The sequence below is a fragment of the Pseudophryne corroboree genome, chromosome 10, assembly GCF_028390025.1.
Source record: "Pseudophryne corroboree isolate aPseCor3 chromosome 10, aPseCor3.hap2, whole genome shotgun sequence".
Classification (NCBI taxonomy): domain Eukaryota; kingdom Metazoa; phylum Chordata; class Amphibia; order Anura; family Myobatrachidae; genus Pseudophryne; species Pseudophryne corroboree.
In genome coordinates this window covers 72,978,055-73,050,143 of record NC_086453.1, presented here as the reverse complement: position 1 = coordinate 73,050,143, position 72,089 = coordinate 72,978,055, and the positions used below count along the sequence as shown (strand labels likewise).

The 72,089-nt window shown below is 44.1% G+C and overlaps 1 protein-coding gene across 3 annotated transcripts; it reads left to right on the top strand.

Annotated features, from left to right (window-relative positions):
- Positions 1-27,259: 27,259 nt before the first annotated feature.
- Positions 27,260-58,205, top strand: LOC134966041 (interferon-inducible GTPase 5-like). Of its 3 annotated transcripts, XM_063942503.1 has the most exons (4): positions 27,260-27,442; positions 36,480-36,526; positions 54,714-54,802; positions 55,954-58,205. In XM_063942503.1, exon 4 carries the CDS (start codon positions 55,967-55,969, stop codon positions 57,200-57,202), a length of 1,236 nt encoding a protein of 411 aa, XP_063798573.1. In that variant the 5' UTR covers positions 27,260-27,442; positions 36,480-36,526; positions 54,714-54,802; positions 55,954-55,966; the 3' UTR covers positions 57,203-58,205. The 3 variants fall into 3 exon arrangements, with proteins under 3 accessions (XP_063798573.1, XP_063798572.1, XP_063798574.1); XM_063942502.1 differs by lacking the exon at positions 36,480-36,526; XM_063942504.1 differs by lacking the exons at positions 36,480-36,526; positions 54,714-54,802.
- The last annotated feature ends 13,884 nt before the right edge of the window (positions 58,206-72,089 follow it).

Genomic DNA, 72,089 nt, shown 5'->3' with positions numbered 1-72,089 from the left:
GAATGCCTCAATTTGTCCAGGTACCGCTCTGAGACAGGTAAGAATGACCAAAAGGCCAAGGCAGCTCCACAATCAGTGGCTACCACCAGCAGCAGAGCAGCGGTCAGAAGACAAGTGGGTCATAGTTACCATAGAGGTCCTCCATGCACCCGTATATATATATTTATATGCACTATTTTAGATGCACTGAAGATCGGCTCTTCTTTCTCCACTCTTTAGAAGATTTGATATGTTTGACGCAATGCGCCTGACTGCACGCAGATCATGCTCGGCTGCAATTACTCACAGATTCTTAAATGTGAAAATACGCAAATGCCAGTATAAGCATTCCCATTGTGTGCAAGGGACTGAGCAATCCCTGTGACTCCCACTTTTAGTATCTGATCATTGATGCAACATCGGACCAACATCGACTCCTCGAGTTGCCTGGCACAGGGTATCTATTATAAGAGTAGGCAGATCATCCGCATGCCGCCCGCTTCCTAGTGAAGTGGATATTTGGGGAAATTTGAATCTGTGTGGAGGAGGAGAGACTAAATTATGTGAACCGTTACATTTTAGCTCCACGAATTATGGTATTTTGCCATGTCTGGGGCTGTGCCTAATGCCCTGGAGAGCACCCAAATCTGTCAGCTGGATCTCCTCACCAGGCTTCTCTTGAAGAGGGGATGAACAAAGTTGGCAAGCATGCTACGCTTACTGACTGGCCAGACATCACAGCTAGGTGGGCATATGTTGTCATGTCAGTGTTGGTGGTCCCTGCAGCCAGTGCCAGATTAAGGTCCACATGAGCCTGGAGCTGAAATTTATGAAGGACCTATTGTGTGCCTAGGCAGGAGGTGTGACGTGGTGTAACTAGCAATGAGGGGGTGTGACCAGTGTGGTGTAGGTGTGGTCTAAATATGGGGTGTGGCCGGTGCCATAAGTATGGCTGTTTATATCCATGGAAGTCATAGCTAGTGAGTATCTTCAACCACTTAATAATTAACTATAACAAGAAAAAGTTTGTGACCAACATATAATGCAGTGACCACCATATGATACAGGAAGCATCGCAGCGACCGCCATCTAATACAGAAAGCTGTATCAACATGCAAAGAAGATGGAAAGGGGAGCAATGATGGGGCAATACAGAGCAGATGTGGAATGATTAGAAAAGATGGGGGCAATACAGACAGGGAACTGAGGGCTCCTGGGGCACACAAACTGACACAGACCCAGGGACGTGCGGTGAGCTAAATGGAGACACTGGTTAGCACCAGAGCCAGATATTCATGCAATATATGAGCCAAAGGGTACAACTGGGCATTATACACAGGTGCAGCTTTATAAACTCTTGGAAATTTGGTGAGATTTGATCAGAGATGTGTGGAGAAGGTGTGTGTGGGGGGGGGGGGGGGGGGGAGGCACTGCCTCATCTGCCATAGACTATTTACTCCAGAGTTTTGGCTATGAAAATGATTAGAATAATACAAAAAAAGATATTTCAAACAAATTCTTTGTATTATTCATATACTTTATACAGTCAAAACTTTGGCACAAATGTTAGTATGACAGGAAAGGCTCTGCCTCACCCCACCGCACGCCACTGAGACACTACTTACACACTTACTGACACAGACATCCCTTACACAAATACACTGATACAGACAACCCTTACTGACATGTACACACTAATATATACCAATTACTGACACAGACACACCTTACTGACAGATACCACTTACTAACACAGACACCCCTTACTGACACAAATTCCACTTACTAACCCAGACACCCCTTACTGACACAAATTCCAATTACTAACACAGACACCCCTTACTGACACAAATTCCACTTACTGACAAACATAGTGATACAGACACAAATACTGACATAAACACAGACACCTACATAACTTTTTGGTAAAGATATACTCACTGACAGACACTCTTTACTTACAAAAACACTTATTGACATGGGCACCCTTTACTGACAGATACCACTTACTGACAGTACACCCCTTATGGACACAGACTCTACTTACTGACACAAACACACTGGCACACACACTTATTGACAGATACTCCTTACTGATACAGACACACATGACAGACACCACTTACTGACACACACAACATAGATAAACTTACAGAATAACATACTGACAGATGTTACTGACACAGACAGGACTCATTGACAAACAAACACACAAAACACATAAACTTACTGCCCCCCACAGAAGATTAGCCTGAAATAAAGACAGTCTATCAGAGTTGTCATTGCAGAACTTGCAGTGGAATCTGGCTTCTCTCCTCCTCCCTTGCCCTCAACGGCAGCCTAAGTCAGTATGCACTGTATGGCGCGCAGCTGTATGAACTCCATGACATCATAGCCTAGGCAGCGCTGGACTCATCTTGTAAGTAGTGCTGGGCTCAAACGCAGCCTGGGCCAGAAATTATTTTTTAATTGGCACTGCGTACAGGTGCAGTAGTGTTGGTGGCTGGCTGCTGCCAGTCAACGGTGCCGGCGGCGGTCGCACTGCATCCCCCATGTAATGGCACCCACATTATGTTGCTCCACTTGAATGGCCTTAAGGTGACAGGCACACAGGGTGAGGTGACAGGCACATATGGGTAAGGATGCAGGCATACATAGGGGTGAGGTGGCAGGAACACACAGGGGTGAGGTGACAGGCACCCAGGGTAAGGTGGCAGGAACACAAGGGTAAGGTGGCAGGCATACACAGGGGTGAGGTGACAGGCACCCAGGGTAAGGTGGCAGGAACACAGGGGTAAGGTGGCAGGCATACACAGGGGTAAGGTGGCAGGAACACAGGGGTAAGGTGGCAGGCATACACAGGGGTGAGGTGACAGGAACACACGGGTGAGGTGACAGGCACACAGGGTAAGGTGGCAGGAACACAGGGGTAGGGTGTCAGGCATACACAGGGGTAAGGTGACAGGAACACACAGGGGTGGGGCGGCAGGAACACACAGGGGTGGGGCGGCAGGCACACATAGGCATGGGGTGGCAGGCACACACAGGGGTGGGGCGGCAGGCACACACAGGTGTGGGGTGGCAGGTACATAGTGTGAGGTGGCCGGCACACAGGGGTGAGACATCAGGCACACAGGGTGAGGTGGCAGACACACACAGGGGTGAGATGTTAGGCACACACAGGGGTGAGACATCAGGCACACAGGGGTGAGATGTCAGGCACACACACGGGTGAGACATCAGGCACACACAGGGGTGAGACGTCAGGCACACAGGGCGAGGTGGTAGGCACACACAGGGGTAAGGTGGTAGACACACAGGTGAGATGACAAGCACACACATAAGGTAAGGTTGCAGGCACACACGGGTGAGGCATCAGGCACACATAAGGTAAGGTTGCAGGCACACACGGGTGAGATGGCAGATATACACAAAAAAATAGACACCAGACTGTGTCCTAGGCGCTTATAAAATAAATAATGTATACAATACGTTCCTTTTAGAGATAGATGACCTCAGAATTGGTTCACTCCTTGAGGAAGAATCGTGATCTCATCCAGTTATATTGTATCGTGGTTAATCGTACATATGAAAATAAAAAAATAACATGCAATGTATAATATTGCTAATAGTCCAATAACAACAATAATAAGGAACAGCTGGTGTGAATGGTAATCCTAAAATGTCTTGCGTACCCCACTCACACTAAGATAGATATTGGTATGCCCATAAAGGTATCTTTTATGTAGTGGTATTAACAGCATCCAGGTAACCAGACATCAAGTAGTAATGGATCAATCATACACTGGTGTACCCAAGACTCACACGAAGGATATGGAGGGTACTCCTTAAAAGGTATCTTTAGACTTTATATTCTTCATAAAAATGAGGCGTACCCCAACTCACACTGGGACTGGAAGTTATGTTCCTATCAAGGTTTCTTTATTCCATGATGGTGCTTCCAGCAGACTCCAATGATCTGATTCGTTAGCTCATAAATATGCAGAAAAAAGGAAAACAATAGCAAACAATGTATAGTATTGTTTTAAGCAAGAAAAATGTGCACAAATTATAGGGCACTGATGTTTGGTAGGCAACTGATGTTTCGCGTACCCCACTCACATCAAAAGATAGGTGGAAATATGCCCGTAAAGGTATCTTTTATATGGAGACTCTCCCAAACCGTAAACTAAAATTTTATCCGGAATAGATTAATGTACACAAGCGTACCCGAACTCACACAGGATATATAGCAGCCGTTCCTATAGTGGTATCTTTTACACCATATTACTCAAATGTAGGCGTACCCAGACTCACGTTGAAGTGGCGTGGCTGAATCCTATCAGGGTATCTTTTCCGGACTCAAATGATTTATTCTCTCTATCCTGTCTTCCAAGATTTCACCAATCGGTGTGTGATAACGAAAGGAATCTGATAAAGTCTACTATACACTGTTGGTGATGTGTAATTTTTACCAAAAAAATTTCCAAGTGCAGACAATGGCATTCGTAAAAACAAAAAGTGATTTTAATCCATTCCAGCAAAAATGTTTATCAATAAAATTGGAAAATCTAAACAACATACAAAAAAGTAATGTCCTGTTAAAAAAGTTCAAGCGGAAAAAATTGGAATCTTGCTACTCACAGTCCAGATAGTGTCGACGCGTTTCGGTCATGAGACCTTTGTCAAGAGATATCTGGACTGTGAGGAGAGAGGCCACTGGCCTATCTGTGAGTAGCAGGAAGTGGTGCAATCAATTAGCCAACTTCCAGTTCCTTAATTTCATTAATTATGACAAAATATCCAAAATACAATGTGAATATATTGTAAGCCATGATGTATACAATATTGTTAGAGCAGCATATATATCGTTCATATATTGTATGCAGAACGTCCATTCCCGGTACATCGCGATTACCGCGCTTAGCCTTGTGGGATTCGTAGTTTTCTTGTTCAGCTATGCAATCCATATAAGGTGTTTCCGCCGGAACCGGAAGCGGAAATGACGTCTCGGACGTCCCGGTACATCGCGATTACCGCGCTTAGCCTTACATTAGTCTTAGGACATTTTGCAACATCTTTTCTTTCTATCTCTAAATAAATGTGGACTGAAATATACTCACTTTGTGCCTATACTTGTAAATAATCATTACTGTAGTATCTCAGTACATCTTTCAATTGACTCCACCACTATACGGGGCATATTCTGATGACCCTGGACTTATGTTAAGGCAGCGTTACTGATGTATCCAGAACGCAGTACGCAAGGAGATACACAGCATTTTGTATTACAAGGCACCAGTGGTATAACACATTTTTTTATGTCTCAACCACCAGTACCATTGGAGTTAATGCTCTCTATTTAAGAGCAACTCACTTGTATATTACTATCAGTTGGGAAAGAGGCCCTCATTATATTATATTTTCCACTGTATACGCGTACCAGAGGCAGTGTCCCTCTTTTTTTAACACCCCACTATTTGTGGTAACATCTAATCGTCCCACACGATATCAAATATATCTAGGACTGGCAAACATCACCCAGTCTATATCCTGAGTGGCTATTGTCTCACACATAAATAATTATACTAGTTGCAGGAGTTATTGTGGTGACCCCACTTTTTAAGAATCTGTCTCACACTTTCTTTTTTCTATTTTCACGTATGTGTTTGTATATGTCATGTTTTTAACCTCTATATTTTGCTGTATGTGTCCTACGACAAGGACCTTCTTAATATTAATAAAAGTAATAAAAGTTACGCTTTATTTTTGACAATCAACCCAATTAATTGATAAAGTGCACCCAACTCAACAACCGTCTTTCTAGTTCTCTTTATATGTTTTGATACCTTGGTTGTAATAGGGTCGCACCCCCAGAGAGGCATAAAGTCTATTTCAGACACACGTCTATTGGGGCTTTATTGATTTATTCATCAATTAAATTGTTAACATAGATCATTCAAGTGTGCAGATATACCGCTCTTTTCGTGTGGTTAATTATAGACCCAGATTGGGGGTGTAGAGGTGTGGGATGTGGTGCCCCTGGATTGGCCGAACTAGATGGCTTTAGTGTGGCATACCTTTACACTTTATTAACACTTATCACATACTAATTTCTTTAACACTATTTCTTATTTTAATTACATTGTATTTTTGTATCACTTTCTCTATAGCTTTGGCTTCGTAACACTAATCTACTAACATTATAATTTATTCACTGGTATGCTGCCCCGGGCTGTCTGACTTATATTGATTTTTTGGGTGCGACGCCCGGCACCTAGATATAGTGCTAGGGACCCCAAATATACATAGAGGCCTTGACGCGGCTTTGGGGCTTATTCATACATTTGCGCAAATATATGTAACCGAGATCTCTTAATTCTAATATTGTGTAGGATTTAAATCTGGTTACTGCTATCATTGAGGGTGCTGGGGGAAACCAAATGCCTTTTTTTTGTGTGCAGCTACTTCTCAGAGGCGTCAGGCTGCAGGCTCCTCTCATCGTGGTGTGGGCTGTTGATGCTGTCGGGCGCTGCCAAGTGTGGTCCGATCCGATTCTCTGTTGCGTTCCTGGTCGCAGAGGTGTGGAGTGGACTGGTTGGGCCTCATAGCAGCCGAACATCCTGCACCCACGGTAGCTGCAGGTGACATCATAATCAGATGCTCAGTCTGGCCCTGCCCACTACCCAGAGCCTCCAGGGTCTGGACTCCCCTCTCACCCAATGATGTGACAATGTCTATAATATTTGTCCTATTAAAAACACGTTAAAGGTTAAAGAACACAGTACGCAATTGGCGCAAAAGGTACCGCAAGGGTATGCGCAGACGCTGTGCACAGGGTGTGAACACAGGCATTGCAGATACTTACAGAATTAAACTAGAATAACTATACCTTAAAGAATGTACTTATACTGTAAACCTCTGTGTAGTGGTAGAGTGTAGATGCAACACAGTGTAACCTTATTAACTTAAAAGCTGTTTGAGCGTCACCGACGCTCTGAGAATACTTAACACTATAAGAAATACACAGATACCTGGGCTTAGGGTCTAACGCCTTATATATATATATTATGGATGGTATGCTTGCAAAAGAATAATACAATACAATTATACACTACCAATATAACATAGACTAACTAACCAGATAACTACACAGGAAATACAATACAATACAATTTACGTTTAAAGGAAAATGAGGGAGAAAGAGGAGAAGAGAGAGAGAGAGAGAGATGGCTCACAATAACAATAAGAACAATATGATTCCAGAGAAGCTTACACATGTGAGGAACAATCGCTGCGCAGTTAGTCAATGCTGAGAATCTTTGTGGAGAAAATACTTGACCTTACCCATACTGGCTGTCCCTATATACACAACCCTACAATACCGCATGGGACAGAAGCTAGACTCCATTTTGGGAAAACTCCCATGATTCCAAAGACTGCACCACATGGTTGAAAGGGGGAGGGGAAAATACCCGGCAGCAGCCATTTTAGATTTGCAGGTCCAAACACATGGCACTCTCTGCTACACCACAATCACATAGCAGAAGACACAAGACTCCATTTTATTCCAAAATGTCCAAGCCTCAAAACAATGCATATGTTCTGATTTTACAATTCCAAACCATCTAAATCACCTTTCACAATTACAATCCAACTTCCTAGAACCATCTTATTCAATTTCACATTCCAAACAACTTCAGTATCTCAATAACCAGAGCATATTCATCACAAGACCAGATCACAATGTAACCACACATATCAGCCTGCCATTGCTACCAGCACATATTCCCAGATCTATCACACAAACAAGTTACAATATCCTATTTAAACCAGCACCATTGACCTTAAAGCAATCTGTCTATATTTCCTTATCTAGCCATGTGAATTCAATACTTAGCCTTTAGTTTGGAGGTCAGTCCTGGGGATGTAGCCGCCATGCTGCTGGGTGCCAGGTAGCTGTGTGAGTAGCTACAGTATATCTGTCCTCAGAGGCCCCAAGCAAACTGAAACTGACTTCTTTTCTAGCCATGCCTGTTTTCCTAGTTCCTGGGGGAGGGGTCTCTCTTGCTTTGTATATGCTAATCAGGTTCAGCCCTGAAATCTTAGTAAAGGGTTGGCTTGATCATTCATTGTTCTAACAAAATGATCTTAGCTTTTATACATATAATCATATCTATCCGCTGCAATGTCCCACAACTTCACAACAAGCCTCAAACTAACCCACACATCAATCTGCTTGCTTCAATACCAAACATGACGGGCGCATCTGGTTCTGTTCAAATAATACACATTCATGACATCAATTCATCAGCCAATTCTAAATTTCCATGATGTCTGGTGCCTGACATTATCATAACCATGTACTGTATGAAACAAGCGCCGAATCCATCTCCGTGCCATGTCTGAGCAAATGCGTGTGTTACCATATATTGCTGTGCTCGCTGTGCATATTTGCAAGTATAGCGACTTAAATGTGTGTAGTTTGTATGTTCTCTCTATGTAATATTTTTGACTTTGACAGTCCACCCTTTGGCAGTCACCAATAACTGCCACTTCCTAAAACATTTTCAAAAAGAGAAAAATATATGTCATATGTAAATACATTTCTATGATTGGGTAAGGGAGGAGAGAAGAAGGTGGGAAAAGGTATGACCTAGTGAGATAGCAGAAGCATGTGTGTATGAATCCATGTTTGGGGGGTCATGTATCATCGTGCCGTACGTGTTTTAAATCAAGCTTCGAGGTATTGCGAAGTATACATTTGAATTCCTTCTTATCCCGTATTAAGGGTCTGTGAATGGGCTGTCAAACTTTACCAAGCTCTTTTCGGCTGTGGTTGCAACAAAATGGGGGAGCACATTTTAGTTGATGATACATGAATGGGGGAGGTATGTGGTTGCTGATATCTGTGCCTGTATTCCCTATCGACTATGTGTGTCATTACCTGAGGGTTGTAGAAATGAAGATAAAGAACACTTATGGTAAATGCAGTGGTATTCTATGTCAGGTTAATGTACATTTGTCGGTTGAAGTCTTGTTCGGTGTCTGTTGGTTGCAGTCTTCTTTGTGCTTTTGCCCATAAGGTGCGAGCCAAAAGCTTTGTCAATGTCCATAGGCTTACAAAAGTGATGGGCTAGCGTAATTTAAAAATTTCTAGGGAAACTGGGGGTCTATGGCATTGTTCATCAAAAATCTGTGTATAAGGTTGTCAAAACTTCTTCTTTAATCCATCTGTTGTCTGTATACAGGATCATCAAATTCCTCGTCCAAGTGGGTCTTTTTACCTTGGGGAAAAACGGAAAAACAGGTGAAAGAAACGGACCGTATAATCGCATTTTCATCACATCATTGTTTCTACAGTTGGGTCATAAATCAAATCTAATCTATTGGAATTACAGTTTCCTCACTCCTCAAACTCATTACCCTGGTACGACGTTTGCACTTCATTAAAGCCTGACCGCATCTAAATATCAAGCCAATTGATATGACAACACCCAAGATACATAGAAGAAACTTCCCAACATCCATTATGACTCCTTGAGCCCATTCTCCTAAACCAGAGAACCAATTTCGCGGGTTCAACCATGACACCCAACCAGTCAGCTCATTACCTACAGCAGCAAGAGTGAGATTGTGTCTCCTGCGAAATTCCCACTTCAATTGGAGAATATCGTCCATCTTTTGGTCTATGACCTAGACCGGATCCTCGGTGCTATTTGTAATATATGTGCAACACTTCACGCCGTACTGCGTTGCCAGTGTGACACAATATCCGCCTGTCACTGCTGTGAGATAATTAAGAACCATTCTATGCTGGACCAGTTCTGTTTTATAAGCTTGAAGTTCTCTTATACCTAAACGTGTCATCATACATTTCAGTGATATTATCTAACAAATTTGCAAGCGCAGATATGTATCTATAATTCATCACTCCTCGAGCGGTGCGAGTGAAATCTAGCGCAAGTAGAACCTGAATCCCAGTGGATTCATGGATCATATCAGAGGCCAAATGCTCTGTCCTTTCTGTCAGTTGCCTTTTAACTACGTGCTCGTAATGGGTGTGAGTATAAGGAGCTTGGGCACCACGGTGTATATCTTTCATTTTGGCATGTGATACAGTCATTACTTCAGGCAGTACTTTTCCAATATAACACAATCCTTCAGAGTTTGGGGCAAGCCACTTATACGCCTTCCTCCCGCATATGAAATATGCATCATCGGGGAGAACATATGGGACAGAGTATGACATAACCATATTACACATCTTCCATGTGAAATCTCCTAACCCTAATTCTCCCATCTGTTTAGTACACCTATCAGTTTGTACGATCTGTGCACTGTATCCTAGAGATACCTCTCCAACTCTCGTGATCCTATTTCCTAGGGTATACCTATATCGGAAAGATTTTTCCTTACCGGCTATGTGGCGTATAAGCTCGGTATCTGTTGGCATTCTATCTGCTCTATATGAAAAGGTCATGGTTTGGTTACTCCATGACACTTCCCAATTTCCCGGCTTTCGGGGATTGGAAATGTTAAAACATATTAGGGACTTATCCACATGATATTGGTGGAGCTTCAAACTAGGAGGGCAGGAGATATTAAACCTCCTGTCCACCGGTCTCCCACCCTTTAGCTCAAGTACCTCCCCTACCGTTAAAGGAAATGGTACTAGCCCTGATTTGCTATGACCTTGAGGTACTTGAGAGCATACCCAACAATCTGTCTTATTTAACACACTACCCACTAAGGAGTGATAGTCACTCAATGGATGCCGGTCCATGTGGATATTAAAACTGGATTGGCATTTCTTAATGCACCCATCCTCAACTACATTGTCACAGAGCCTACAGATACAGTTTTCTTCAGCTAACAATCCTTCACAATGTTTACAAATAACATGGCTGCTAGATCGTTTCCGGTACTCGCCTTTGCTTGGTGATTGTGTTGCTATTGGAAATTTACACCTCCGTCTCAGTCATCAGAAACCCATTCTGGATCCTTTCTCGACCTCACTGGTACTCTCACCGAAACAGACTGCTCTGGTCAACATCAGGGTCAACATGAAAACACGGATCACAGTCTCTTGAGGCGAGTCCATCTTACAGGAGGAGAAAAGGAGAAATTTGTAATGGGGGTACAGGAAAACAGTTTGAGGGGGAGAGAAACTTGTTACGATAATTAGTTCTCTAGTCTTGTTGTTCTTCTTGTTCTGCTGTCATCTCAAAGGTGTTGTCTCTCAGTCTTCCAAACGAACATTCTGGTGATGCAATATTCCTTCCAAACCAGCGATCTTTCTGTAAGGAGCAAAAATCTTGCATTACCATTTGTCTAACTGATGTGTGACATACCATCTTTAAACCATGAAAACATGAGTGAGAAGAGAGAGAAAACAAAAAAAAAACAAAAAGAGAGAGAGAGAACAATTTATATGCATATATATATTACATAAATCAACAATAACCAACAATAGGAAAAGAGAAAAAAAAAAAACATTTTTCAAACATTTTAAAACATTGTCAGATCATCAGGCTGTCATATCTACATGTCCAATGGTTTCCTTGCGCAGTCCCTCCCACCAGCACCCATACTCCACTCTCTGTATCTGGCCAGGATACATTGATGCGGATAGGTCATGCTGGGGTTTGGTAGACTTCTGCAAAGACCAAGCAGATATGCAATGTTTGAGTCCTTACCAATAATCGTCAGAGATGGGGAAAGAGAAAGAGAGAAAAAAACATTTTCGCAAATACATTTACAACGTTTCACCTGGTCATTCCTGTGTCTTCAGGGAATGACCTCCCAATTTATTAACCGTTACCTCAGGCTTACCATCAGTCCTATTGATCACCTTTCCTGACTACATATCATGAGTGTGGGCCAAAATTCTTCCTATCTGATCCCTGATTATAATTTGGTGTGTCATTACTTTGCTCATTTCTTGGTCTAGGGGGTCTAACTTTATGTGTGTTGTTACAGTTGCTGGCATAATGCCCTTCTCTTTTACAAAGATAACAAATCCTGGGCTTCCTCCATGTGTCAGTGAAATGGGGTCTTGGTTGATTTGATGCCTCCTCAAACGCTTGGATGCTCATCACCATCAACCGCTTTCCCTGTACCTCCCTGATTCCTTGGATACCATGATTATGTCGTTGTCTAGGGGGTTCATATACCTTCTGTGAATCTTTGATCATACACTTAGATCTTTCCTAGGATCTGGGTAATCAGACATGATTGATCTCAATTCTGTCCGGGACCAGGGATGGCGCATTGCACTGTCCTTGACGGGAATGGTTCCCTGATCGTCAGTCTTCCCATTGGGGACTGTGATCACCCTGACAGGACTAAACTCAATTACATCACCTTGTTTTGGTCTCACAATATGGGGTACATTTGTTTGTGCGTGATATAAAACTTTGTACGTACCTGTGGACACGACCTCACCTGACCCTCCGTTAGGGGGTTTGATTATTGCCTTTACCGATTTGGTCGCGTCCACCTGGATGTCTTGTAGGAAGGCTTCTGGAAGAGGTGCCGACATCGTTCTGGGCTCACTTTCTTGTTTGTATTCCTGAGGGAAGTTTGACATGGGGTGCAACTTGCATAGGTTAATAGTTGTACATTTAACAGTCTTACAATTATCATTGTTACATTTATTACACTTATTCTTATCATCTATACTACAGTTGCTAAGAGCGTTTTTATTGTTCAACCTTGTGCCCCTCTCCGCAACCATAATCCTCTCCATTGCCATGTCTCTCTTCCCAAGATGAGGGTCAGATATGTCAGTTAACTCTCTTTGCATTTCACTTTCCTGTTGCCACAATTTTAAACAATCATAATGTTTGATCCGTCTCTTTACTGATTTAATGAGACCTATCCTTCTCCTTAGGTTCTGTAACACTTCTGGGCTAAAGTTGCCTACTCTTGGGGATTTCTCCCCGTCATGTACAGTCATTCTCTCCCATTCATCACATAAAACTTCTGTGTGTGACCCGTATTTTTCACACATTACGTACCTTGCCGACCCGACTGGTCGGTTCACTGAATCAACCCGAACCGAGGTTGATCGCCCCCTTCCTGAACAACTGGCCCCCATAATTTGCAGGTGTTGCTTGCTCTACCTCTGACCTTTATATCAGGGTCTTCAGCGAACCCGTACAAAAAACCAAAATATTCAAAGATAGGTTGACGGTAAGGTTTACCGAGCACCTTACTCACTCTGCCCACGCCGACCAATACGACCTGTTCACACTGATATAGTGCTGGCGTACTCGACCCAGGGACCCTATGAACCTTTGTTTACTGGAACATGTGAGTGTGATCCGCAGAGCATTAACCCTTTCCAGTAACTGTGGGGTTGTCAGATAGTTCCTGAGTGACCAGCGAACTTCCCTTCTTGAGAAAATAAAAAATTACACAAATCACGTTAGAATGTACAAATAGCGTTTGTGACCCCTTTACTCTAATGGTACTAGGTCAGATTACTAACTAATGTACACAATTACGTGCGGTACAATCGTTCAGTACATAAGCAACTAATCTTATGTACGGAGCGACCAACGGAATCGACATTCAGCAGCTGCGAATTCCTTCAGCCTGAGCTTTTATGGCCTATATGGGTGTTGCACCAACCCTTCTTGGTGTTGTGCCTTGTCTCTATAGCGGACTTCTTTGTACCTAGACCTCCTGGTCTGTTATAAGACCTCCTGGTCTGACCTCCAGGTCTGCTATACCTCCTGGTCCGCTACACTCTAATGCTCAAATTTTATGTTTAACCAGAGATGCCTCCCTAGCCACCACGTATGTCACTTATACGTATGTACCTTCACGAGAACTCGATGATTTCTTTGGTTCAATCCCCAATATTGTAAAAAAACTTATATGCAAACACTCACTCAACACATGTACACTTTTGTTTCTATTTCTATTTCCGCGCAGAAATTTCTTTCCTTTAGACCAGATGAGTTGTAAATTGGAGAAGGATCTGTTAGTCTAAATTTCGGACACTAAAATAGACTTGCGCTATTTATCGCGTTGCCACCTCTTCGCCTGCTAAAATAACACTTATCGTGTGATTTGAGTTACGTGGGCGTACCCAGACGCTCCGTTGCGTAATTTACGCTGCGTGCGTCGGCCTTTGAGTTGCGTACGCTCTGTCCTTGTAAGGACACGTGTACACAGACCAAGTACGTTCACAGTAACACACTACACGTTTATCAATGTGAATGATCTTTAAGTGTAATCATTCACTATACACCACCCAAATCTCCCTTGTATTCTTAGGCGAGACTGTGTGCGTGCTTTACAAATTACCCCTTAAATGTATTACTTTTACTCTTTAACTACTAATAGCAACAAATCTTTCTTAGCACGTTATCAATGCAAATGGCAAACAGGAAGGTGAGAAATGTGAAAGTACACAGATGAAAATGCAATTCTAAATTTAATCTAATAACATACATTGATGTAAGCACACGCATATAGATTTTACATATAAGTACCAATCACTATTACTTATGATTGACTATGATATAGATTAAATAAATGCATTAAAAAAAAACTCATTAAATGATGATTTCTTTTTGACAATGGATGGCTGATTATTTCCTGAGTCAACTGAAAATCAGCCGTTCAAAAAAAAATTTGACCTTCCCAAAATGGCCGCTGCTCCTCCCCCTTCCACATCCATGAGGGCTACACAAAATGGTGGACAGACCATTTGTCACAAAGAAAATCATCATGCCAGCTCCTTTTAGTTATCACGCGCTGCAGAGCGATTAAAAAGAATTTTAAACCTATTTAAACAGACAAACCATCCAATCTGCGTGTGTAGTTGGCACCAAATAGAAATAAGAAAAAAAAACAGATTTTCAAAGACAATAACGTACTGTTCTTACCTTCCAGTTCCCGAATTCCCTCAGCACTCCTTACCAAGTGAAGCAGGCGCTTATCTGGTCAGCACTGCAGTATCCCCGACCTCCAAACGGTTTAACGAGGGATACTACCTTCCACTCTTTGCTGACCGATAATGTCTGCTGAAGTTACCTAGTGCAGATATGTGAATCCCGGACGATGAGCTCCCAATTGACAATGTCTATAATATTTGTCCTATTAAAAACACGTTAAAGGTTAAAGAACACAGTACGCAATTGGCGCAAAAGGTACCGCAAGGGTATGCGCAGACGCTGTGCACAGGGTGTGAACACAGGCATTGCAGATACTTACAGAATTAAACTAGAATAACTATACCTTAAGGAATGTACTTATACTGTAAACCACTGTGTAGTGGTAGAGTGTAGATGCTACACAGTGTAACCTTTAGAGATGAGCGCCGGAAATTTTTCGGGTTTTGTGTTTTGGTTTTGGGTTCGGTTCCGCGGCCGTGTTTTGGGTTCGACCGCGATTTGGCAAAACCTCACCGAATTTTTTTTGTCGGATTCGGGTGTGTTTTGGATTCGGGTGTTTTTTTCAAAAAACACTAAAAAACAGCTTAAATCATAGAATTTGGGGGTCATTTTGATCCCAAAGTATTATTAACCTCAAAAACCATAATTTACACTCATTTTCAGTCTATTCTGAATACCTCACACCTCACAATATTATTTTTAGTCCTAAAATTTGCACCTAGGTCGCTGGATGACTAAGCTAAGCGACCCTAGTGGCCGACACAAACACCGGGCCCATCTAGGAGTGTCACTGCAGTGTCACGCAGGATGTCCCTTCCAAAAAACCCTCCCCAAACAGCACATGACGCAAAGAAAAAAAGAGGCGCAATGAGGTAGCTGTGTGAGTAAGATAAGCGACCCTAGTGGCCGACACAAACACCGGGCCCATCTAGGAGTGTCACTGCAGTGTCACGCAGGATGTCCCTTCCAAAAAACCCTCCCCAAACAGCACATGACGCAAAGAAAAAAAGAGGCGCAATGAGGTAGCTGTGTGAGTAAGATAAGCGACCCTAGTGGCCGACACAAACACCGGGCCCATCTAGGAGTGTCACTGCAGTGTCACGCAGGATGTCCCTTCCAAAAAACCCTCCCCAAACAGCACATGACGCAAAGAAAAAAAGAGGCGCAATGAGGTAGCTGTGTGAGTAAGATAAGCGACCCTAGTGGCCGACACAAACACCGGGCCCATCTAGGAGTGTCACTGCAGTGTCACGCAGGATGTCCCTTCCAAAAAACCCTCCCCAAACAGCACATGACGCAAAGAAAAAAAGAGGCGCAATGAGGTAGCTGTGTGAGTAAGATAAGCGACCCTAGTGGCCGATACAAACACCGGGCCCATCTAGGAGTGTCACTGCAGTGTCACGCAGGATGTCCCTTCCAAAAAACCCTCCCCAAACAGCACATGACGCAAAGAAAAAAAGAGGCGCAATGAGGTAGCTGTGTGAGTAAGATAAGCGACCCTAGTGGCCGACACAAACACCGGGCCCATCTAGGAGTGTCACTGCAGTGTCACGCAGGATGTCCCTTCCAAAAAACCCTCCCCAAACAGCACATGACGCAAAGAAAAAAAGAGGCGCAATGAGGTAGCTGTGTGAGTAAGATAAGCGACCCTAGTGGCCGACACAAACACCGGGCCCATCTAGGAGTGTCACTGCAGTGTCACGCAGGATGTCCCTTCCAAAAAACCCTCCCCAAACAGCACATGACGCAAAGAAAAAAAGAGGCGCAATGAGGTAGCTGTGTGAGTAAGATAAGCGACCCTAGTGGCCGACACAAACACCGGGCCCATCTAGGAGTGTCACTGCAGTGTCACGCAGGATGTCCCTTCCAAAAAACCCTCCCCAAACAGCACATGACGCAAAGAAAAAAAGAGGCGCAATGAGGTAGCTGTGTGAGTAAGATAAGCGACCCTAGTGGCCGACACAAACACCGGGCCCATCTAGGAGTGTCACTGCAGTGTCACGCAGGATGTCCCTTCCAAAAAAAACTCCCCAAACAGCACATGACGCAAAGAAAAAAAGAGGCGCAATGAGGTAGCTGTGTGAGTAAGATAAGCGACCCTAGTGGCCGACACAAACACCGGGCCCATCTAGGAGTGTCACTGCAGTGTCACGCAGGATGTCCCTTCCAAAAAACCCTCCCCAAACAGCACATGACGCAAAGAAAAAAAGAGGCGCAATGAGGTAGCTGTGTGAGTAAGATAAGCGACCCTAGTGGCCGACACAAACACCGGGCCCATCTAGGAGTGGCACTGCAGTGTCACGCAGGATGTCCCTTCCAAAAAACCCTCCCCAAACAGCACATGACGCAAAGAAAAAAAGAGGCGCAATGAGGTAGCTGACTGTGTGAGTAAGATTAGCGACCCTAGTGGCCGACACAAACACCGGGCCCATCTAGGAGTGGCACTGCAGTGTCACGCAGGATGTCCCTTCCAAAAAACCCTCCCCAAACAGCACATGACGCAAAGAAAAATTAAAGAAAAAAGAGGTGCAAGATGGAATTGTCCTTGGGCCCTCCCACCCACCCTTATGTTGTATAAACAGGACATGCACACTTTAACCAACCCATCATTTCAGTGACAGGGTCTGCCACACGACTGTAACTGAAATGACGGGTTGGTTTGGACCCCCACCAAAAAATAAGCAATTAATCTCTCCTTGCACAAACTGGCTCTACAGAGGCAAGATGTCCACCTCATCATCATCCTCCGATATATCACCGTGTACATCCCCCTCCTCACAGATTATCAATTCGTCCCCACTGGAATCCACCATCTCAGCTCCCTGTGTACTTTGTGGAGGCAATTGCTGCTGGTCAATGTCTCCACGGAGGAATTGATTATAATTCATTTTAATGAACATCATCTTCTCCACATTTTCTGGATGTAACCTCGTACGCCGATTGCTGACAAGGTGAGCGGCGGCACTAAACACTCTTTCGGAGTACACACTTGTGGGAGGGCAACTTAGGTAGAATAAAGCCAGTTTGTGCAAGGGCCTCCAAATTGCCTCTTTTTCCTGCCAGTATAAGTACGGACTGTGTGACGTGCCTACTTGGATGCGGTCACTCATATAATCCTCCACCATTCTTTCAATGGTGAGAGAATCATATGCAGTGACAGTAGACGACATGTCCGTAATCGTTGTCAGGTCCTTCAGTCCGGACCAGATGTCAGCATCAGCAGTCGCTCCAGACTGCCCTGCATCACCGCCAGCGGGTGGGCTCGGAATTCTGAGCCTTTTCCTCGCACCCCCAGTTGCGGGAGAATGTGAAGGAGGAGATGTTGACAGGTCGCGTTCCGCTTGACTTGACAATTTTCTCACCAGCAGGTCTTTCAACCCCAGCAGACTTGTGTCTGCCGGAAAGAGAGATCCAAGGTAGGCTTTAAATCTAGGATCAAGCACGGTGGCCAAAATGTAGTGCTCTGATTTCAACAGATTGACCACCCGTGAATCCTTGTTAAGCGAATTAAGGGCTCCATCCACAAGTCCCACATGCCTAGCGGAATCGCTCCGTGTTAGCTCCTCCTTCAATGTCTCCAGCTTCTTCTGCAAAAGCCTGATGAGGGGAATGACCTGACTCAGGCTGGCAGTGTCTGAACTGACTTCACGTGTGGCAAGTTCAAAGGGCATCAGAACCTTGCACAACGTTGAAATCATTCTCCACTGCGCTTGAGACAGGTGCATTCCACCTCCTATATCGTGCTCAATTGTATAGGCTTGAATGGCCTTTTGCTGCTCCTCCAACCTCTGAAGCATATAGAGGGTTGAATTCCACCTCGTTACCACTTCTTGCTTCAGATGATGGCAGGGCAGGTTCTGTAGTTTTTGGTGGTGCTCCAGTCTTTTGTACGTGGTGCCTGTACGCCAAAAGTGTCCCGCAATTCTTCTGGCCACCGACAGCATCTCTTGCACGCCCCTGTCGTTTTTTAAAAAATTCTGCACCACCAAATTCAAGGTATGTGCAAAACATGGGACGTGCTGGAATTTGCCCATATTTAATGCACACACAATATTGCTGGCGTTGTCCGATGCCACAAATCCACAGGAGAGTCCAATTGGGGTAAGCCATTCCGCGATGATCTTCCTCAGTTGCCGTAAGAGGTTTTCAGCTGTGTGCGTATTCTGGAAAGCGGTGATACAAAGCGTAGCCTGCCTAGGAAAGAGTTGGCGTTTGCGAGATGCTGCTACTGGTGCCGCCGCTGCTGTTCTTGCGGCGGGAGTCCATACATCTACCCAGTGGGCTGTCACAGTCATATAGTCCTGACCCTGCCCTGCTCCACTTGTCCACATGTCCGTGGTTAAGTGGACATTGGGTACAGCTGCATTTTTTAGGACACTGGTGAGTCTTTTTCTGAGGTCTGTGTACATTTTCGGTATCGCCTGCCTAGAGAAGTGGAACCTAGATGGTATTTGGTAACGGGGGCACACTACCTCAAGAAATTGTGTAGTTCCCTGTGAACTAACGGCGGATACCGGACGCACGTCTAACACCAACATAGTTGTCAAGGCCTCAGTTATCCGCTTTGCAGCAGGATGACTGCTGTGATATTTCATCTTCCTCGCAAAGGACTGTTGGACAGTCAATTGCTTACTGGAAGTAGTACAAGTGGTCTTCCGACTTCCCCTCTGGGATGACCATCGACTCCCAGCAGCAACAACAGCAGCGCCAGCAGCAGTAGGCGTTACACGCAAGGATGCATCGGAGGAATCCCAGGCAGGAGAGGAATCGTCAGAATTGCCAGTGACATGGCCTGCAGGACTATTGGCATTCCTGGGGAAGGAGGAAATTGACACTGAGGGAGTTGGTGGGGTGGTTTGCATGAGCTTGGTTACAAGAGGAAGGGATTTACTGGTCAGTGGACTGCTTCCGCTGTCACCCAAAGTTTTTGAACTTGTCACTGACTTATTATGAATGCGCTGCAGGTGACGTATAAGGGAGGATGTTCCGAGGTGGTTAACGTCCTTACCCCTACTTATTACAGCTTGACAAAGGCAACACACGGCTTGACACCTGTTGTCCGCTTTTCTGTTGAAATACCTCCACACTGAAGAGCTGATTTTTTTGGTATTTTCACCAGGCATGTCAACGGCCATATTCCTCCCACGGACAACAGGTGTCTCCCCGGGTGCCTGACTTAAACAAACCACCTCACCATCAGAATCCTCCTGGTCAATTTCCTCCCCAGCGCCAGCAACACCCATATCCTCCTCATCCTGGTGTACTTCAACACTGACATCTTCAATCTGACTATCAGGAACTGGACTGCGGGTGCTCCTTCCAGCACTTGCAGGGGGCGTGCAAATGGTGGAAGGCGCATGCTCTTCACGTCCAGTGTTGGGAAGGTCAGGCATCGCAACCGACACAATTGGACTCTCCTTGTGGATTTGGGATTTCGAAGAACGCACAGTTCTTTGCGGTGCTTTTGCCAGCTTGAGTCTTTTCAGTTTTCTAGCGAGAGGCTGAGTGCTTCCATCCTCATGTGAAGCTGAACCACTAGCCATGAACATAGGCCAGGGCCTCAGCCGTTCCTTGCCACTCCGTGTGGTAAATGGCATATTGGCAAGTTTACGCTTCTCCTCCGACAATTTTATTTTAGGTTTTGGAGTCCTTTTTTTACTGATATTTGGTGTTTTGGATTTGACATGCTCTGTACTATGACATTGGGCATCGGCCTTGGCAGACGACGTTGCTGGCATTTCATCGTCTCGGCCATGACTAGTGGCAGCAGCTTCAGCACGAGGTGGAAGTGGATCTTGATCTTTCCCTAATTTTGGAACCTCAACATTTTTGTTCTCCATATTTTAATAGGCACAACTAAAAGGCACCTCAGGTAAACAATGGAGATGGATGGATACTAGTATACTTATGGATGGACTGCCGAGTGCCGACACAGAGGTAGCTACAGCCGTGGACCACCGTACTGTGTCTGCTGCTAATATAGACTGGATGATAATGAGATGAAATCAATATATATATATGTATGTATATATAATATCACTAGTACTGCAGCCGGACAGGTAGATAATATATTTATTAGGTAATGATGACTGATGACGGACCTGCTGGACACTGTCAGCTCAGCAGCACCGCAGACTGCTACAGTAAGCTACTATACTCTATAGTAGTATGTACAAAGAAGAAAGAAAAAAAAAAACCACGGGTAGGTGGTATACAATTATGGATGGACTGCCGAGTGCCGACACAGAGGTAGCTACAGCCGTGGACTAACGTACTGTGTCTGCTGCTAATATAGACTGGATGATTGATAATGAGATGAAATCAATATATATATGTATGTATATATAATATCACTAGTACTGCAGCCGGACAGGTAGATAATATATTTATTAGGTAATGATGACTGATGACGGACCTGCTGGACACTGTCAGCTCAGCAGCACCGCAGACTGCTACAGTAAGCTACTATACTATAGTAGTATGTACAAAGAAGAAAGAAAAAAAAAAACCATGGGTAGGTGGTATACAATTATGGATGGACTGCCGAGTGCCGACACAGAGGTAGCTACAGCCGTGGACTAACGTACTGTGTCTGCTGCTAATATAGACTGGATGATTGATAATGAGATGAAATCAATATATATATGTATGTATATATAATATCACTAGTACTGCAGCCGGACAGGTAGATAATATATTTATTAGGTAATGATGACTGATGACGGACCTGCTGGACACTGTCAGCTCAGCAGCACCGCAGACTGCTACAGTAAGCTACTATACTCTATAGTAGTATGTACAAAGAAGAAAGAAAAAAAAAAAACCACGGGTAGGTGGTATACAATTATGGATGGACTGCCGAGTGCCGACACAGAGGTAGCTACAGCCGTGGACTAACGTACTGTGTCTGCTGCTAATATAGACTGGATGATTGATAATGAGATGAAATCAATATATATATGTATGTATATATAATATCACTAGTACTGCAGCCGGACAGGTAGATAATATATTTATTAGGTAATGATGACTGATGACGGACCTGCTGGACACTGTCAGCTCAGCAGCACCGCAGACTGCTACAGTAAGCTACTATACTCTATAGTAGTATGTACAAAGAAGAAAGAAAAAAAAAACCACGGGTAGGTGGTATACAATTATGGGTGGACTGCCGAGTGCCGACACAGAGGTAGCTACAGCCGTGGACTAACGTACTGTGTCTGCTGCTAATATAGAGTCTAGACTGGATGATAAATTATTGATAATGAGATGAAATCAATATAATATCACTAGTACTGCAGCCGGACAGGTACTATATATATTTATTATGTAATGACTGATGACGGACCTGCTGGACACTGTCAGGTCAGCACAGCACCGCAGACTGCTACAGTAAGCTACTATAGTAGTATGTATAAAGAAGAATGAAAAAAAAAAAACCACGGGTAGGTGGTATACAATATTATATATATATATATATATATATATTATATACAATTATATATATATATATATATATAAATATATATATATATTAAACTGGTGGTGATTGATTATTAAACTGGTGGTCACTTCAGGTCACGTTGCAACTTGCAACTAGTACTCCGAGGCCTAAGCAGACAATCACAAAATATATTATTATACTGGTGGTCAGTGTGGTCACAACAATGGCAGTGTGGCACTGACTCTGGCAGCAAAAGTGTGCACTGTACGTTATATGTACTCCTGAGTCCTGCTCTCAGACTCTAACTGCTCCCCACTGTCAGTGTCTCCCCCACAAGTCAGATAATACACTTACAGTCACACTATCTAATCTATAAATATCACTTCAGCAAGTAGTAAGTATAGTAGTATACAGTATAGTAGTACTCCTCCTAATAATGCTCCCCAAAATACTGTGTCTCTCTCTTCTCTAAACGGAGAGGACGCCAGCCACGTCCTCTCCCTATGACTCTCAATGCACGTGTGAAAATGGCGGCGAAGCGCGGCTCCTTATATAGAATCCGAGTCTCGCGATAGAATCCGAGCCTCGCAAGAATCCGACAGCGTGATGATGACGTTCGGGCGCGCTCGGGTTAGCCGAGCAAGGCGGGAAGATCCGAGCCTGCTCGGACCCGTGTAAAAAACCTGAAGTTCGGGCGGGTTCGGATTCAGAGGAACCGAACCCGCTCATCTCTAGTAACCTTATTAATTTAAAAGCTGTTTGAGCGTCACCGACGCTCTGAGAATACTTAACACTATAAGAAATACACAGATACCTGGGCTTAGGGTCTAACGCCTTATATATATATTATGGATGGTATGCTTGCAAAAGAATAATACAATACAATTATACACTACCAATATAACATAGACTAACTAACCAGATAACTACACAGGAAATACAATACAATACAATTTACGTTTAAAGGAAAATGAGGGAGAAAGAGGAGAAGAGAGAGAGAGAGAGATATGGCTCACAATAACAATAAGAACAATATGATTCCAGAGAAGCTTACACATGTGAGGAACAATCGCTGCGCAGTTAGTCAATGCTGAGAATCTTTGTGGAGAAAATACTTGACCTTACCCATACTGGCTGTCCCTATATACACAACCCTACAATACCGCATGGGACAGAAGCTAGACTCCATTTTGGGAAAACTCCCATGATTCCAAAGACTGCACCACATGGTTGAAAGGGGGAGGGGAAAATACCCGGCAGCAGCCATTTTAGATTTGCAGGTCCAAACACATGGCACTCTCTGCTACACCACAATCACATAGCAGAAGACACAAGACTCCATTTTATTCCAAAATGTCCAAGCCTCAAAACAATGCATATGTTCTGATTTTACAATTCCAAACCATCTAAATCACCTTTCACAATTACAATCCAACTTCCTAGAACCATCTTATTCAATTTCACATTCCAAACAACTTCAGTATCTCAATAACCAGAGCATATTCATCACAAGACCAGATCACAATGTAACCACACATATCAGCCTGCCATTGCTACCAGCACATATTCCCAGATCTATCACACAAACAAGTTACAATATCCTATTTAAACCAGCACCATTGACCTTAAAGCAATCTGTCTATATTTCCTTATCTAGCCATGTGAATTCAATACTTAGCCTTTAGTTTGGAGGTCAGTCCTGGGGATGTAGCCGCCATGCTGCTGGGTGCCAGGTAGCTGTGTGAGTAGCTACAGTATATCTGTCCTCAGAGGCCCCAAGCAAACTGAAACTGACTTCTTTTCTAGCCATGCCTGTTTTCCTAGTTCCTGGGGGAGGGGTCTCTCTTGCTTTGTATATGCTAATCAGGTTCAGCCCTGAAATCTTAGTAAAGGGTTGGCTTGATCATTCATTGTTCTAACAAAATGATCTTAGCTTTTATACATATAATCATATCTATCCGCTGCAATGTCCCACAACTTCACAACAAGCCTCAAACTAACCCACACATCAATCTGCTTGCTTCAATACCAAACATGACGGGCGCATCTGGTTCTGTTCAAATAATACACATTCATGACATCAATTCATCAGCCAATTCTAAATCTCCATGATGTCTGGTGCCCGACATTATCATAACCATGTACTGTATGAAACAAGCGCCGAATCCATCTCCGTGCCATGTCTGAGCAAATGCGTGTGTTACCATATATTGCTGTGCTCGCTGCGCATATATGCAAGTATAGCGACTTAAATGTGTGTAGTTTGTATGTTCTCTCTATGTAATATTTTTGACTTTGACAGATGCTTGCTCCGGCGTCTACTTTCCCATCCTCGCCCCATCCTACTCCTATTGGTTTGGCAATGACATCGCGGGTGTGGCTACGAAGTTTCACATTCAGCTCCCACCCCTGGAGGACACAGAGCGGAGGCGGAGCAATGGTAGGTTGGGAGCACATTTCAGCAAACGCTGGAAAGATCACCTACAGCGGAAACGCTACCATGTACACTACGCTGGCTGCACTGGAGGGGTCTGTGGGCCTATTTTCAATGGGGGGGCTGGAGCTGCTGCTCCATCCACCCCATTTATTAATCTGGCCCTGCCTGCAGCCAGTGTATGGGCAAGATACATTGGCTTTGGATGTGCTGCTGGGATGACGCGATAGGACTGTGAACGACATTGCGATATATCGCTCTCTTTATAACCAATGATATACATACCAGTGAGTACCCAGCAAATGAGCTGCAAAATTATTGTATAAGTACACTGCTCAAAAAAATAAAGGGAACACTTAAATAACACATACTAGATCTGAATCAAGGAAATATTCTTATTAAATACTTTGTTCTTTACATAGTTGAATGTGCTGACAACAAAATCACACAAAAATTATCAATGGAAATCAAATTTATTAACCCATGAAGGTCTGGATTTGGAGTCACACTCAAAATTAAAGTGGAAAAACACACTACAGGCTGATCCAACTTTGATGTAATGTCCTTAAAACAAGTCAAAATGAGGCTCAGTAGTGTGTGTGGTCTCCTCGTGCCTGCATGACCTCCCTACAACGCCTGGGCATACTCCTGATGAGGTGGCAGATGGTCTCCTGAGGGATCTCCTCCCAGACCTGGACTAAAGCATCCGCCAACTCCTGGACAGTCTGTGGTGCAACGTGGCGTTGGTGAATGGAGCGAGACATGATGTCCCAGATGTGCTCAATTGGATTCAGGTCTGGGGAACGGGCGGGCCAGTCCATAGCATCAATGCCTTTGTCTTGCAGCAACTGCTGACACACTCCAGCCACATGAGGTCTAGCATTGTCTTGCATTAGGAGGAACCCAGGGCCAACCGCACCAGCATATGGTCTCACAAGGGGTCTGAGGATCTCATCTCGGTACCTAATTGCAGTCAGGCTACCTCTGGCGAGCACATGGAGGGCTGTGTGGCCCCCCAAAGAAATGCCATTCCACACCATTACTGACCCACTGCCAAATCGGTCATGCTGGAGGATGTTGCAGGCAGCAGAACGTTCTCCTTCGCGTCTCCAGACTCTGTCACATCTGTCACATGTGCTCAGTGAGAACCTGCTTTCATCTGTGGCGAATTTGCCAATCTTGGTGTTCTCTGGCAAATGCCAAACGTCCTGCACGGTGTTGGGTTGTAAGCACAACCCCCACCTGTGGACGTCGGGCCCTCATACCACCCTCATGGAGTCTGTTTCTGTTCATTTGAGTAGACACATGCACATTTGTGGCTTGCTGGAGGTCATTTTGCAGGGCTCTGGCAGTGCTCCTCCTGTTCCTCCTTGCACAAAGGCGGAGGAAGTGGTCCTGCTGCTGGGTTGTTGCCCTCCTACGGCCTCCTCCACGTCTCCTGATGTACTGGCCTGTCTCCTGGTAGCGCCTACATGCTCTGGACACTACGCTGACAGACACAGCAAACCTTCTTGCCACAGCTCGCATTGATGTGCCATCCTGGATGAGCTGCACTACCTGAGCCACTTGTGTGGCTTGTAGACTCCGTCTCATGCTACCACTAGAGTGAAAGCACCACCAGCTTTCAAAAGTTACCAAAACATCAGCCAGAAAGCATAGGAGCTGAGAAGTGGTCTGTGGTCACCACCTGCAGAACAACTCCTTTATTGGGGGTGTCTTGCTAATTGCCTATAATTCCCCCCTGTTGTCTATTCCATTTACACAACAGCATGTGAAATTGATTGTCAATCAGTGTTGCTTCCTAAGTGGACAGTTTGATTTCACAGAAGTGTGATTGACTTGGAGTTACATTGTGTTGTTTAAGTGTTCCCTTTTTTGCAGTGTATATAGAAAGGGGATATTTTGAAGAAATGTATTAAGATGCGGAAATAGAGACCCAACCTATGGTTTCCCCACAAAAAAAGAAACAAAAATGTATATATTAAATATTCTGTAAATTCAAATAATCCACTCTTGATGGAAAAAAAAAATATTATATATATGTAGAGAAAATGGCACAGATAAAATATGAACATTTTCCAGTTATTTATTATTTATGCAATAAATGGATTTAACCAATGAATATATCTAAAATATCACATATAATAAGAAAGTATAAAAATTAATTCATGCAGCATATCACTGGAGGGTCTATCCTGAGGAACAGGACTACGAAATGTAGCCCATAAGCTACAAGGGGTTAACGCCAACTTCAGATGGTGTTAGCTGGCGGGGCCAAACTCCAGAATGGTTCACATTCCAGTGCTGGGTAAGTCTGACAGCATTGCATCCCCCATAGAAGTCTATGGGGCTACAGCTGCAGTCAGAAATAGAGGAACTACTGCAAATATGGAGATGTCTGCTGTGTTCCCTCCATGGTACATTCAGGGGGTTCTAAATATTTGCAGGTACCTCCCAAAAACGTAATCAGACGGCAGATGCTGAAGGGGTTAATTTCCGGGGCGAACTCCAGTTCCTGGTATGGAATGTGACAGAGGAGGAAAGCTATTGGTTGTTACTGTATGAGCTGGTTCCAACTTTCACTTTCCACTCCTTTGTGTCAGGCTCAGAAAGGAAACTGATCTCTCTATAAATAGAAGAGACTTCTGGAGGGTAGGACGCGACCGTTAGTAGGTAAAGAGTTTGTTTTCCTAATTTCTTGCTACTTTTTCATTGTATTATATTGATATTTACTGCGAGATTTATGGAGCGCAGCGTTTGTAGTATGTGCAATATTCTGACTATATCTGTCGGGATCAGAGATATTCTCTGGTAGTGTAATGTTTGTAAATACTGTATCATTTTAATTGTTTCTCTCTTACTTTATGTTTGTAGTGTAGTGAGTTGCTGCTGTCTTGTGTGCATGAGACAAGATTGTGTGTACAGGGCACTTTCACAACACACTGGATCTCAAGGAAAATCTTCTATGTGCGTTCCCTTGTAACGGCAACATTTAAAAAACTTGTCTGACTCTTCAAACGCTGCAGCATTTTGCTATGCAAACAATAGTGATGGTATGTAGATAGCATGTAGGGCCCGGTTCAGGTTGGATTGCAAATTCTGCTAAATAGCAGAATTTGCAATCCATGTGATTGCATTGCTGGGGGCCGTCCTGCATGCTGACTGCAGCTTCCCCCCCCCCCCCCTTCCCTTGAGCAAGCACTAATTGCGATCGCATAATCTCTGATTGCGGCGGCTGTGTGTGATATTACACGCCCCACCACGCCCCCGTTCCCACCACCACGCTCCCAGTTGCACCGCAACGCCGCGTGTTTTGATGCCACGCCCTTGCAACGCTCCATTTCCACCTAGGAAATGGAGCTTTGCCATCCCCCGCCCACACCTCAGCCTGCAGGCGCATGCGCTGGATGAGCACTGCCCATGTGCCCGCATCCTTTTCACAATTGCGATCCAACCTGAATCAGGCCCATAAGTCTATAACGGCTCATAGTATAAACTGGCACGAAACACAGAATTTAAAAGGAAATAACAACAACTGCGCAGTGATCACGGGGCAACTCCGGAGCAGGCGGCAGAAAGAGGCGGGGTCCATGGTATTGTATGCCGGCGGCCAGGCTCCCGGCGACCAGCATACCGGCGCCGGAATCCTGACCGCCGGCATACCGACAGCGTGGCAAGCGCAAATGAGCCCCTTGTGGGCTCGCTGCGCTCCACGCTATTTATTCTCCCTTCAGGGGGGTCGTGGACCCCCAAGAGGGAGATAAAGTGTTGGTATGCCAGCTGTCGGGATTCTGGTGCCGGTATACTGTGCGACAGGATACCGACAGCCGTAAAACTGAAGACCACCCCCAATTAGAGCCACATTTACTGTAGCTGGTGCAGCGCCACTTAAGTGTACAGTGTCAGCGAAGGTAGTGATTTCATTTATCATAGTTATTTATTATTTATTACCAGTTATTTATATAGCGCACACATATTCCGCAGCGCTTTACAGAGTTGCATGTGATCTACACCAATAACTGCTGGTGAGAGTAAATATCAATTAACTAAGTGGTTATAACCTCATCTCTTTATTAACAAAAAACTTAAAGCGCCCCAGACATAGATATGTTACACAAAGTGGAGAAGTGGAGATATTGCCAATAGTAACCAATCAGATTCTAGCTATTATCTTCTAGAAGGCGCTAGATCAGACATGTCAAACTTAAAATCCCAACTGGGCCAAATTATATTTTTATTTTTATGCCCCCACTATACACATTGGGGGTCATTCCGGGTTGAACGTAGCTGTGCTAAATTTAGCACAGCTACGATCTGGCACTCAGACATCCAGGGGAACGCCCAGCACAGGGCTAGACCACCCCGCATGTCAGTGCCGCCCCCCCTCCCCCGCAGAAATGCAAAAGCATCACACAGCAGCGATGCTTTTGCATTTCAGGAGTAACTCCCGGCCAACGCAGCTCCTGCGGCTGGCCGGGATTACCCCCTCGCTGCCCGAACGCAGCGACAGCGTGTGTCGTCACGCAGCTGTCGCGGCCCGCCCCCCCCCAATGGTCCAGCCACGCCTGCGTTGGCCGGACCGCGCCCCCTAAACGGCGGCTTAACGCCGCCGTCCAGCCTCCTCCCGCCCTGCAACCGCCTCTGCCTCTCAATCAGGCAGAGGCGATCGCTACGATACAACAGCCTTCGGCCGCCCAGCATGCACCGGCGCATGCGGCGCTGGCGCATTCGCAGATCTGACTCGATCGCTGCGCTGCGATAAATTGCAGCGAGCGATCGGGTTGGAATGACCCCCATTATGCACCCAGTATAGTGCCAGTTACACAAAATGTCCCCCAGTATAGTGCCAGTTACACATAATGTCCCCCAGTATAGTGCCAGTTACACATATTGTCCCAAGTATTGTGCCAATTACACATAATGTCTCTCAGTATAGTTCCATGTACACATATCGCCCAGTATAGTGCCAGTTACACATAATGCCCCCCAGTATAGTGCCAGTTACATATAATGTCCACCATTATACTGCTAGTTACACATAATGTCCCCAAGTATAGTGCCAGTTACACATAATGTCTCCCAGTATAGTGCCAGTTACACATAATGTCTCCCAGTATAGTGCCAGTTACACATAATGTCTCCCAGTATTGTGCCAGTTACACATAATGTCTCCCAGTATAGTGCCAGTTACACATAATGTCTCCCAGTATAGTGCCAGTTACACATAATGTCTCCCAGTATAGTGCCAGTCACACATAATGCACCCAGTATAGTGCCAGTTATACATAATGTCTCTCAGTATAGTGTCCATTACACATAATATCCCCCAGTATAGTGCCAGTTACACATAATGTCCCCCAGTATAGTGCCAGTTACACATAATGCCCCCAGTATAGTGCCAGTTACACATAATGTCCCCCAGTTTAGTGCCAGTTTACACATGTCTCTCAGTATAGTGCCACTTACACATAATGTCCCCCAGTATAGTGCCAGTTACACATAATGCCCTCAGTATAATGCCAGATACACATTATGTCCCCCAGTATAGTGCCAGTTACACATACTGTCTCCCAGTATAGTTCCAGTTAAACATAATGTCTCCCAGTATAGTGCCAGTTACACATAATGTCCCCCAGTATAGTGCCAGTTACACATAATGTCTCTCAGTATAGTGACCGTTACACATAATGTCTCTCAGTATAGTGCCAGTTACACATAATGCCCTCAGTATAATGCCAGATACACATTATGTCCCCCAGTATAGTGCCAGTTACACATACTGTCTCCCAGTATAGTGCCAGTTACACATGTCTCCCAGTATAGTGCCAGTCACACATAATGCCCCCAGTATAGTGCCAGTTATACATAATGTCTCTCAGTATAGTGCCAGTTACACATAATGCCCCCAGTATAGTGCCAGTTACACATATCTCCCAGTATAGTGCCAGTCACACATAATGCCCCCAGTATAGTGCCAGTTATACATAATGTCTCTCAGTATAGTGCCAGTTACACATAATGCCCCCAGTATAGTGCCAGTTACACATAATGTTCCCAAGTTTAGTGCCAGTTTACACATGTCTCTCAGTATAGTGCCACTTACACATAATGTCCCCCAGTATAGTGCCAGTTACAAATAATGCCCTCAGCATAATGCCAGATACACATTATGTCCCCCAGTATAGTGCAAGTTACACATACTCTCTCCCAGTATAGTTCCAGTTAAACATAATGTCTCCCAGTATAGTGCCAGTTACACATAATGTCCCCCAGTATAGTGCCAGTTACACATAATGTCTCTCAGTATAGTGACAGTTACACATAATGTCTCTCAGTATAGTGCCTGTTACACATAATGTCTCCCAGTATAGTGTGCCCATTACACATAATATCCCCCAGTATAGTGCCAGTTACACATAATGTCCCCTAGTATAGTGCCAGTTACACATAATATCTCCTAGTATAGTGCCAGTTACACATAATGTCTCTCAGCATAGTGCCAGTAACACATATTGTCCCCCAGTATAGTGCCCGTTACACATAATTTCCCCATTGCATCCCCATCCCCTGTGCAGCATGCCCCAGAGACTTACATTTGCAGGATGCACCTTCGTGGGCATGCTGCTTCAGAGGTCTAGGTTCTGGCTGTGGCTTTAAGGGCTGCGGCTGACTGTGAGGGCTCAGCAGCTCCTTACTAGCTGCTTCACCACGCCGCTGGCCATGACTCATTGGTGCCAGTGGGCAGTGCAGATGCTTAGGCAACATCATCGTGGGTGGACAGAGGCGGAACGCCGGGGATGCAGTTCTGCCCCACTTAACCCCTGCCAACATGGCCACAAAAGGAACCATGCCCGTGGGCCACAAAAGGATGTGGTAGAGGCTGCATATGGCCCATGGGCCGCAAGTTTGACACCCCTGTGCTAGATAAATGGTAAGTAGAATCTGTTTGGTTGCTATAGGCAACATCTCCACTTTAGTAGACTCACACTTTAGTGAATATAACCCTAAGTGTGAGGACATCTTCAATATAATACAAGTGAAGTCTGCTAAAGATTATATAAGAGTCAACCCTCTGGTAAATGTAATCACTGCAGATGAGAGAGGTTCAGAGTTTCTCAAAATGAGAGAGCCAGAAAGCAGAGGAGAACAAAGTGTTACCAAACGTTACATGTTTACTGCAGTTACTGGCACCATTCCAGTGGAAAAAGACAGCCATAGTTTATACTGCAGCATACGTACAAGGAAGATGGGCAATTTATGCACACTGTCTATGAAGCTCTGAAATGGCAACAGTACTTCATTCACGAGCAAATATAAAGCTGACCGGAGGTTTGGGTGGGCACTCCTACTCCCTTCAGTTAGGAAGTGACATCTCAGAGTGTCAACAATAGAGGAAATTCTAGAAGATATCTTTTATTCTTTAAATAAAGTTTATTTTCTGTCTAAAGATTTTAATTTCAAAATTGTATATTATTATCTACTTTTATGGGTTTTTAACCACTTTCCTGGCATGGTCGCATCTGATGCAACCACACCAGGCTGGGCTTCCTCTCACATCTTTGCATCTGATGAGACCAGTCAGAAACACCCACTAGTGCGTCTGCTGGAAGAGAATCATCCCATTGCTGTTCCTCTCAGAGGAACCTCCTGGCCCCTTTGCTTCTTGGATCCTTCCCCCAGTGCCTGCCGTGCAGCCGATCACTGCTGATCTGTCAGCCCATCACACCACCCAACCCACAAATGCAGACAAATGTTGAAAAGCACCCCTCACCTTTCCTCTGGCCCCCTCAGAGGCTGCAAAGAGGAGGATGTGCCTGGAAAATGTAAAGTTGTGATGGTCTCGATGTTCCAATGGTCATGATGATCCAATGTTTTAAAAAAAATTATATTTTACAAATGTTAAGAAAAATATACAATATATATTTAATTAATAAACATTTTTTGGATGCTTCTTTAATATGTGTTCTTTACCTAATTCAATCATTAAAAAAAAGACATTTCTTGAACAGTTTTTGGAAAAAATACAGTATCAACATATTACGTGATCAAGTGTTCTTTTTTTTGCCACTGAATAGAACTGAAGGCCAAAGTATGGCAGAAACTTGCCTGGTGAATTGGTCATTTAACTTCTACCACACCAGACAAAAATCATGGCAGCTGCATAAACTATACAAGGCTATGGGCCTATTTGTCAAAATAAACCCAATTCTGAAGATAAGCACCAAAATAAAATATATGGAGAAAACAAATGATAGTTTCACCACGAATTATTAATGTTAACAATACAGCACAATACCAGCAATAAAGTGGATGTTGAGACAAGTTAATTGTCTTTCCTTGCTCATTGCCATCTTGATAAACATTATGCTAACAGCATTTTTGAAAAAGCTATAAGCAAAATGTGTCAGTATACACACTGGCAGGGGATGTCTGATGGCATGTAAGGGCATGGGGGGATGTCTGATGGCATGTAAGGGCATGGGGGGATGTCTGATGGCATGTAAGGGTATGTGGGGATGCCTGACGGCATGTTTGGACATTTTGGGATGTCTGATGGCATGTAAGGGTATGTGGGGATGTCTGATGGCATGTAAGGGTATGTGGGGATGTCTGATGGCCTGTAAGAGCATGTAGGTATGTCTGATGGCATGTAAGGATATGCAGGGATTCTTTCGTTGCTCATTGCCATCTTAATAAACATTATGCTAACAGCATTTTTGAAAAAGCTATAAGCAAAATGTGTCAGTATACATACTGGCAGGGGATGTCTGATGGCATTAAAGGGCATGGGGGATGTCTGATGGCATGTAAGGGCATGGGGGGATGTCTGATGGCATGTAAGGGTATATGGGGATGTCTGATGGCATGTAAGGATATGCAGGGATGTCTGATGGCATGTAAGGGTATGTGGGGATGTCTGATGGCATGTAAGGGTATGTGGGGATGTCTGATGGCATGTAAGGGTATATGGGGATGTCTGATGGCATGTAAGGATATGCAGGGATGTCTGATGGCATGTAAGGGTATGTGGGGATGTCTGATGGCCTGTAAGAGCATGTAGGTATGTCTGATAGCATGTAAGCAGAGGCGGAACTACCGCCAGTGCAACCAGTGCGTTGCACTGGGGCCCGCCACTGTCCACGGGCCCAAAGCATGTAATGAGTCAAACTGACTCATTGCATGCCGCTGTGTGCTGCGGGCAACCGCTGCCCGTAGCACACAGCCGCCCGGACAGGAGAGGAGAGCAGCGCAGGCAGCGGACACGGGGGTAGGAGGAGGAGGGAGGTGGTGGAGGGAGCCGCAGCAGCGCTGTGTTATTGGTTGAGGCGCTGCTGCTGTCCCTCTCACTGGCGCACGCGTACCCAGAAACCCCCCCTGATTAACTTAAAAGATTTTTTTCTGATCGCGGGTCACGATCGTAGCTCCGCCCATTTGAGGCATTAGGCTCCACCCACTCGCCCCGTTTTACCCGCGATTCGCGGGCCTGTGGGGAGGGGATGTCATCATTACAGGCAGGATCCCTAGTGCTTGAGGGAAGATTCAACGGGCTTCCTAGCCCTGCCAATAAGAGCCATAAAAGCAGGTGAATTAATTCATCAAAGCAGCAATGTACACTGCGGTTGCTAACTTTACTGTGTGTGTGTGTGTGTGTGTGTGTGTGTGTGTGTGTGTGTGTGTGTGTGTGGGGTAAAATAGGTCCATGCATTATGGTATAGTTCAGTTATACACTCAGAATATGCACATGTGCACACAGATGTTCATTATGCTCAAATCTGCCTGTTTGTCCTAGAGCTTGTCACATGGGCCCTGAAACGATTATTTCATGACACCTCAATATACGATCGATTATTTGCAGGGGGCGCGTGTTGTGGCTAGGGGGGGGGGGCTGTCTGCCGTAATGTGTAAAAAGGGCACGCTGTCTGCCGTAATATGTAAAAAGGCACGCTGTCTGCCGTTATGTGTAACAAGAGCACGCTGTCTGCCGTTATGTGTAAAAAAGGGGATGCTGTCTGCCTTAATGTGTAAAAAGGGGGATGCTGTCTGCCGTAATGTGTAAAAAGGGGATGCTGTCTGCCGTTTTGTGTAAAAAGGGGGGACGCTGTCTGCCGTAATGTGTAAAAAGGCACGCTGTCTGCCGTTATGTGTAACAAGGGCACGCTGTCTGCCGTTATGTGTAAAAAGGGGACGTTGTCTGCCGTTATGTGTAAAAAGGGGGATGGTGTCTGCCGTAATGTGTAAAAAGGGGGACGCTGTCTGTCGTTATGTGTAAAAAGGGGGACGCTGTCTGCCGTAATGTGTAAAAAGGGGAATCTGTCTGCCGTAAGGTGTAAAAGGGTCTCTACCTGGTGTAGTGGTGCATCTGTGCGGCGTAATTTGAATAATGGAGATTACTGTGCACCGTTTTATGAATTGGTATTATTTTGTGGTCACACCCCTTCCCCATGAAGCTACGCCCCTATGTATTTTTGCGCGCGCCTGCGGCGCGCACTGCCCCTATTTTGCATGCAGGGGTGGGGCTCCGATGCCATTTCTTGCACATGATGCTAAAATGTCTAGTTATGGCACTGTTGCTAGGTATCCATTTCTCTGACCCTGAGCAGGTCCCCCCTCACCAGGTCCTCTCCAGGGGTGAGGGGGTGGACAAAGCATTTTGTCGCACCTGGGCCCACCGCTCGCTAGTTCCGCCACTGCATGTAAGGGTATGTCTGATGGCACGTGAGAGTTTTTCTATAGAGCTGTTCTGTGCAAATGTTCCTGTTTAAAAGGTAATTGAAAAAATGTTTTTTTTTCATGACTATGTGGTCACTGGGGTAACCACATATTTAGAGAGGTGTGTGTGTGTGTGTGTGTGTGTGTGTGTGTGTGTGTGTGTGTGTGTGTGTGTGTGTGTGTGCGTGTATCTGTATGTGGAGGCAGTTTTAATGTAATGTTAGGGGTAGATATTGATGTCATTTGGCTGCAATTTGGATTTGGAACACCTTGGTGTATATTTACTTAAAGTTATTTAGACCCTGAAACACAAAATTGATCAAAAATCGACAAAACATCAATCAAACATCTATCAAAATCAACCCAAATCGGCTTTTAGCAAATATACCCCTTGGGGTGACTAATTGGAGGAGATTCAAATGTTTGAAAAGTCGGTTGGGTGTCTGTTTTTTCCTGTCTATTAGATATGAAAAACCAGACTACCAACTGACTTTTCAAACATTTGAATCTCCCCCTTTATCTGTCTTTACTTTCTCTTGTCAAAAGCTGGCTGCGCTGCTGAGTGGATATCTCAAGAATACTTTTAGCGCCTGCAGATACTGTAATACTGATTGGTCCTTAGACAGCACCACTGGCCGCACCATTGAACTTGCACCAGCACTTTGGCATGTGCAGTTTATCCATCTTATGTGTTCACAGACACTTTTACTGACAGACCTGTGACTCTCCCATAACAGACCCATTAAATGGACCATTCTTTGGTGCATTTATAGCCACCCAGTCACCGGCAAGGAATGGCTGGTACATTTAATATCCACTTCTCCCTGCGTATGCCCAAAACAATAACTGTAACTCTACATGGAGACAATTGGGACATATTTGCGAAATTGCTCCATTTTGTCCGACATTGACGTGGTTCGCTGGCTGGTCCGTGTGCTGTGTTCTCTTGCTGGGCACATTTTCTATGTATGCTGGGTGGTGTTAACTGTCCTCTTTATAGGTGGATCAAGCCGAGGACTGTCAGTGGCGGCCATACTGTGAAGAAAGGTGAGTGATGCAGTGCAGATGCAAGCTTCCTTCTCTACTGTAGCCTGGCACCTTACCCCTCCTGCCTCAGTTCTCCCACTCCAGCACCCTCACCCCCCATCTCTGCAAAGTGGACCACTTGCCTCTTAATCTGGGTGCACCTATATTGGGACACAGTTACCTGCGGTCTTCCCACATACCCGCTCTATCACCTGGCTGTTATTTTAATGAATAATTGAGGGGGATATCACCTCCATAATATTATTATAGTTATCATTGTCAACTTCATTCACTGGCCATAGTGGAGGAGGTGGACACTTCCCAGATGGAAGTTTACACTCGCATCACAGCTACCTAGGGACAGTCTGGTGCATGGGTAGTAAGGGGCTCCCTGAGGTCATCTGTGCTACATTCCTCGACACCGTTGAGATACACGGCAGGCTCAACAACCCTATACTTTTCGAGCTGTTGATGCCAACGTCCAAAGGCACCAATATGTTCTCGGCACATCTGCTTTATATGTGACTGCTCATACCACCCCCTCCACTCCAAACATCTGTATACAGCATCACCCAGATGTGACGCCTCCTGGCAATATATTTACCTGTTCTCACTTGTTTTATTATAATGTACTTCACCAGTGCACTTTGATAAAATAACACGTTGTCAGCAACAATGCCACCTAAACTACAGAAGGAAATGGCAGGGGTCCCCCCTGTCAATTTCTTTAAGACTCATTCTCCTATGCACCCTACCAAAAATGTCTTCTTTACCGAAAAAGACCACAAACAACTATCTGCTCTAAGCACTCCTTTTGAGCCTTCTTTTGCGGCTCCGGCTGCACAAGCCGCTCTGGGAGACGATGCCCCACCAATGATTGGTTCAATTAAGCAGTTGTTGGCCTTCTTCAAAGCGGACATCTCAACGGAATATAGATCTGCTCTGCAGGTTTGCCAGCAGTCTATTGATGAAGTGGGCCAACGCACTGACCGGTTGGAAAGCAAATTGGAGGAAGTGGTTAAATCCCACAATGGGCTTATTACCCTTCATGACGATCTACAATCAGACGTTACTGAACTTGGTGCCAAGCTTGGAGACCTCGAGGACAGGGAATCACGGAATCTGTTTCGGCTTTGGTTCTGACTGGGTTCGTCACGGAACTATTTATTAAACTGCTTTCAAAGGTTACGCTAATGGATTTCTTATTGGATTGTATACACCGACTGCCTAAATCCAAAAACGCCCCTAAGGATGCCTCAAGAGAAACTATAATGAGGTTTCATTCCTTTCATATCATAGAAATGGTGCTCCGTGCGGCTCGAACATCTGATTCCTCCGAGGATGTTCTGGGTGACTTACAAATATTTGGAGATCTATCTGCCACCATGTTGGCACTTCATTGCTCTTTTTACCCAGTAACCAAGGCTCTGAGGAAGGCCGATATCCCCTATTGCTGGGGATTTCCCACCAACTTGATTATCAGGTGGAATGGAGCCACGAGTGTAGTCTCCACACCTTCGGCTGTCTCCCAACTTCTGATGTCATGGAACTTGGCGGACGATTCTTCCATACTACCTGTAGGACCCAGAGTCTCCCCTGATTGGGCTACTACGCATCATTCTCCCTGACTGTAATGTATATTGCTTGTCGCTCTTCCTTAGCGTACCGTGGGGTCATGTATTATTTTTTCTTCATATGTTGTATATTAATGTGCCTTTTGATGTATTTGATATGGCGTGGTGATCAGCTACATGCAAGTCATTTAATCTTCTGCGGCTGACCTCATTATCTCAACCTGATAACTTTATATGCACTGGTGTTTCTACTCTCTGTTTCTACTCTCCTTTCCTTTGCTGATTGTTCTCTGTCACTAGCTTTGCCATAGTTGTCTCTGTTTGAGGCCGCTATCTAATTGTACCCTGTCCAGGCGATATATCATTTTGCCCGACTGGTTGCGGTGTACTACTGTTATGGCCCTATTTGAACTATAGCTTCTCTGTTTTGGAGTGTAGGGGGTGGCCTATAGGGCCACTGCCTCCTATGTGCCGCCACGTATGGCGGCCTCTAGTTGCACCCTTGTGGTGCTCATCTTGTTTCTCCCTTTTTTTTTTCTTTCTTCGCCATTTTTTATCCCCTTGTCTATTCCTTTTATCGCAATATGAATGGTATATGTTTTGCTCTGTGCGTGTTCTCTGGTCCGCAAACCTAAAGCAGTCCAACGTCTCATCCCTCCTTTTTCCGCTTATCCAGTGGTCAACATAGTCTCCCTTAACGTCAAAGACCTTAACTCCCCGAATAAACAGAGGCTTGCTTTATGTCATTTTGACAAAATAAAAGCCCATGTGATAGCCCTCCAGGAAACCCACTTTATGGCCTCCTCTCACCCCAATTTTCGAATCACAATTTACCATGTTGTTATGTGTCCAATGATCCGAAGAAGAAGGCAGGAGTGGCTATTTTATTTTCCCGTTAATGTAATTTTGTACAAGTATCCGATACTAAAGGTCGATATTTAATTCTTACTGGGAAATTGAATGACAAACCGGTCACGCTAACAGCGGTTTATGTCCCTAATGTCAAGCAATTCTCGTTTATTAGAAAAATTTGTACTACCCTCTAGTCCTGTCTTAATAGTTCTCTGTTACTCCTCAGGGATTTTAATTTGGTTCTGGATCCTCTTTTAGATAAGTCAGCCACCCACCCACCGTCCTTTAAAAACTCTCCCAACCCGGGACAGCTCCCAATCATTTAGACGCATTTTGTATGAATATGGCCTTTATGATATATGGAGGGTGAGGAATCCTAACTGTAAAGACTATACCTTTTATTCCCCGGTCTATGGGTCATTTTCTAGGATAGACTTGGCACTATCAGATAAATGAAAGTTACAACAAATAAGGCAGGCCACCATACTGCCAGTCTCCTGGGTCTCCTGGTCAGATCATTCGGCCCTGAAATTATGGTGGGACTTGACTTCTGCTAGGTCTTCCCTGCGACCCTGGCGCCTTGGCGAGTACCTACTGACAGATAAAGAGGTGAAAGCTTCTATCTCCCAATCATTATCCACCTATTTAGAATGTAATGATCCTACTGGTACGTCCGTATTTAATAACTGGTGTGACCTAAAAGCTGTAGTTAAGGGCTCCATCATCCAAGCAGCGACTAAACATTGCAAGTAATTGTGTAAACAGCAGGATAACGCTGAGGCTCGCCTGGCGGACTTGGAACACAAACTTAAATCCTCCACCTCTAAATAAGACGATCTACTGGGAACTGCTTTGCACTAGGGAAGAATGGAATATCCTGACTCTGAAAGAGGTTCATAAGAATCTTTTTAGACTAAAGCACAAATTCTACACTCAAGGGGATAGGGCGAGAAGAATGTTGGGCAGGAAACTGAGAGGTAAAGTAGCAACTGAAAGAGTTAAAGAAGTCACCAATGCCAAAGGCCAGAGCGTGTCTGACCCCTCAGATATTGCCAACGCCTTTGCAGAGTATTATTCTGCTGTATATAATCTCCGTGCAGATCCCACTATTCTGCAGCCATCTACTGACGAGATTGACGCTTTTTTGAGCAAACTAAACTTACCCAGTTTAGACCCTCATTCCCTCCAACTATTGGAGTGTCCCTGGACTTCCGAGGAGATCAGACTGGTTATTGATGGCCTTCCATCAGATAAGGACCCTGGCCCGGATGGCTTCACAAACGGGTTTTTTAAATGTTTTAGTGATGTTTTGGTCCCAGTTTTAGTACCTGTTTTTACAAGGCTTCGTCATCTGTTTCGTTCCCATCTGACATGCTAGAAGCCAGAATAGTAGCTTTTCCTAAACCTGGGAAAAACCCAGCCATGCTATCCAATTATCGTCCTATAGCTCTATTGAATTCTGACGTAAAGATATGCACAAAATGTATAGCTAATAGGTTAAACCCACTGCTCCCTCATAACCAGAATCAAGTTGGATTCGTTTGGAATAGACAGGCTCCTGACAATACTAGGAGGATTATTGATATTTTGGATGCTTTCTCTGCATCGTTGGAGCCTCTTTTGCTGCTCTCACTGGATGCAGAGAAGGTGTTTGATAGATTACATTGGCTATATTTGACAACTGTTCTGCTTAGTTCGGTATTACAGGTAGGGCTCTATCCTCTATTAATGCACTCTACTCTGCCCCGTCGCCTAGAGTGTTCATAAATGGTATGCTCTCTTCGATATTTACTATTTCTCTTACATCCTAGAGGATGCTGGGGTCCACATTAGTACCATGGGGTACAGATGGGTCCCTTGGGAGCCATGAGCACTTTAAGAGTTTATTAGTGTGGGCTGGCTCCTCCCCCTATGCCCCTCCTACCAGACTCAGTTTAGAAAATGTGCCCGGTGGAACCGGTCACAGATAGGGGAGCTCCTAGGAGTTTTTCTAGTTTTATTATTTTTTAAAACAGTTAGGTACAGGGAGGTTGCTAGCAACAACCTCCCTGCTTCATGGGACTTGGGGAGGGGGGTAGGATCCAACCCTAGAGGTTAATGGCTCTATCTCCGCTGACAGGACACTGAGCTCCTGAAGGTGATGATCGCAAGCCCACGAGGCGACTGCTCACTCCCCAGCACGGCCGCCACCCCCTAACAAAGCCAGAAGATGGAGTGGTGAGTATGACGCCGGTGCTCCGGTAAGTGGGTCACCGGCGGGAAATGGCAGCACAAGGGTAGGAGCACAGCTTTGACAGGCTGCGCTCCGGAGGGCTCAGCAGTACTTGTAGTGTGGCGCTATGAGGGGCGCCCTGGGCCAGCGCAATACCCTACACTGGTCAAGTATAGCTTACAAGGTCTAACCCACTGTTTGCTGCAGATTTATCTCAGGACAGTATAATCTCTATGTGCGGGAAGACGCGCCATTACAGGGGGCGGAGCTTCTTCCACAGAGCGGATCCAACACTCACCTGCGCCATTTTCTCCCTGCAGATCACAGCAACAGAACACTGACAGGGAGCACTGCCCTCCACATAACTCCAGCTATCCTCTGCGGTACCAGGGTGTTATAGACAAGGGGGGGGAGGGGGGGGGAGATATTAACTGTTTAATCTATTAAGGTTATTCAGTCAGCGCCAGCTGTTAACTGTATAAACTGCCTACTGGGGTGCTGTGTTTCTCGCTCCTTATACTCTGTGTCTCTCTGAAGGTACTCTGGGGGAAACTGTGTCTGACATTTTCCTGTTTGTGTGTATGTGTGTTTGTATAGCTCACATATTAAACATGTCTAAGAACTCTGTATCCTGTGCTGCAGAGTGTGTATCTTCTCCAGAAGAGTCTAGTCCTTGTACTCAGGACTGTAATATACTGTCTCAGCCTTCTGAATCCGAACCCCCATGGGTTGATTCTATTAGAGGAATGATATCCCAGATTTCATCTCGGATAGCTCATAATGAGACTGAGAATGAGGTTTTGAAAAAGTTTGTTGAGGTTTTGTCGTATTCAGCTCCCACTACCTCTTCAAAGGCCTCAATTAATTTCCCTAAGAAGCGTGCTCTTGCCCAAATAATGCAAGTTGACACAGATACCGACTCTGATACCGGGGACGGTGATGGGGATATGCAGTGGGGCGAGATGCATCCCTTGCTAAAGGGGTGCAACTTATGATTGAGGCTATTAGGGACGTTTTACACATTACTGATACGGTACCTGAGCCTGCAGAGGAGACTTACTTTACTGATACTAAGAAATCCTCTGTTATATTCCCTGCGTCTAAGGAATTAAACGCATTATTTGAAAAATACTGGAAAAACCCGGAGAAAAAATTCCAGATTCCAAAAAGGGTTCTCATTGCTTTTCCTTTCCCAGAGGAGGACAGGAAAAAATGGGAAATCCAGCCTGTAGTAGATGCTTCTGTATCTAGGTTGTCTAAAAAGGTGGTTTTACCTGTCCCAGGGTCCACCACTTTAAAAGAGCTGGCTAACCGTAAGATTGAGACTGCACTCAAATCTTTATACACAGCTACTGGCGTAGCTTTATGGCCTACTACTGCTTGTGTGTGGATTTCTAAAGCCATAGTAAAGTGGTTAGGCACATTACTAGAGGAATTAGGGGGTCATTCCGAGTTGATCGCTCGCTAGCTACTTTTAGCAGCCGTGCAAACGCATTGCCGCCACCCACCAGGGAGTGTATTTTCACTTTGCAGAAGTACAAACGCCTGTGCAGCAGAGCAGCTGCAAAATTATTTTGTGCAAAACAAGACCAGCCCTGTAGTTACTCTTCGTGTGCGTTGATTCTAACGACAGAGGAACGGCTTTTGATGTCACACACCCGTCCAGCGTTTACCCAGCCACGCCAGCGTTTTCTTCGACACGCCTGCGTTTTTCTAAGCACTCCCTGAAAAAGGTCAGTTGCCACTCAGAAACGCTCAGTTCATGTCAATCTTCCTGTGTTATGCCGTGCGACTGAAAGCTTCGCTAGAACATGTGCAAAACCACAAAGGACTTTGTACCCGTACGTCGCGCATGTGCATTGCGGTGCATACCGATGCGCAGAAATAGCGATAAACTCAGACTGACCCCCTTAGACTCTCTGGATAGATGTGACATTGAATTGTTCTAACGTCACATACAGGACTCTGCAGGTTTCATGGCAGAGGCCATGAAGGACCTTGGCCATCTCAATGCGAGGGCTTGTTCCATGGCTGTCTCGGAAACGCAGGGGACTCTGGCTGCGCCAATGGTCTGCGAATGTGCAATCCAAGAAGAGTGTGGAGAACCTACCCATTACAGGTCAGGCTCTGTTTGGTGAAGCGTTAGATGCGTGGATCTCCACGGCAACTGCGGGTAAGTCAACATTCCATCCCTCAGCTACACCACCTGCGAGGAAATCTTATCCTACATCTACCATGCAGTCCTTTCAGACCACGAAAGCTAAGAAGTCCAAACCATCTTCCACTTTCTTTATAGGAGTTCAGGGGAAATCCAGAAAACCTGCACCAACAGGTTCCCAGGAACAGAAACCCGGTTCTGCTTCCTCAAAATCCTTAGCATGACGGTGGACCTCCCAGCCTGGAGATTGGGCAGAAGGGAGCAAGATTAAGAAATTTCAGTCATGTCTGGGCGTCATCAGGCCTAGACCCCTGGGTACAAGATATTGTTGCCCAGGGGTACAGACTGGAGCTTCAAGAACTCCCACCTCACATATTCTTCAAATCAGGCTTACCTGCTTTGCTGACAGAAAGTGCCATCGTACAGGAAGCCATTCAAAAATTGCTAAGGTCAAATGTTATTATTCCAGTTCCACCTCACTTAACAAACAAGGGTTATTACTCAAACCTGTTTGTGGTACCGAAACTGTACAGTTCGGTCAGGCCAATATTGAATCTAAAGTCAATGAACCCTTATTTGAGGGAATTCAAATTCAAGATGGAGTCTCTTAGAGGGGTGATCCCAGATCTGGAGGAGGGGGAATTTCTAGTATCCCTGGATATCAAGGATGCGTACCTTCACATTCTGATCTAGCCGCCTCACCAGGCTTATCTAAGATTTGCGTTGCTGGACTGTCACTAGCAGTTCCAGGCACTGCCGTTTGGCCTCTACACGGCACAGAGGGTGTTCACCAAGGTCATGGCAGAGATGATGCTACTCCTCCGCAAGCAGGGGGGTGAACATAATTCCTTATCTGGACGCTCTGCTGATAAAAGCGTCTTTCAGGGAGAAGCTGATACAAAGCATTGCTCTCTCAACTCAACTGCTCCAGGATCACAGGTGAATTCTGAATCTTCGCATTTGGAAGGAGACTGTCTTTTCTGGGGATGATCCTCGACACGGAAGTACAGAGGGTGTTTCTGCCAGAGGAGAAAGCATTGGTGATACAGGCAATGGTCCGGGATGTCCTGAAGCCAGCCTGGGTATCGGTTCATCAGTGCATTCGTCTTCTGGGAAAGATGGTTGCCTCCTACGAGGCTCTACAGTACAGAAGATTTCATGCACGATCTTTCCAAATGGATCTCCTGAACAAGTGGTCAGGATCTCATCTTCACATACACCAGAGGATACGTCTGTCACCGAAAAGCCAGAATATCGCTCCTCTGGTGGCTGCAAACTTCTCACCTACTGTCAGCAAAGCAGGTAAGCCTGATTTGAAGAATCTGTGAGGTGGGAGTTCTTGAAGCTCTAGTCTGTACCCCTGGGTAACAATATATTGTACCCAGGGGTCTACGCCTGATGACGTAGGTTCGGGATTCAGAATTGGATCCTCCTAACCATGGATGCAAGTCTCAGGGGTTGGGGAGCAGTCAACCAAGGGGAAAATTTCCAAGGAAGGTGGTCAAGTCTGGAATCCATCCTTCCGATAAACATTCTGGAACTAAGGGCTGTGTATAACGGTCTTCTGAAAGGTTAGGTCATTCAAGTTCAGTCGGACAATGTAACGACAGTGGCCTACATAAATCGACAAGGCAGAACGAAGAGCAGAGCTGCAACGTCAGAGGTAACAAAAATCATCCTCTGCGGAAAAGCACGCAGTGGCGCTGTCAGCAATCTTCATTCTGGGACTGGACAACTGGGAAGCGGACTTCCCCAGCAGACACAATCTCCATTCGGGAGAGTGGAGCCCCAGAGGTGTTCGCAGAGGTGACAAGTCTTTGCAGCATACCTCAAATATACATGATGGTCTCCCGCCTCAACAAGAAGCTTCGGAGGTACTGTTCCAGGTTCAGGGACCCTCAGGCAGTGGCAATAGGTGCCCTGGTAACTCTGTGGGTGTTCAAGTCAGTGCATGTGTTCCCTCCACTTCCACTCATCCCAAGGATTCTCAAACTAATCAAAAGAACAAGAGTTCAGGTAATCCTCATTGCTCCGGACTGGCCAAGAATGGCTTGGTACGCGGATCTTCTGGATTTACTGCTGGAAGATCCGAGGCCTCTTCCTCTTCGAGAGGACCTTCTGCAACAGGGGCTGTTCGCTTATCAAGACTTACCATGGCTACGTTTGATGGCATGGAGGTTGAACACCAGATCTTAGCTCGGAAGGGCATTCCGAACAAGGTTATTCCTACCCTGATACAGGCTAGGAAAGGAGTAACATCTAAACATTACCATCGAATTTGGAAAAAGTACGTGTCTTGGTGTGAATCTAAGAAGTTTCCTACAGTGGAGTTTCAACTAGGGTGGTTTCTTCTCTTTCTGCAAGCAGGTGTGGATGTGGGCCTAAGGTTGGTCTCCATAAAAGTCCAGATTTCGGCCTTGTCCATTTTCATCTAGAAACAATTAGTGTCCCTCCCTGAGGTTCAGACTTTCTGGAAAGGGGTTCTGCACATCCAGCCTCCCTTTGTGCCTCCTATGGCACCTTGGGATCTTAATGTGGTGCTGCAGTTCCTGCAGTCGGATTGGTTCGAACCTTTACAGGAGGTTGATGTCAAGTTCCTTACTTGGAAGGTGGTCACACTGTTGGCATTAGCAACTGCTAGACGTGTGTTGGAATTGGGGGCATTGTCCTGCAAGAACCCCTACTTGATTTTCCATGAAGATAAAGCTGAGCTCAGGAGGCGTCAGTAATTTCTTCCAAAGGTTGTGTCAACTTTTCATATCAACCAACCTATTGTGGTGCCAGTGGCTACTGACTCCTCAATTACTTCAAAATCCTTTGATGTTATAAGATTTGAAGATTTATGTGAAGAGAACTTCTCATCACAGAAAGTCAGTCTCTCTGTTTGTCCTTTATGATCCCAACAAGGTTGGGTGGCCTGCTTCTAAGCAGATGATTTCTCATGGATCAGGTGTGTTATCCAGCATACTTATTCTACGTCAGGCTTGCTGTGTCCAAAATCAGATTAGGCCCACTCTACTCGTAAAGTGGGTTTTTCGTGGGCGGCTGCCCGGGGTGTCTCGGCTTTACAATTTTGCCGAGCGGCTACTTGTTTGGGATCGAACATGTTTGCTAAGATCTGCAAGTTCGATACTTTGGCCTCTGAAGACCTTCAGTTTGGTCAATCTGTTCTGCAGGAGCCTCCGCGCTCTCCCTCCTGTACTGGGAGCTTTGGTACATCCCCATGGTACTAATGTGAACCCCTGCATCCTCTAAGACGTAAGAGAAAATAGGATTTTAATTACCTACCGGTAAATTCTTTTCTCGTAGTCCGTAGAGGATGCTGGGCGCCCGCCCAGCGCTTCGTTTTCCTGCATGTGTTACTTAGTTAAGTACTGTTGTTCAGCCGTTGCTGATTTGTATCAAGCTGGTTAGCATGCTTTTCTGTTATGTGTGAGCTGGTGTGAATCTCACCACTATCTGTGTATTTCCTTCTCTCGAAGTATGTCCGTCTCCTCGGGCACAGTTTCTAGACTGTCTGGTAGGAGGGACATAGAGGGAGGTGCCAGTCCACACTATTAAACTCTTAAATTGCCCATGGCTCCCAAAAGACCCGTCTAGACCCCATGGTACTAATGTGGACCCCAGCATCCTCTACGGACTACGAGAAAAGGATTTACCAGTAGGTAATTAAAATTCTATTTTCCAATGGTACTCGCCAAAGCTGCCCTCTTTCTCCTCTGGCCTTTGTTCTAGTTATAGAGCCCCTGACGGAATCTATTCGTATCAATCCCCGAGTGAAATGTCCAGCTCTGTTTGGCAATATGTATAAGGTGTGTCTTTTCGCAGATGACATTCTCTTCACAATTACTGATCCTCATTCTTATAACAGAAAAATTGGACAGATTCCTATAGTGGCGCAAACAAACAAAAAAATAAAAAAATCTTCAACATTACCCATTAGGGTCAAAAGTTCATCAGTATTCTCATGGGCAGTCCATATGGTGATTCAATCTCAAAAGCAGATATCTGAAAAAAAAACACAATATATACAAATGTTCAGAGTGAGTCCTTCATGAGCTGCTTTAGTGTATAACTTCCACCTGGGATCCTCCTAGACCCTTCTATTCGGGGTGTGTGATAGCTTATTCTTACAGGTTAACCCTCTATGTGAATGGTGAAATGCTGCTTACATCCATTCTTACTTTCAAACACTCTGGATCACTCCTATAAAGGTTTCTTTCACCCTTGTGTGCTCCTAGAATTATATAGTGCCAAGTATACACACTGGACTCCTTATAAACAGTGCTCACTTTAGGCTTACGTTCAAAAGACGCTGGTCTTTCACATAAAGGTTTTTTTTTTAGAGGAAGGCCGTGTTCTTCTCACTCATTCCTGAATACGCTTTGTGCTTCCCCGACTCACTGCTGTAAGTGCTCCTGGCTGCCCCGCCCTGGCCTACCCTCCAGGCCCTTCATGAAATTTTGCAAGCCTATTTATCTGTCTCATATTACAAGCTTAATAGCTCCAAAATTAAAGCTCTCCCAATCAATTTCCCTACTATCCTACTTAATACTTTGAAATCTCAATATGATTATGCCTGGCAAGTAAAATGCCTGAAATACTTGGGCATTCACATCCCTCCCAAGGTCTCCGACCTTATTTTGTGTAACTACCCTCCCCTTTTGAATAAAATGACGGTGTTGACAAATGACTGGATGTTACTCAATATATCGTGGTTAGGCCGTATAGCAGCCCTGAAGATGGTTTTGCTCCCTAAGTTGTTAGACTTATTTAGGACTATCCCTAGTTTATTGCTTAACTCCTTACTGACCAAATTCAACTATGTGTTTGTCCAATATGTGTGGAAAGGCAAGAAACGTAAACTTGCCCGTAAAATAAAGTATTTACCGAAACCAAAAGGGGGTTTAGCATTTCCTGATTAACATCAGTACCAGGCGGCATGTATACTATCCCCACTGGGAGCCTGGTATGCAGTGGATACCCCTAAATCGTGGGTTTCCTTGGATCAAGGCCTGCTCTTTCCTTTCCCTTTATCTAGTGTTTTATGAATGCCCATCTAATTAGGTTCGAACCTAATCTCGAGATCAGTAGTGGTCCAATCTACTCGTAAATCCTAGCTAGCTATGGTGGTTTTATTACCAGAACTCTCTCTACCTCCATTGGATTTCCTATTAGATGGAGTGGCAGGCCTCATCCTGGATCTGTCATTTCACCTGTGGACTTACATAGGGGCTAGGACCCTTCAAGAGGTAATGGACATGGGAATTTTTATGTCATACACCCAACTCCAATCTTGGTTCTCCCTTCCCAATGGAGACTTTTTATAAATACCTCCAGCTCCGACACTGGCTTCGGAGTGTAACCCTGCCCCATAGTAGAGTGCTGCCGATCCCCAAGTATATTCATAGCTTGATTATGAGAACAGACCGTAGAGGTCCTTGTCCAGATGGTATGCCCTCCTCAATTGCCCCCCACACCCAGTGAAACTTAGATCTCAAGTGAAATGGGAATCTGACCTGAATTGTACTCTTACGGATGAGGAATGGCGCTCGGTATTTAACTCTTGCTTCCAAGTGTCCAAATGTGTATCAAACACAAAGCAGTTTTATAAACTAATACACCACCAATACCTAACCGCTGCCCTTCTACATTCTATCTGGCCAACTATCCCCAATGGCTGCTGGCGATCAGGTGGTAAAGCAGGTACACTCATGTCTGTAAAGCGCCTGGATTCCTGTTTGGAGAAAGAGCGCTATATAATTAAAATTATTATTATTATTCATGTGTTTTGGGCGTGCCCTTTGCTTTCTGCTCTCTGGTGTCAAATTTTTTATCTTATTTCTGGTATTGTCGGTTTCCCGGTATCGCCTCATCCTACACTGGCCCTGCTACACTTATTCCCCCCCAATCATACCCCCACGAGCTTGATATGTATTGGGTCACATCTTGGCTGCCATGAATTCACTACTGGCATGTAATTGGCGCACCCCTGTGATTCCTACAATCTCTGCCATTGAAGCTGCTGTCCAATCTCACTTCGAATTCAAGATCACAGGAGTGACCTTTGCCCCGGGGAATTCAAGGCAAGCCACAAAATGGGCGGTATGGAGTGAGTATAGGAAAGTGCCCCTCCCTTGATAACGCCTCCTTTACGACTGTAGTCTGTTTACATGTTTCTAGTAATATCCCTCTCTTTTTGTTATAAGGTTTCACTATTGGCAGTTAAGTCTACTATCAAGTAAGGCTTGACATGGTTCAGTGAAGCGTCCTCGTGGGGTGTACTTCTCACTTTGCTACCTGATACCCTGCCTCCTTCGGGAGCTATTTGGACAAAGATTTGGTAGAATAAAGGAGGCGCTCCTGATGGATGAATGTACCTGCTGCCTCTCTCTTGCACCACTGGATTAATCCCAGAGAATAATCCGAAAGGGTAGAACTAAACAAAAGATATGGGTGCAGGGAGTTGGCGCTGGAAGGGGTGGGAAATGAAGCTGATGATTCAGCTGGGAAAATATGGTTTTTTTTGAGAGATGAAGAAAAATACTTATCTTGGGTATTTTCAGTGTATTTCTGATTTCTAAGGGAAGGATAGTGTTTCCTCCAGGGATGATGCGGTCAAACGGCGTGGTATCATGAAAAACACAAAGTAGCAAATTTTGAGTTTTTGGGAAGTCTCAATGGGGATGATGAACACTTTTTTCTTACAAGTGGGAGGATCTTGGGTAGGTGAATCGTACCTCACTTACACTAAGTGGGTGTGGTTAAAAGCACATAAGGGTTTCTTTAAAAAGTAATGCTGGAATTTTCAGCGTACCTAACTTACAATAAAAGGTGTAGGTATAAACACATCAGGGTATCTTTGTAAGCTGTACTGCGTACCGGTACTCACTGTAAGGGACGTATTCAGTCTGCACATCAAGGTTTCTTTTATCCAATCAGCATGCTGATTCAGCCACCCATATTTAAAAAGGGTTTATTGGATAAAAACAAGTGAATAAAAACAAATTAAAATGAAATGAAACACAGAGGGAGTGTTGGCCACGAGGGAGGAACCGCCAGACAGGGAGACCGGTAGGACCAAACACAATAGCTCACATGGCCCGGTACCAAAGGAACTTTGAAAATTGAGAAGGTCGTACCTTTCCCCGGCCGTGCAGGTTTCCAATCCAAGTGGACCAAGATCCTCCTCCCAGCCAACGCGTTTCGAGAAGTCTCTCTTTATCAAGGCTGGTGGTCTGTTCCTGAGAATACATATTTATAATAAATTTCCAAGTGGCCTCCCGATTGCGTCACTTCCGGTTTCGGAGCTGACCGGAAGTGCGGGTCCGCCGCAAAGGGACATCACTTGGCTGAGACATTTATGTGTTAAACATTAAGGTGGCAAAGCTTTGACATTAGGTCATCTCTTAGTGTTACAAATAGCTTGTAGAGGAGTCGTTTTTGCTAAGTGTTCCCGGTGTTTTCGGCCGCGACCGGAAGTGGCCGTCAGGTATCGTGGGTAGTGTAGTTTCCAGGCCTGGAAGGTCCGTCGGCGGAAGTGGCCGGCGGGCGTGATAGATGACGCGGTCCGCAATAGGCAATGTTCGAGTCTCTTTTGGCGGAAGTGAACGCCAGGTATCATGGGAAGTGTAGTTTCATCGGGAGGGTATCAAAAAACTTGAATTTTGTTGCTGAAGAAGGAGGTCTCCCGGTAAGGAAAAAACCGGAAATGACATTAGAGACTTATGGGAAATGTAGTTCCCAGAGTCTTTTAAACTTTCTTTATTTGAAAACAAAGAGTTCCTAGTGAAAAAACGGAAAAAAACCCGAGGTGATGCTTCCTTAATATCCTTTTAGCCGTTTTCCAATAAAAAGGTCAAAATATATGAGGCCATGATCAGGGGCCGTTGGGCATGCTGGGAAATGTAGTTCTAAATATTTTGAAAATCACTTTTTATTCCCCTTCTCTTCTTGGTGGGCCTTCATAATAAGGAATGGGTTTTTTGCTGAAAAAAAGGAAAAAACATCCTATGAAAAAATAATAATTATATATAATAAAAAATAATAATTATTAATAATAATTGTGTTAAGAAAATAACATTGGGTGATGGGAGGTGGATGTAATGGGTTTTAAAGAAACCATTTGAGTTCAAAGTCATGGTTAAGCCCTTGTGGGCTTAATGTCTTTAGTTCAAAGATGGTGCGCATTTCTGTTTGTGCCAGCTTCTTTTCTATGTTCCTATCTTTCCATGTGGTTTTGACATGTTTCAGGCCAATGAACCTTTTGATGTGGTTACTGGAACAATTGTGAACATTTTTAAAATGATTGGAAAGGTGATGTGTAGTGAGTCCTTTTTTTATGTTTCTTAGATGTTCTGATATTCGTGTTTTTAAAGGTCTTGAGGTTCTTCCCACATATGTGAGACCGCAGGAGCATTCCACTAAGTAGATCACGTTGGACGTGTTGCACGTGATAAAATCTCTGATCTTGGTTTTGTTATTATTGATCTGTATTTCAGTGTATTTACTGGTGGTGTCACTGATGTTTCTGCATCCGATACACATCCCACACCTATAGAATCCCTTACTGCGAATGAGATTCTTCGTGGGTATCGGTAGGGCACTTCTAACCAGTTGGTTTTTTAAATTTTGAGATTTACGGTATATAAAGGTTGGTTTTTTGGGGATGATGTCCTTAAGTATTGGGTCGCGTTGTAGTAGATGCCAATTTTTCCGAATGATGCGTTCTACTTGTGAGTGTTGTGCATCAAATTGGGTGATAAATGACCACTGGAGACCATCTTTGTTGCTGATAGCGGGAGGTTTTTTGACTAATAAAGTGTCTCTATCTTTATTCTGAGTTTCCTCCATGATGTTGTTAAGGGTTTCTTCCTTATACCCCTTGTCCATAAAATCCTGTTTCATAAGTTCCATTTGCTCATTGCAGATTTTTTTCTGACTACAATTGCGTCTGATTCTCAGAAATTGGCTTTTAGGAACTCCTTTCAGCCAGAGGTGATGATGTTGGCTGTCGGTGGGTATATAGGTGTTGCAGTCGGTGGGTTTTTTGAAGGTCTTGGTGTGAATAGTTTCTCTTTCTATGTAGATAGTCAAATCGAGGAAATTAATCTGTTCCTGACTATAGGTGAGTGAAAAATGGAGATTGAAGCTATTGATGTTGAGTTCTTGGAAGAAGATATTTAAAACCTCTTCTCCCACCCACAGTAATAGAACGTCATCAATATATCGATGCCATTCTATCAGGGTAGTGCCCCAAGCTACGTTTTCAAAAATATGTGATTTCTCCCAGAAACTCATATATAGATTAGCGTAGCTTGGGGCAAATTTGGTTCCCATGGCGGTCCCCGTACATTGCAAAAAAAATTATCCGTTGAAAAAGAAAAATTATTCTCAAGGATGAACTTAATTCCATCAGTGATAAAGTTCTTCCTTTCTTGTGGAAGTTCTGATTGGTCTAGAAACCATGTGATGGCTTCCAATCCTTTGGTGTGATCGGGAGCTAATTTCTGTTCTAAATATTGACCTGCATGATGTGGATTGCTATGCTGTATGCTATATTGGATTATTTCAGATAACACTGTATGTACTAATATGCGATTCCCTCCCCCCCCCCCCACACACACTTTTTTTTCTCTATTTCTATAACCCCCCCATACCATTCTATTTTGAAAAATTAATGAAAATTGAATCTTGAAGAAAAAAAAAAGCAAAGAAAAACCTCAATAACTTGTAAATATACTGTAATTCTTGTGTGTAGTTCAGTGGTTCCCAAACTAGGTGCTGCGGAAAGGGCCTCGGGGCACTTTCAGGGGTGCCCTGTGATCATAAGCCGGGACCAATTCATTTATTTATGGTACAGATGATAGGCAAAACCAGTGCTTGTGGTTATCAATCATAAAACATGTGGACAAACAGAAGTGAATTCTGTCCCTCACCACATAACTGAACCTAAGGATGACATATAAACATAATTTACTTAATTTAATATTTTTTTGTGAATTTCTCAATAAGAAACTTTTGGCATAGGGGTGCCATGAACAAATTCTGAAACGTGATTCAAAAAAGTTTGTGAACCACTGGGCAATCAGACCCTGGTGTGCATACAGGAAGACTGCCTTTGAAGGCTGTCATTCCAAGGATGCAGAGTTATAACTGGAGTTTTAATTACATTCATGGAGTAACATTACTGGTGGCCCAGGAGTCACTAATCTGGTCCTTCTGACTTCAGAAGCTCCAGCATGGATTCCATGTCAAGATCAGATGACCATCACTACCAGCGAAGACCTCTACTTATCCCTAGAACTTATTCCTACCCCTAACACTCCCACTAGTGCCTAACATAATCCCCCAAGCACCTTAACCATATCCTCCCCCTAGTGCCTAACCCTAACCCTCCCAGCATCGCCTAAACCTAACCGTCAGAATTATGAGAATGTTATCATTCCACATGGTGACGTCTTAGGTACTGGCATTGTGTAAATTCTGAGGATGTTGACATAGCACCTGCTGACACGTTAAACCATGTCAACATACTAGTGTCAACATTGTGCAATCAACATTACGAATGTCATCATGGTAACAGTTGACAATGTGATCGGATGCTGTTAATATCCTGACCTCCACTTCCCAAGGGGCAATGATATGAACAATAGAACTTCTCAGAATAGGGATATATTTACATAAGGGCACTTATTTTGGGGCGACTTATTCATCAAATTTATTAAAACATTAATTTTTATAGAAATAATTATGGGAAAATAGGGCAGTTTTACAATGGAAAAATTCCTACACAAATGTATTGAACTGTAATAGATTATGGGATATATTTACTAATGGTCCATTTTGTATTAGATTTTAAGTTAATTTCAAATCAACTGAAATAAAATCTAACTGAAAAAAATGTCACTCATCAAATCACACTGTACATTTACAGTACTAGGATTCAATTCTGAAATCAATTTCAAAATCAAATTCAATGTTGTTAGATTTTGACTAGTGATGTTGTGTTCGTTTTAAAATCGTTTCAAAATCAAACCTAAAATCACCTGTAAAATCCAATATAAAATTGAATGAAATAGAACAAACACTTCCCTCTGTATTTTTTATTGGACAAAATCACATGCAAGTTCTATGTCTGATTTGCATATATCTCTGTTGGTGGAACGCCTGCGCTGGTTTGCGAACATGTTGGGGCAACTGCACATGCACAGGACCTGTTCTTTGCATCTGCAGAACGGATCCTGCGTCATCCACAGTGCCCCCAAAGCCGCAGACTATCACCATTTGGCAGGGCTACAATTAGGTGTGTGCGGAGTGTGCCACCAAACATAGTGGTGCAGGGTAGGGTGCACTGTTGGCGGCACTTGTCAATTATCTGTTTTAATTACTTTTAATTACTTTCACTTGCAGTTTCCACCATTTTTGAAGCCCAGCATCTCCTGACCGCCCCGTCTCCTACCACCACCACCCCTTCTGTCGTTAATACCTATACAACATTCGTGAGTCACTATAGAGCTATTTAATATGTCAATATACAAAGTGTTTGACAGATCAAGAAAGGAGAAGTTTTTGTTCTTTATGTTTCAAATCATGAGGAACAAGTGTTTGTGGAGTATTTTACTCAACTGCACATTATTTTCAAAGTGGTGTGTGTGTGTGTGTGTGTGTGTGTGTGTGTGTGTGTGTGTGTGTGTGTGTGTGTGTGTGTTTTACTATTTTGACTGCATGATATCATATATATTATACTGGGATACTTGAGGGGGCAAAATAACCACTTCAGTAGGGAAAAGCTCTAGCACTTTATAGACCTGTGTTTTTGTACTTCTTACCCAGAGAAACGCCATGCTTTTGGTTCTCATCCCAAACAGCCCACATTTAACAACAATAGATCGGAATATGCAAGGGACCAGTCATCCATTATTATTTTTTTTTATAGTAAAACCATAAATTATGTGGGCAGTGTCTTATTACAGTTGATGAGTGTGCCTTCAACTTCTGCAGAGATTGGGTCATATTAAAGACAAAGAATTATTTTTTTTGTCTTTATTTTTTTACTGACTCATTTTCTTTTATTTTAAATGTTCACATCTGAGCTAATTTCACTGGGATTCATGACTTTTAGGATGAAATTTGACCAAATCTTAGACCACAGAATTTCTAGGTCTTTCTACAACAATATTGATTGCTGCTAAAAAAAAAACCCATAACTTTGATAGATATTCACTTTTTCAAATAACCATATAGCACAAATCTCCTACAAGGCCATAGCATATAAATATACTGGATATAAAACTTTGTTTTGGAGCATTTGTTTATGTCTAAGCAGTGTCGGACTGGGCCATGAAGGGCCCACCGGGGGAATGCAGTTATAGGGGCCCATACCTAGGGGTGCAGCCAGCCTACAAAGGGGGTGTGGCTAGCCTCCACAGAGGCTTTAAATACACAATAGTTTAGTGCAGTGTAATGCAACATACAGTATCTACCATGTACAATACAAGTGCACAGTCTGGAAACTGATCCCTAGAGGAAGGAGTGGGCCCTTAGGCAGTGGGGCCTACCGGTGGTTTCCCTGGTACCCCTGTGGGCCAGTCCGACCCTGTGTCTAAGTGTGTTTCTCCTAACACAAAAATTATTTCTCATTTTCTATTAGGAAACAAACTGAAATGGATCCTAATGAACCTTTTCACTTCATCTCGGATGAGGAAGTCCAGGAAATTAACTCTGCCCTAGAAGAAGGTGATCTCTTCAAAGCAACAGAAAGACTCAGTGAGTCACTAAATGAGATCGAAAATGCCCCTTTAAACATTGCAATAACAGGAGAATCGGGATCAGGAAAATCGACTTTTGTCAATGCCATCCGTGGTATGGATGATGAAGAAGAAGGTGCTGCTAAAACAGGTGTGGTGGAGACCACGAAAGTGCCAATACCTTATCCACATCCACAGTATAATAACGTGACATTTTGGGATCTTCCAGGTATAGGAACTCCAAATTTTAGTCCAAGCATTTATCTCGAGTCGGTTGAGTTCAGTCGATATGACTTTTTCATTATCATGTCATCGGAACGCTTCAGACACAATGACATGCAGCTGGCAGAGCATATCCAGACCATGGGGAAGAAGTTCTACTTCGTCCGATCAAAAGTTGACTCTGACTTACATGCCTCTAAAATACGTAGGAAGAAGACATACAATGAAGAGAACATATTGGAAGAGATTCGGCAGAACTGCATTGACAGTCTCCATGTTGGAGGAATCAATGATCCACACGTGTTTCTCCTCTCCTGCCTGGAACTAAACAAGTATGACTTTAACCGAATGCAAGAAACTCTACAACAGGAACTTCCAAGTCACAAGAGACATGTGTTCCTGCTATGTCTACCCAACATTTCTCGGCCAATCCTAGAAAGGAAACGAGAGGCACTGAAGAAGGAGATCTGGAGATGGGCCTTACTTTCCTGTGCCGTCGCTACAGCCCCTGTTCCAGGCCTGTCTGTAGTTTGTGATGTTGGGATCTTAGTGAAAGAAATGATAAAATATCAGAAAGCTTTTGGCCTGGACCAGTATTCTCTCCAGAAATTGGCCAACAAATTTGGTAAAGATGTTAGTGAGTTGAAGTCTGTGATCAAGTCTCCTCTAGTTATTCAAGAGATAAACAAAGAGCTTGTCACCACTTTATTAACCAGAGGGCCAACTGGAGTTCTTATGGCAGTTGAATATGCAGCCAGTAATATCCCGGTGATTGGCACTATGGCAGCAGGGAGCATCTCATTTGTTACCACTTATTGGATGCTGCGGGGCTTTCTAAAAGACATTGCAGAGGATGCAGTGCGGGTTGTCAGGAAGGCTTTAGATTCTTCTGTGGATCCTTTATTCCCCAATGAAATAAATTCATTGTAGGAATGAATTGTGTGTCTGTGTGTCTGTTTGGCCCAGGACAGGTCCAGGAACCTAGTTTCTGATTAGTTCATATTTAATGAGAGGTTCAGGGACTGAGTTCCTGCTAGTTTCAACTCAGTGGTGCTCCAATAAAGACAATAGTCCAAATATCTTGGAGATAAAATTGATTGTACTCACAAAAGCAGCAAAACCATAACAGGACCTTTTTCAAGACAGCAACAATCACATATCTGTAAGCTACAGGATCATGGTCCAGACATAACAGATGTGTAAATCTCCATCCAGATTTAACTGAAAGAACATTCCGTTATGGTATACCGGTATATTGAAAAATAAATAATCCTCGGAAATAATTTATCAATATATAAAATTAAAGTAATCTCACATAATTCATTTGAAAACAAAATGTATTTGTTAAAATTATGAACTTTGCTTAAAATCATATTTTATTACAAAATGCTGATGTTTCTCTGATACTCTTTATATTATAAGAAGTAAAAAGATGGATGAGTTGATAAAAAAAATATAGGTTGAAACTCCCATATCTGTAATTCTCGGGACAAGGAGAATTTCCGATATTGGATTTTTTGTTTTGTTTTATGTATACCTTTTGCCGGGGGATGGGGGGGTCCGGTTGGTGTTGCGGGATGGTCTGCTGGTGTTAAGGCAGGTTACGGTGTGTACTGCGGTGGTCTAGTGGGGGTGGGGCCTAGCGGGGTGGGGGTCTGACGAGGTCCACATTGGGGGGGTCTGGCATACATTGCGGGCAAGGACTGGCAGGTTGGTTGAGATTTAAAAGCAGTTACCGGTAAAGCCCAAGACGCCAGTCATGACACTGGTGAAGTCATGATGTCATTGCTGTCACATAATATTCAGATTTTTGGAATATTTCCGAAAACAGAATTATGGATATGGGATACTCAACCTGTATGTATCAATAATGCTACTGTTTTGTTCATTTTGTGATTGGTAAGTGAAGAAAAATAAATAACATTCTTTGAAATAGATGTGAACATACTTTATTGTAATATGATCCTACATATTACGTCATATGTGGAAGGTTATGTCAAAATTTGGAGGCTGTAAAAAAGTTTAACTCTGATTTGTACATGATTACAATGTATGGTGTAATGTAGAATCCTGCAAATGCACAAACTTGATAAATATTACCAACCACCATTTCCATGGCAAAAGTGTAAGAATCAGCTGTTGGTCTAATATATTCTCCTAAAAGGAAAGACTATGTGGGATCCAAGAATGCCTGCAAAGAGCTGATGGAATGAACCAACGGCGTAGCTGCCATAGGTGCAGGGAGTGCAGCTGCTATAGGGCCCAGAGCTGAGAGGGGCCCACCTTCCCTGTCACAGGTACATGTGTTATATATATTTTCCCACATTTGTAGATACATAGGGGCACTTACAATCATGTGCCTTGGGGCTTATAATATATCTAGTTATGCCCCTGCACTTGCTCATTGTAATTTGGTATAACATGAACTGGAGGATATTATAATGTAGCATGATATGAACTGGGGCACTGTAATTTGGCACAAGATAAAGTGGAGGCACTATAGTGTGGCATAATATGAACTGGGGACAATAATGTGGCATAATATGAACTGGGAACACTGTGTGTCATAATGTGAATTTGGCGTACTGTTTTGCACAATTTGTACTGGTAGCTCTACACTGTGACATAATGCAAACTAGGCCATACTATGGTTCAAAAAATTAATTAGGGATCTCTTATGGCGGCATACAATTAGCAACTGCTGTGGAGAGGTGTCTCTCTAGAAGCATTGGGACAGGAGACCCTTCAAAATGTTGCTATGGGGCCCACAAAGTTCTGGCTACGCCCCTGGAATGAACTATGTACTTTTTGGGTATTGATCTGGGGAAACTGCCATATATCATGCACAGGAAGTGGGCGTGCTGTTGGTGCTGTACAAGTTGAGTATACCATATGCAAATATTTATTATTATTATTAATAATAATAATAATAATAACAACAGTTTCTTACACAGCGTAGCATATTACATTGCGCCTTGCAATTGGAACAACAGTAATAGAACAAGACAGTGTAACAACAGATAGACATAGAGGTACGAGGGCCCTGCTCACACGCTTACAGTCTATAGGGAAATAGGTGTTGATACACAAGTGTAGGTGATACCTATTGCATAATGATCTACCAATTTTCAAACATTCTTAATGGGCAGCATGATATGGTCACTCAGCAATGTTGGCCAAGGGTCACGAGGATCCGAAAGTGAAGGAAAGGAGTGTTATGGTAGACTTACCATTGTTAACACTCTTTCTGCGAAGTACACAGGGTTCCACATGAAAACATTGGGGTGTAGAGTGGATCGATCCAGAGGCACCAACAGGCAAAGCTTTAGCTGTCCCAGGATGCATAGGGTCCTCCTCTATAACCCCGCCTCCAGGCACTGTTAGCTCAGTTTTGTTAACCAGTCCAATGCAGGAAACAGGTAAGAGAAAAGGCAGATGTTAGTCATATAAGAACACATTCTCATGACAGGCTAAGGTACCAGTATCTAATGCCATACAAACCCAAAGAAGCTAGGTGCATCAGGTTGAGTGCTCTGTGGACCCCTGTGTACTTTGCAGAAAGAGTGTTAACAATGGTAAGTCTACCATAACACTCATTTTCTGCAGCAGGGTACACAGATTTCCAAAGGGAAACATCAGGGATGTCCTAAAGTAAGTTCCACAAGGGAGGGGATGCACCTTAGCCAACATGAGAATCTGGCGTCCAAAGGAGGCATCCTGGGAGATGAAGGTTCCAAAGAAACATGTTCACTGAGGACCATGTAGTTGCCTTGCACAATTGTTCTGTGGACACACCATGGCAGGCCACCAAAGAAAGTCCAACAGACTGGGTAGAATGGGCCTTAATCGAAGCTGGATCTGGAAGATCAGCTGTTGCAATCACCATTCTAAATCATCTGGCCAAAGTTTTCTTATTTGCTGGCCAGCCACATTTGTGAAATCCAAACAGGACAAATAGGATATTGATTAGAAATGAGCGGGTTCGGTTCTCCGAGGTCCGAACCCCCCCCCCCCGAACTTCACCTATTTTACATGGTTCCGAGGCAGCCTCGGATCTTCCCGCCTTGCTCGGTTAACCCGAACGCGGCCGAACGTCATCATCCCGCTCTCGGATTCTCACGAGATTTGTATTCTATATAAAGAGCCGTGCGTCGCCGCCATTTTCACTCGTGCATTGGAGATTGAACGGAGAGGACGTGGCTACGTTCTCTGCCTGAAAAGCTCCATATATGTGCTCAGTGTGCTGCAAATATCTGTGCTCAGTGTGCTTCATTTTGACCAACAGTATATAGTTGTACAGTACAGTAGGCCATTGCTGTATCTTGCAGCTCTGTGTCACTGCAAGTGTCCATTCCATATCTGTGCTGCATTTTTGTGAGCAGTATATATAGTAGTACAGTGCAGCATTTTGGTGACCAGCAGTATACATATATAGTACAGTACATTGCTGTATCTTGCAGCTCTGTGTCACTTCTAGTATTCTGATCAGTGCTAAATATCTGCTGCATTGTTGTGACTAGTATGTATACTGTACTGTGCAATGTGTGTTATACACCTGGTGATTTTATACATCCTGTAATCTGTACTGAGCGATGTGTGAGATACACCTGGGGATTATACACCCTATATACTGTACTGTGCGATGTGTGTTATACACCTGGTGATTATACATCCTGTAATTTGTACTGAGCGATGTGTGAGATACACCTGGGGATTATACACCCTATATACTGTACTGTGTGATGTGTGAGATACACCTGGGGATTATACACCCTATATACTGTACTGTGTGATGTGTGAGATACACCTGGGGATTATACACCCTATATACTGTACTGTGCGATGTGTGTTATACACCTGGTGATTATACATCCTGTAATCTGTACTGAGCGATGTGTGAGATACACCTGGGGATTATACACCCTATATACTGTACTGTGCGATGTGTGTTATACACCTGGTGATTATACATCCTGTAATTTGTACTGAGCGATGTGTGAGAAACACCTGGGGATTATACACCCTATATACTGTACTGTGTGATGTGTGAGATACACCTGGGGATTATACACCCTATATACTGTACTGTGTGATGTGTGAGATACACCTGGGGATTATACACCCTATATACTGTACTGTGTGATGTGTGTTATACACCTGGTGATTATACATCCTGTAATCTGTACTGAGTGATGTGTGAGATACACCTGGGGATTATTCACCCTATATACTGTACTGTGTGATGTGTGAGATACACCTGGGGATTATACACCCTATATACTGTACTGAGCGATGTGTGAGATACACCTGGGGATTATACACCCTATATTATTATTATTATTATCCTTTATTTATATGGTGCCACAAGGGTTCCGCAGCGCCCAATTACAGAGTACATAAATAATCAAACAGGAAAACAGCAATTTACAGTTGATGACAGTATAGGACAAGTACAGGGTAAATACACATAGTTACATCAGCAGATGACACTGTAATAAGTATCAGGTGGCAGAAGACTGCTGGATGTGGTACAGTTGTAGATTATTAAAGTAAGACAAAGGATAAGCACATGAGGGAAGAGGGCCCTGCTCGTGAGAGTTTACAATCTAAAGGGGAGGGGTAGACAGACATGGGTGACACAGATGGGGTACATAGAGAACATGGAACAGAGGGTTAGGATGAGATTTGGCTGGGTTTGGTGAAGAAGTGAACCCCCAGAAGGCACAAGTAAACACTTAACATTGCAACATGTCACTGGGCTATGCAGGAGAAAATTAAAAATAAGGGGAAAAAAAAAAAGAATCGATAACTTCTACCGCTTTCAAAAAGTCAATGGAAGCTGAAATAATGGACAACTACCTCATGGAAGCCAGATACAGTATACCAAACAGTACTTAGCAGAGTTAGGAATGAGTACTTATGAAATACAGTAACATTTTATCATAATATTTCAGAAACTGCATGGCTGGTCTCTTGCACTCTTTTGCTCTAATACACCACCTGCTTTAGGATTTATATTCAAAAACATTATTTCTCCAAAATCCCAAAAACGTCGGTCTTCTTGGAAAGTGGTTTGTTCCTTTGTAAGGGAAAGAGAACAAACGTTCTCAAACAACGGTTTCTCAATTTCTTTTTCCTCTGGGAAGGGATTGTGGATTCGCAGGAATATCTGAGCATTTCTGTGATCAGAAAGCAGTGACTTTCTACAAATGTTTACGAATAATTCCAGTGATTTTGTCATTTTCTTCCAGTGATTTGGACCAATAATACCATTTAATTCCAGTGATTTTGTCATTTTCTTCCAGTGATTTGGACCAATAATACCATTGATTAGAACTAATAATTCCAGTTATTTTGTCCTTTTCTTCAAGTAATTTGGACCAATAATACCATTGATTAGAACGAATAATTCCAGTGATTTTGTCATTTTCTTCCAGTGATTTGGACCAATAGTACCATTGATTAGAATGAAAAATTCCAGTGATTTTGTCATTTTCTTCCAGTGATTTGGACCAATAATACCATTGATTAGAACTAATAATTCCAGTGATTTTGTCATTTTCTTCCAGTGATTTGGACCAATAATACCATTGATTAGAATGAATAATTCCAGTGATTTTGTCATTTTCTTCCAGTGATTTGGACCAATAATACCATTGATTAGAACGAATAATTCCAGTGATTTTGTCATTTTCTTCCAGTGATTTGGACCAATAATACCATTGATTAGAATGAATAATTCCAGTGATTTTGTCATTTTCTTCCAGTGATTTGGACCAATAATACCATTGATTAGAACAAATAATTCCTGTGATATTGAGGTGTTTGTGTCGCTTAGCTTAGCCATCCACCGACCACAGTGCCCCTCTTTTTCTCTTTTCTTTGCATCATGTGCTGTTTGGGGACTATATTTTGAAGTGCCTTCCTGTCTGACACTTCCGTATATGTCCAGTGGTACTGCCATTTGATATAATTCCCGACATTACTGCCATTTAATTCCAGTGATTTTGTCATTTTCTTCCAGTGATTTGGACCAATAATACCATTGATTAGAGCAAATAATTCCTGTGATTTTGTCATTTTCTTCCAGTGATTTGGACCAATAATACTATTGATTAGAAACACACCCGAATCCGACAAAAACATTTCAGGGAGGTTTTGCCAAAACGCGTCCGAAAACAAAACACAGTCGCAGAACCGAATCCAAAACTAAAACACAAAACCCGAAAAATTTCCGGTGCACATCTCTAATATTGATATTTCTAATAGAAAGATTCCCTTATTATTCCCACATATGAACAAATTTTCAGAGTAAAAACATTTATGAACAATTTTTATATACTGTAATTGAAATGCGGTTTTACCGGTCATATGAGATGGACGCGTGGTCACGTGATTCGTGATGCACGTCCGGTCTCTGTTCTAATGCCTGAGTAAGGATGGCCATCGTCCATCGATGATCCGTAATCATTGATGGTATATGACCGATGTCGAATTCTTTTACCATCGATAGGGGAGAACCAGATGGTTTCCCATCATCGATGGTTTAGTGCTACCAATTTTTTTTATTTTCCTCATAGTGTCAGGGCACAGAGCTTAGCCCCACCCCTGACACCCATGAAGCCATGCCCTTAGGCTCTGATTGGCCCGCATTACAATTAACAGCAATGCAGGGGGTGAATATCGATGGGTAAAACCATTGATGGTTCCTTAATCTTGATGGTGTAAAACCATCTGTAATCTATCAATGCTACCATTGATGGTGATCATCGATGGATAACCTACTGATGGCCATCCCTATGCCTGAGTTTCTAAGGGGAGTGCCCTCAATATAATATGATAGGCGGACGTGCTGTTATGTGGCTATGACACATGGCCAGCTGGTAAAGCAATAAGAAGCTCTAATTGGACCCTATTAGTCATGTGATTGGTTACCATTTATTGAGAATCTAGGAGCTAAGAACGTCACAACAGGTGACTATAGCATAGTACTGTTATTAATTTTTTTTTCATCCAACACAAAATTAAAAATGGATGCTAATGAATGGAAAATATAATTTAGGTTTATTTTTTTTCTATCTAAAAATGTCCAAAACCAAAGCTCCAACCAGAACATCCACCATAACAGAACATCCAAGAACTCCTTCAGTCAGTAGCAACATCATGCATGTGTATAAAAATTAGAGATGTGCGGCTGGCACTTTTCATGTTTTGTGTTTTGGTTCTAATTCCGCTTTCGTGTTTTGGTTTTGCCAAAACCACCCTTTCGTGTTTTGCATCTGGATGATTTTTGAAAAAAATGTAAAAACAGCTAAAATAACAGAATTTGGGGGTAACTTTACTCCTACGGTATTAATAACCTCAATAACAATCATTTCCATTCATTTCCAGTCTATTCTGAACACCTCACACCTCACAATATTGTTTTTAGGCCAAAAGGTTGCACCAAGGTGGCTGTATAACTAAGCTAAGTGACACAAGTGTGTGGCGCAAACACCTGGCCCATCTAGGAATGCACTGCAGTGTCAGACAGGATGGCAGATATAAAAAAAAGGCACCAAACAGCACATGATGCAAAGAAGAAAAAGAGGTGCAATGAGGTAGTTGTATGACTAAGCCAAGCGACACAAACAATTGGCCCATCTAGGCGTGGCACTGCAGTGGCAGACAGGAGGTCAGATATATAAAAAAAAGACCCCAAACAGCACATCATGCAAAGAAGAAAAAGAATTGCAATGAGGTAGTTGCATGACTAAGCCAAGCTACACAAACAATTGGCCCATCTAGTAGTGGCACTGAAGTGGCAGACAGGAGGGCAGATATAAAAAAAAAAGTCCCCAAACAGCACATCGTGCAAAGAAGAAAAAGATTTGCAATGAGGTAGTTGTATGACTACGCCAAGCGACACACACAATTGGCCCATCTAGGCGTGGCACTACAGTGGCAGACAGGAGGGCAGATATAAAAAAAGGCCCCTAACAGCACATGATGCAAAGAAAAAAAAAAGGTGCACCGAGGTTGCTGCGTGACTAAGCTAAGTGACACAACCACGTGGCCCATCTAGCAGTGTCACGCAGTGGCTGAATGTCGAGAGTGAGGTAAAAAGACCTGACATTGTGCCTGAGATATGGGTTAGATCTGAATAATGCAATTTATTGTAGTAAAACAAAAGCTATAATAATGTGAAATAAATTGCTTTTAATTAAGAATAATGTGTTAATCACATATATGGTAAAAAAAGAAAAACTGACAGTAGTAATTGCCAATTGTAATATGAAAAAACATAAATATTAACGAGAAAGGGTAATGTCAGTGAAAAATAGCAGAGTGTGAGAGTGGGCCACAATTGTTCGGTCCACTGACAGCATCTCCAGCACGCTCCAGTCACTTTTTAAAAAAAATCTGCAATTGGTGGACTTATACAGCAGTACCCTAGGACTAATACAGCAGTACCCCATGACTCACACAGGATGGCACTTTTCAAAAACTAGGCCCCAAACAGCACCTCAGGCAAAGATGTCGAAGAGGTGCAATGAGGTAGCTGTATGACTAAGCCAAGCGACACAAGCAATTCCCACTGAAATTATACGTCCAAATCACTGGAAATAATTGGCAAGATCACTGTAATTAATAGAGATGAGCGGGTTCGGTTCTCCGAGATCCGAACCCCCCCGAACTTCACCTATTTTACACGGTTCCGAGGCAGCCTCGGATCTTCCCGAACGCGCCCGAACGTCATCATCCCGTTGTCGGATTCTCGCGAGATTTGTATTCTATATAAAGAGCCGTGCGTCGCCGCCATTTTCACTCGTGCATTGGAGATTGAACGGAGAGGACTTGGCTGCGTTCTCTCCCTGAAAAGCTCTGTATCTGTGCTTAGTGTGCTGCAAATATCTGTGCTCAGTGTGCTGCAAATATCTGTGCTCAGTGTGCAGAAAATATCTACATTCTCTGCCTGAAAACGCTCCATATCTGTGCTCAGTGTGCTGCAAATATCTGTGCTCAGTGTGCTGCATTGTGGGGACCACCAGTATATAATTATAGTAGTACAGTACAGTAGGCCATTGCTGTATCTTGCAGCTCTGTGTCAAGTATACTATCTCTGTGCTGCATTATTGTGAGCAGTATATAGTAGGACAGTGCAGCATTTTGGTGACCAGCAGTATACATATAGCACAGTACAGTAGGCCATTGCTGTATGTTGCAGCTCTGTGTCAAGTATACTATCTCTGTGCTGCATTATTGTGAGCAGTATATAGTAGGACAGTGCAGCATTTTGGTGACCAGCAGTATACATATAGTACAGTACAGTAGGCCATTGCTGTATCTTGCAGCTCTGTGTCAAGTATACTATCTCTGTGCTGCATTATTGTGAGCAGTATATAGTAGGACAGTGCAGCATTTTGGTAACCAGCAGTATACATATAGTACAGTACAGTAGGCCATTGCTGTATCTTGGAGCTCTGTGTCAAGTATATCATCTCTGTGCTGCATTATTGTGAGCAGTATATAGTAGGACAGTGCAGCATTTTGGTGACCAGCAGTATACATATAGTACAGTACAGTAGGCCATTGCTGTATCTTGGAGCTCTGTGTCAAGTATACTATCTCTGTGCTGCACTGTAACTAACGTCTGCTACCTGCATGCCAAGGGATTCCTGTCAACCATTTCTGCATTCCCCTGTTTTATTCTACTTCCACTAATCTTCTTGCTCTGAACCGTAACCTTTTCTTATTACCTACAATTGACTTTGCTTGAGAGACACTCAATGTTTATATACAGTCTATGCTGAAGCTGATTATTTAACTAACCGATTGACATTTCAAGCCTGTTATATGGTATAACCCGTACCGAGGGAACTATATTTCATATCGCAATAGCCTTAGTCAGAGCAAAACCTGAGTATCGGAGACCTTATAGTGCCACAGGGGATAAATGTCGGTAAATGTAATTTAAATGTTAATTTCTCTGGCTAATGTTACCTATGTACTGAATTTATTCCTTATACTGAAATTGTGAACGTTGTTACCGCTTTATATCCTAAGTCGAAAGTAATAGCGGTGACCACTCTTCCTGATCCAGAATAATAAATTCTTTGTCACCGTCCAAACGTGTGGTGACCTGTGTTTGGTGTTGGGGTTCCTTGTTTCTCTGCCTAGGTTTCCAGCAGCTGATCCAGTCTAAGACGCGATCCCGGGTGAAGAATCCAGGTACGACCACCGACACCTACACCTGCAACCACATTCTCACCAATTGAACCTGTTACAACTTGGCATCCACGAACAGGATACAGGATGTCTGAAGCACAGGAACTTCAGATGCCCACATCAACTGCAGTTAGAAGGAAGTTACTCGCCTCGCCCGGTCAGTCGTCACCAGCTGCGTCATCACCGGCTGCACCAATTACGGTGCCCTATTATTTTGAAGCCCCATGTCTTCTCATATACTCTGGAGATTCGAAGACCATGGACATGAGTCTGTTTAAAGAATTCCGGGACAAAATAAGATTAATGTTCAAGCTTTATCCTCTGAAGGAGGAGCAAAAAGTGGAGGTAGTTTTCGGACAACTAAAATGTGAAGCCTTACGTGAAGTCAGATCTTGGTCGGACAAAGAACGGAAAACAGCTGAAGGTATCTTGGGAAAGTTGGCTGGTATCTTTAATTTACAGACCATTGCGGAATTAAAGGGGTGCCTATACGCTCGGAAGCAGCAACCAAATGAGAATCTCCGGGAGTTTGCCAGAGACCTTCGTGAAGCTAAACAAACAGAGGAGACTATGATTAATTTATTCACTGAAGGAGCAAGAGGAGAAGCGACAAAAGCACAGTTGCGAATGTGGCGGTGTCAGAACCCTCTCTGCACTTTCTCTGAATTTAAGGAGGCTGTGATGGACATCTTGGGTCTAAACCAAAATACAGATGGAGAATACGTGGCGGTGGTGGGACCATCTGAGGGTAGAGTGCCTGGGGAGTCTCAACTAAGCCCGATGGCTGAATCCTTTATCTATAAAGGGACTGTCAGTCAGCAATCACAGGCTGGTCAAGACCAAATTGGAGCTCTCACCAGCGTTGTTAATGAAATGAAGGAAGCCGGTGTAATCAGGGAGAGCCATAGTCCATGGGCCGCCCCGTTGGTAATTTGGCGGAAGAAGGACTGCAGTCTCAAACTCTGCATCGATTATAGAAAATTGAATGCTGCCACATGCAAAGATGCCTATCCTCTACCTCGAATAGAAGAATCACTGACAGCATTAAAGACAGCTCTGTATTTCTATAACGTCCTAGAGGATGCTGGGGACTCCGTAAGGACCATGGGATAGATGGGCTCAGCAGGAGACATGGGCACTTTAAGAAAGACTTTGGATCTGGGTGTGCACTGGCTCCTCCCTCTATGCCACTCCTCCAGACCTCAGTTTGATACGGTGCCCAGTGGAGACTGGGTGCTTTCAGGGAGCTCTCCTGAGTTTCCTGTCAAGAAAGTATTTTAGTTAGGTTTTTTATTTTCAGGGAGCCTGCTGGCAACAGACTCCCTGCATCGAGGGACTGAGGAGAGAGAAACAGACCTACTTCTCTGAGTTTCAAGGCTCTGTTTCTTAGGCTACTGGACACCATTAGCTCCAGAGGGATTGGTACGCAGGTCTCACCCTCGCCGTCCGTCCCAGAGCCGCGCCGCCGTCCTCCTCGCAGAGCCGGAAGATAGAAGCCGGGTGAGTATGAGAAAAAAAGAAGACTTCAGAGGCAGCAGAAGACATCTTGATCTTCATAGAGGTAACGCATAGCAGTGAAGCTGTGCGCCATTGCTCCCATTCACCTCACACACATCTGTCACTGTAAGGGTGCAGGGGGGGCGCCCTGGGCAGCAATATAAACCTCTCCTGTGGCAAAAGTACATATATACATGTACAGCTGGGCACTGTACATGTATATAAAGAGCCCCCGCCATGTTTTTAAGAATTTTAAGCGGGACAGAAGCCTGCCGCCGAGGGGGCGGGGCTTCTCCCTCAGCACTCACCAGCGCCATTTTCTCCACAGCACAGCGCTGAGAGGAAGCTCCCCGGAATCTCCCCTGCTTACTCACGGTGACAGAGGGTTTTCAAGAGGGGGGGTCACATAATTGGCGCATATACATACATAAAGGCGCTACTGGGTAAACATTCTGTGTTTTTCCTGGGTCATATAGCGCTGGGGTGTGTGCTGGCATACTCTCTCTCTGTCTCTCCAAAGGGCCTGGTGGGAAACCTGTCTTCAGAAAAGAGCTTCCCTGTGTGTGTGGGGTGTGTCGGTATGCGTGTGAGGTTGAAGGCTCACCTAAGGAGGAGGGGGAGTGTATGAATGTAAAGTCTCCGTTGGCAGCGCCGACACCTGACTGGATGGATATGTGGAATGTCTTAAGTGCTAATGTAAATTTATTGCACAAAAGATTAGACAAAGCTGAGGCTAGGGAACAGTCAGGGAGTCAAACCATGTCTGTCCCAATGTCGCCGGGACCTTCGGGGTCTCAGAAGCGCACACTATCCCAAATAGTTGACACAGTTACCGACACGGATTCAGACTCCAGTGTCGACTACGATGATGCAAAATTACAGCCAAAAGTGGCTAAATGTATTCGATATATGATTATTGCAATAAAACATGTTTTGCATATCACAGAGGAACCCCCTGTCCCTGACACGATGGTACACATGTATAAAGGAAAGAAGCCTGAGGTCACCTTTCCATCCTCACATGAGCTGAACGAATTATGCGAAAAAGCTTGGGAAACTCCAGACAAAAAACTGCAGATTCCCAAAAGGATTCTTATGGCGTATCCTTTCCCGCCAAAGGACAGAATACGGTGGGAATCCTCCCCTAAGGTAGACAAAGCATTGACACGCTTATCAAAAAAGATAGCGCTGCCATCCCAAGATACGGCTACCCTCAAGGATCCTGCTGACCGCAAGCAGGAGGTTACCTTGAAGTCCATTTACACACATTCTGGTACGATACTCAGACCGGCAATTGCGTCGGCCTGGGTTTGTAGTGCCGTAGCAGCATGGACAGATTCCTTATCAGCGGAAATTGAGACCCTAGATAAGGATACCATTTTAATGACCCTAGGGCATATAAAAGATGCTGTGTTATATATGAGGGATGCTCAAAGAGACATTCGTTTACTGGGTTCCAGAATAAACGCTATGTCTATTTCTGCTAGGCGAGTCTTATGGACCCGACAGTGGATAGGTGATGCCGACTCAAAGAGGCATATGGAATTTTTACCTTACAAGGGTGAGGAATTATTTGGAGAAGGCCTCTCGGACCTCGTCTCCACAGCTACGGCAGGTAAATCGAATTTTTTGCCTTATGTTCCCTCACAACCTAAGAAAGCGCCTCATTATCAAATGCAGTCCTTTCATTTAAATAAAAGCAAAAGAGTACGTGGATCGCCCTTTCTTGCCAGAGGTAAGGGTAGAGGGGAAAAGCTGCACAACATAGCTAGTTCCCAGGAACAGAAGTCCTCCCGGGCCTCTGCAAAATCCACCGCATGACGCTGGGGCTCCCCTGAGGGAGTCCGCTCCAGTGGGGGCACGTCTTCGACTTTTCAGCCACATCTGGGTTCACTCACAGGTGGATTCCTGGGCAATGGAAATTGTTTCTCAGGGATAGAAGCTGGAATTTGAAGAGGTGCCCCCTCGCCGGTTTTTCAAATTGGCGCTACCGACTTCTCCCCTAGAAAGGGAGATAGTGTTACATGCGATTCACAAATTGTGTCTTCAACAAGTGGTGGTCGAGGTTCCCCTGCTTCAAAGAGGGAAGGGATACTACTCAACTCTGTTTGTGGTCCCGAAACCGGATGGTTCGGTCAGACCCATTTTGAATTTAAAATCCCTGAACCTTTACTTAAAACGGTTCAAGTTCAAAATGGAATCGCTCAGAGCGGTCATCGCCAGCCTGGAAGGGGGAGATTTTATGGTATCTCTGGACATAAAGGATGCATACCTGCATGTTCCCATATATCCTCCTCATCAGGCGTACCTGAGATTTGCGGTACAGGATTGTCATTACCAATTTCAGACGTTGCCGTTTGGGCTTTCCACGGCCCCAAGGATTTTCACCAAGGTAATGGCGGAAATGATGGTGCTCCTGCGCAAGCAGGGTGTCACAATCATCCCATACTTGGACGATCTCCTCATAAAAGCGAAATCACGAGAGAAATTACTGAACAGCGTGTCGCTTTCATTGAAGGTGTTACAGCAACACGGCTGGATTCTCAATATCCCGAAGTCACAGCTGGTTCCTACGACTCGTCTGACCTTCTTGCGCATGATTCTGGACACAGACCAGAAAAGGGTTTTTCTTCCGACAGAAAAAGCTCAAGAACTCATGACTCTGGTCAGGAACCTATTGAAGTCAAAACAGGTGTCAGTGCATCACTGCACTCGAGTCCTGGGAAAGATGGTGGCATCATACGAAGCCATTCCCTTTGGCAGGTTCCATGCAAGGACTTTCCAATGGGACTTACTGGACAAGTGGTCCGGGTCACATCTACAAATTCATCAGCGGATCACCCTGTCCCCCAGAGCCAGGTTATCTCTCCTGTGGTGGCTGCAGAGTGCTCACCTCCTAGAGGGCCGCAGGTTCGGCATTCAGGACTGGATCCTGGTGACCACGGACGCGAGCCTCCGAGGTTGGGGAGCAGTCACACAGGGAAGAAATTTCCAAGGTCTTTGGTCAAGTCTAGAGACTTGTCTCCACATCAACATACTGGAACTGAGGGCCATATACAACGCCCTACATCAAGCGGAGGCATTACTTCGCGACCAACCAGTTCTGATCCAG

Coding starts and splice junctions, on each gene's coding strand:
- LOC134966041 (XM_063942504.1), top strand. CDS start 55,967: ATGGATCCTAATGAACCTTTTCACTTCATCTCGGATGAGGAAGTCCAG.